Here is a 50833-nt window from a genome sequence, read left to right as displayed (position 1 = left end):
AACGAAAAAAGAACTATGCGCTTATATGTTTCTCACTCTGACGCAACTTTGTTAGCTCCGCACACGGTTATACTGAAATGCAGGTACAAAAAACCTAGTGCTGGAATCTTCGTAGTTACCGAAAAAATGGCTGTGGCTTAGCTAAGGTTAAGCCCAGGATGCGAAGCATACTAGCATTTATTTTAACGCGACAGCGTTAAGGAGCTCGTGTCGCAGAAAAGCCGGTGTCGTCGGCGTCGCCTCAAGCCTGTTTCACATGATGCGATTTTCGTCGCTCCGGAAGTGCGATTTCCGTCGTTTGCGATGAAAATCGCAGTCGCAGTGCCGACCCCCCGATTTTCGGCTACGACCAACCGGTTGGTCGCACAGTCGCACCGTCGCACCGATCGCTGCGATTTTCCGTCGAAATTGCGCGGAGAGCTGCCAAAGGAGCTATTTAGCTGGTTTGTTTTGGAAAATGGCGTCTCGATCGACATGCGCGGAGACGTGGATCGCTGAATTCGGTACGTACGCGAAGGGACAATAAAAAACTTGTACCGCAGATTGCATTCTCCGATTTCTATGCGTTTGTTGACACTCTGCACAGCAAATGAAGTGCATTTTCACGTTTGCTTCGTACGCCTTTGCGAGTTGTCAGTGCTAGGAGGTGTTCGATCCACAGCAGACGACGAGGTCGCTACAATGTTTTGTTGAGTAGCATGCAAAAATCGCGCTTACGGAACAGCTTGAATTATTTCAACCTCGGCAAGGGCAAATGACAATACAGCAAAGTACCCGAAGTTTCAACGTTGCGCTGAACGCAGTACCGTTCAGTCGCATTTTCTTGTTGGTTTTCAAGCACAAATTTCCCGATGCATCTTGAAAGCTTATCTTGCCTCTTATTAAATTTGACAGAGCAAAAGCGTAGGCTATCGTAATGAATTTGCTATGATAGCATTGAATCCGTGGCTTGAATAAAATATTACATGCACGTTAAGTTGCACTTCTCTGGAGAAATTTTTTTTTCTTGCACAGAAACCAATAAACATTGACTATGTTGCGGACTTTGTATCCTTAATGCATCTGTATGAACACTTGCTCTGCAAGGTAATTAACTGTACAGCTAGAAGATTAAGTAAATTGCTTGCTATAGTGGCACAGTGACAACGTACCCTCCTGCACAATTATGTAGAACTCGTGCAACAATGCGAAAAGCAGGCAAACGGCCTCTTCTTGTGGGGAGAAAACAGTATAAAACGACACGCTGAAGAAAAGTAAATCAAAACTGTGCAGTGAAGTCGGCCAGTACAAGCAGTTCTTGCACGTTCACAGCTGATCAAGTGTGCAGAAAATTCATGCCTTACATGTTTCTAGTAAGTTTCTAATAAGTTTGTGATCACATATATTAGTGTGTAAACCCATATAACGATATCCGCTGCGATTACTATCTTTATAAGTAATGAAATACCATGCTACTTGCATGAACATACATCACCTGAGGATTTTAGAACGAATTTCTGCATTTCAACTATACACAATATGTGGTTTATTCAATAAAAGACCACAAACTGGGCTTTCTTGCAATGATAAACTTATTCCAAACTTTACTTGCATACAGGCAAGAAAAAATATAGACAGAAATATTGTTCTTCAATTTGTTCACCTGCCCCACTGTGGCTATAGCATTCTGCTTCTAACACAAGGCGAGGGATTGATTTGCCAGCCATGGAAGTCGCATTTCGATGGGAGTCATAGGTGAGAAAGAAAGCTCTTGCAATTAGATTTAGTTCATAACCTTTTATTGAACCCTTACACTTCAATATACTATTGCAGAGGGGGGGGGGGGGGCATGCTTATGCAAAATCTCACACCAAAAGAAAGCAAAGGGCAGAATTGTAAAACAACCATCTTTCGTGATAATTCGAGTGTGTAAATATTCATTGCATCAATATGTATTGTTCAACAGCATTGCACAAACAAGCATGATCAGGTATAGCAAGTACTCTGTCAGGAAGCTGGTTCTACAGATGTATAAATTTCAAGGTATGAATGCTCATACTAAGTCGCACACATAGCACAAACAAAACCTTTTTCAAGAGTTGTCCCTTCTGGCAGATATGAGTGGGCCATAAGCAGCAGAAACTTGACTGCAGGACATTGTGTAATACCGCTTATGAAAGAATGAAGAGAGTGAAGAGGCTTTTAACAGCAGTACCTCATGCTGCTCTAATAAGAGGAACGATGAGCAAAAACATTTCTGGTAGAGCACTTAAACAGTAACTTTCTGAAAGACAGAAAATTCCAGGTGAGAGTTGGAGGTACATTTGGCCCACACACACCAACAACACGGGCATACTACAAGAAACACTACAGCCTATGGTGTATTACAGTCTATGGGAAAGCTATCTTATACAGAAATCAAGAATGATGCAACAAGCCCTCGACAACACTGCAGACTGTCTTGGCCACTCTGGTCTCTCGCTTTCTGATAAGTCAGCTCATATCGACGTCGGAAAAAAAAGAAAGACTAGAATCAAGAACTACCCCAGATTGCACATCGTGATCCACATAGCTGGACAAATATGCCCGCAAGTCAACATCCACAAATCCTCAGCTAGTGTAAGCCCATGACAGCAGAGCCAGCAAGTGGGTGAAACAATTATACAATGCCTGGACGCAACTTCCACACCTGGTGAAAAGAATAATCTCGAAATAATGGGGGTGGACGAGTGCATACTATAGAAAATCGCAGATGCTGTGCTTGTGTCCAAGGTATGGTACGGTATGAATTACCAGCAGCACACAAAAAAGACAACTCATCGAATACAGGCATCGGGCAGTAATAACAAGTCTTTCCAACTGTACCATGCTTGAAGACCTCTATGAGAAAGCACCTAGACAGAGTAGAGTTGCAGCCTGCAGCACAAATTCTTTGTCTCAAGAGCTCAGAACCTCGTCCCAAGATACTATGCCAGCTAGCATATGAGATGCAAAGACGACTACCCATCCCTTCAGAAACACAACAGGCCCATACCGTGGAATACGGGGGCAAACAATTAGGCCAGGAGACTATATGCAACTGCCAAGCACATAGAAGATGTTGCTAATCATGAAGATGCAAGCAAACATAAGGCACATATAGTACACTGATCTGGCAATAGCAGTGTAACAGCAGTATGAAACTACATAAAACTAAACCCCATATAAGTGAGTACCATTCCAGGTCATCCTACACCTATAAAAGCTGAACTGAAAGAAATCAAAGCAGCACTTGTAGTGCAGATTACACCCTGCACAACACCCTGCATGGATTCACCAGAAACTGTCTGGGCCTGCACATCACACAAGATTGTCAGGAAAATCAGGAGATTAATTTCTGGCCATGTCAGGACATGGCCAGAAATTAAATTACAGGGTACATAGCCATGCAGATATTCCAGGACACAAGCGGGCTTATAAGCCTGACATAATAACTGAAAACTCGATGAGTTTGTGTGTATTCATTATTAACTAAAGTGCAACAGATAGACAACGGACAAGAACAAAGCGCTCTGTGTGTTCACTTCGTTCCTGTCCATCGCATTTCTGTTGCACTATAGTTAATGAATTCATAAGGCTGCACAGGAGAAGAATGATACCTCTGCCCAAGGGCCCGATCTCACATCCAAATCCATGCGTGCGCACGCACACACACACACACACACACACACAAATGTTGCAAGAGTGCATAACATAAAGCAGTATCAACAGGTTGTCACTAGATATGGATGAGGACTAACTTTCAAATGAGGTTCATTTGCAAAAATGTGGTGAGTTATATAAATTACCAGAAAAAAAAGGACGATGTGCAAAACAAGAACAAGGTGAAAGCAGGAGCCAACGTTTCGACAAATGGACTTGTCTTCTTCAAGGTCCACGTGTGGAAACGGCTCCTACTTTCACCTTGTTCTCATGTTGCTCATCGTCTTGAATTTCCATCTCCTGCCTTCCCCGAGTTTTCCCCAGAAAAAGAAAGACATCTTTGAAGGATAGATAAAAATTGGTGCTTGATGCAGCCAAACATAAATAAAAATGGTACAGAAAGAAAATAGAGAAAAATTTCAAGTGCAGGAAAAAAATCATTACAATTGCCAATCCTGCATGCCAGCACCTTTCAAGAAACACTGTTGTTATTCCAATAGACAGACTGACAGCTTGCTTATGCAAGCACCTTCTTCCAGTTCCATGCCATTGGGAACAAAATGAATTTCCTGGAAGGTAGCCACATGCACACTTGGTGATCACGTTTTTTTTCCCTGGACTTGTATATCTATATGTATTTTCTCCCTTTCCTGCTTTTATGTTTGGTTTCATCAAGCACTAGTCTTTATCAGGTTTTATTGCTGTACTACTTTGTGGTAACCTTTATAGATCACTGCATTTTCACAATAAATCTTTTAATTAGAAATTAGCGTACCGTGTTCTTACTGCTTCACACTGTACATTCTTGCTACATTGGCCAAATAAAAGATTTTATAAGGTATCATGAGGGCCATTAAAGTGACTTGTTGCAGTCTAACGAAAAAAAAAAGAAACGAATAGCCTGGCTGCAAATGGCACCAGAGAACACATAGGACAAACAAGAAAACCGAGATGATCTAACAATCAAAAGTTTAATGTACACACCGAGTAAATGCTCGCTGACAAGCAATAGACTGAACATACACAAAAAGGAGAAGCAAAAATTCATGTGCGTTTCCTGACAGGAAATGCATCCATTTCTAACGGAGGCCATGATGACAAGATTAACCCAGCATTTTTAGATCTACAGCTTCCGTAATTTCTCTAGGCAGCCGATCTGCACAGAATGCTAGCTTCTTCCTCTACAATGCACGCTCAAATGTGGAGAGTGCATTGTAGAGGAAGAAGAAAGAAAATTCTGTGGAGATCGGCTGCCTAGAGAAATTATGGATGCTGTAGATGCAAATACACTGGGAGAATCTTGTGTCAGCATGGCCACTGTTACACTTTCAGAGATGGATGCATTTCCTGTTGGGATCTGTATGGACACACATCAGATCTTGCTTCTGCTTTTTGTGTAAATTCGATTTATTGCTTGTCGAACAGCATTTACTCGGCATGTTCAATAAACTTTCATTTGTTAATACACCTCATGATTGTCTTGGTCTCTAGCAGAAAGGTGTTCATTCTTTTTACAGTGAAGCTGTGTATGCCTAGGCGAAACACTCATGGTCCGATCCCAAAAACCCAAGTGTAGTGGTATGAGCCATTGTTTAAGGGGGTGTGAGCCATTGCATTCGTCTTGGTTAAGACAAGATCATGATGTCATTATTATCTCACAGCAGAGGTGTGGTGGGCCATTGGCTAGACCGATAGTGACGTCGTTTCTCTCTAGCAGCAGAGCGCGCGTGCAGCAGTCTCTCTCCGACTTCCCAATAGGTTCGAAAATGTGTCCCTGTATTTAATTAAATGAAATGTGCAGCCCCGGTGTGTCACTTCCTAACTACAGTGCATAACTGAGTCATAGACATTATGATTAACACATTGCAAAACACAAGTGCATAACATAATTCAGAAAGACTTTGATGGACCCGCTGGATTAACAGAATGAACTACTCATTGCACTTTCCATGATGGTGATCTTGCGAAGTGCAATGTGTGGCATTCCAAATAAACAATGTGATAAACTCAAGCCAAACATGTGCATAACCTCATTAAGAAACACAGAGATAACCAATAATATAGAAAGACTTCAATAAACCATTGCAATTAACCCAGTGATAAACACCGGGGCTGCACATTTCAGCTTCGCTGGTTTACCGTCTGTACAGGGTGCATGGGCAGTAACTTTTTCTGTTATTGTTTGTTAAGTATTGTATAATGTTGTGCTAGTAAAACACGTTGGGCTAGTTGGTGCAATGTATTGGTACTGCTTTCTTTGCTGGTTTTTTTCTTAATGTTGTGCCCTTCTTCCTTTTATAACAACTTCTTTATTTCCCCTTGCATAATACTCCAACCTTGCAGCCTGCGAGGTATATAAATAAATAAGTACATAAGCAAGTCATTCATTCATCTGCATACACCTCGCACCATTCCTTGCTCAACAAATGTCACTGTGTTGATGTCTCGCAGCGTGCATCTACATTAACTGCCATTTGCGTTTCGGTATGGTTTGTGAACAGTGTAATGCATAAAGATTACATGACATTAAGGTTGTGACTTATGCGGTGCATAAGCAAACCTTGCAAAAGATGACATGTTGGATTGTTGAAAATAAGACAAAGTGTATATATCGCAGTTACTTTAACAGCATTTAACTGACCACTTGACAAAAACTTCACTTCGCATAGATTCCAACACGTACACTGAATCTGCAGTTTTCTTTTTTGCTTATTAATGCAGTCGTTACTGCATGGCCACATTGCAGATTTGAAAACGAAGTGAAGTAAATTTGTTTGTTGCAATATAACAATATGTGTAGACCACTGCGATTGTAACACGAGAACTTGATACAAACATGCACACTATAGGATGCAGACAAATGCTCAGGACAAACTCCAGAATGTTTGCATCCCGATACTTATGAAAGTGAACGGTTTCATTCCATGGCTGTCAATGAGAGGGAGAGAGAAAACTTAATTGTGTTCGTGGAACTAAAACGCATTGATAAGCTTTGACATATAGTCATTGCTTAACACTTTCGAAATGAATAATTACAGCTTGCTATCGACTATCTGAACATTGAATTGCAGGAAATCAAGCAGGCATAAAATTCTGCGAATATAATCTGTTTAGGAATACCAAATTGGAATAAACATTGAGGCTTGCATTTGTACTTTCTCTGGCTGAGCAATCTAGTTTGAAATGACTCCCATAAGCATGTTGTAACAATGTTGATCTAATACAGGTTAAATGCATGACTAGCTTAAGAAATCTGGATGATTGCTATAAATTACAGTGAAGAAACTACGATATCTAATAACATTAATAATATAATAATGATATTTATTTCCTTTAGAAATATTTAGAGAGGGCTCCCATATATATATTCGCAGCGCAAGCACGGCGATGGACGAACCAGGCTAGCGCTAAGGTTGAATTTCACAACACAATTTTCATTCCACGTCGTAATCACACAGATCGTTTGAGGCTTCGTTCAGGGGCACACACGGGCGTTCGGGTTGGTGCTTCTTGTTGCGTTTGGCGTAAGAATATGGCTAGGAGCACCACATATGCGCAATGACAGGCAATATACACGCATCACTTCTTCAGAAGCTGACGTCGAGCACGGGTAGCGCGAGGACCTTGTTCGGCTGACACGACAACTTCGTGGCAGCCGAATTTCGAATACTGCATATACGGTGAGGGTAGCTATATGAACTTGTCGATAGGTCATCTTGTAGATTGTTGTAGCGCAGGCAGAACGAAACGGTCATAGAAGGTAGATAAGACAACACACAGCGCTGAACCATAGAATAAAGAATCGCTGAACCATCTGCGAACAGCTGTTTACGGGCGCGATGCCGCACTGAACTACAGAAACCGCCGTCGCGCACTCCAAAACAAATCTTAACTAACGTTTTTAAATTAGTAAACGTACATATTATTTGCTTTTAATCAAGAGAAGTCAATAATATTATAGTGTAAACGTTTTATTCACTACAATAAAAGAATTATGCAGCGTGTGCCACGAAACCTGGCACTAAGCAACCCTGGGCGTCGCACCAGTCGCATTGTTGAAATCGCAATCATGTGAAATGAGCCCTCAAAAAATCGCATTGCGACGCGTGCGACAGCACCGATTTTCGTCGTTGCAGTCGCATCATGTGAAACAGGCATCAGGCGTGCGGCGCTTGCTCAGGCGCACATTTCGTTGTCGCGCCGAACGCTGCGTTGCTCGACGCTCACCGCGTCCGATGCGGGACGCGTAGTCGCTGCGCCGTAGCAAAGCCACCTAGAAACAGTCTCTGTAGCACGCCGCAACCTTCGCTTCTCATTCCAACGAGCAGCTCTGTCTCCAGGAGGCATCTCACCTCGTGAGTGTCTAGCAGAGGCAAGCGCAGCTGCATATATACCGCCGCGACGCCGCGAGCGACGGCGCGAGTTGGAGCCCCGTTTCTCCTCTGTCGTGACGTCACGGTGTCACGTAGTATTCAAAGCGACACCGCCGCGCCCGAGGAGCTGGGTTGAGCTCTAGTAATATGCTTCGCATAAAAACAGAACTGCAACACTTGAAATTAAAGTGAATCGTAGGGCTACGCTTCGGGGAACTGCACAGAGGGCCACGAGGTAAGCCGTAGTGAGCAACTCCGACACTAATTTTGACCACTTGGGGCTTCTTAACGTTAACGCTCGTAGTTGTGTTTCTGTCCCGTATTCAAATGTCGCCACTGCGGTCGGACATCGAACACGCGGCCTTCAGCTCAGCAGTACAACGGCATAGCAACCAAGTCGCCGCGGCGGATGAGAGCTGCAGCAGCCCTAGCATTTCTACTCTCACTAAGTATCCTAAACTCGGGTACTCAGTGACTGCTCAAGCGATTTATAGTTTTGCCACGAGGGGGCGTACACCAACACGCCTTGTAAAGTAAACATCTACCCGTGTGGATGTATTTTCTTTCCTGTTTGTGGTTTGCGCACGTACTTACGTCGCCATACTCGCTCACGGGCACTCCCTTGACTCACACGCTATCCCCACTCATTTCACAGGGCTTTGGCTACAGCATCAGTGAGTGAAGAAAGGCGTGAGTGGACGGGTGTATGAAAGCGAGTGTGTGCGAGAAGGAGTGAGAGTCGGTTACCGTGAATGCGAAAGCAAGTTACTGACGGTGATCTTAAGTCGATGTAGGTAGCCGACGTGAGTTACCGCAGGCGAGTGTGAGTGCACATGGGCAGGTTTGTGAGCGAGTGTGGGTGAGTGGAAGGGGACTCTACTATGAGAGAGAGGGTGTGCAGCAGGTAAGTGGTAATGGAAGAGATTATGAGCATGAGTGAGCATTGGTGAGTGCAAGTGGGTGTGAGCAGAAAGGTGAGCGAATACCGGCGGGTATGAGCACACATCAATGTAACTGAGTACAGAGCGTGAGAAAATACTGGGGTGAGTGAACATCCACCTATTTCACCTGCCTATGATCAGCGCCAATCATGTGCGAAAAGAGATCCCTCACTTACAATAAATAATGGGCGATTTAAGTTTGGAGAAGGCTGTCAAGCAACGCAAAGAAACGCAGAAGACTCCGAAATAGAGCCATAGTATTCGTTTCATTCTTTCCTTGTCCTGCCCTTTACTTTATCCTAAGATTATTCGTGGGCGTTATCTTCTCAACACAAAACGATGACAAGGAACGACACGCGTAGTAGTGGCCTACATAATAATTTTGACAACCAGAGGCGTTCTAACGTGCGGCAAAAGCTCTGTACACGCGCGTCCATGTATTTCTTGCGCATCTGAATGTGGCCCCGCGGTCGGACCTCGAACCAATGATCTCATGCTGAAATGCAGAACGCTTAGCCACTGAGCTACCACGACGTGTTGCCCTTTACTTTCCACCCACGAGGAAACCGCAGAAGCTTTTTAACCGGCCAGTTTTGAGCGTAATTTTTGCACAACTGGAGAGTCCCAGCTTAGACTCCGAGCGAAAAGCCTGTTGTCAAAGGAAATTCTTTGCAAGGACTTCTTGCTACTGGTCGCCGCCTTCGAGGCCTTTTCTTTGTCTGTCACGATTACCGTATTCCAGTACTTAAGAGCGGACGGCCTCGTGAGTGCAGGCGCGGAATCTGTTTCGCTCGAGACGCTCCCGAGACCTTGGCCTTCGCGACTTGTACGAGGCGTGTAACGGTTCGTGCATCGTATTTCTTTAATCTAAGATGTCGGCGAGAAGGGTGAAAGCGTCCCGCTTCCGTGGGTCTTTGACCGCACTTGCGTGCGCGTATCTTAAGGGCTAGCAATAGAGACGCTTACTTGACCGGAAGGGCCATTCCCGTAAACATTCGGTGACGACATGTCAGCTCCAACGTCTTCGCGTACCGTCGACCCTTCGGATGGTAACTAGGGGAACCCCCCTTCCTCGTAGAGCGCTTATCTCACCGTTATCTGACGCTGGGTGTCGGGCACGGTTTCGGCGCGGGGACACTCGATTTTCTATCGCGAGCCGACCGCACGAAGTCGCCGCACGATAAACGGGCTCCTTCGCAAAGGCGAGGCGAACGCATCCGCGCGCACCCATCCCTGTGCGGGCAGCTACGCGATGGACGCCACGGGCCGGCCCAGAAGCACTGCCTCCTTCGCGGTTGGCGCGCGGATTTCGGCGCCGGTGCTCGCCGCCCTGCTGCTGTTGCTTCTCTCGAAAACCGCCGTGGACGCCGCGTCCTGCAAGGATGAGCGAAACGAGGATGTTGAGTGGTGAGCGCATTACCCTCTCCGAGCAGCGTCTTTCATTGTTCGTGCGTACGGGAGGGCAATCTTGCTGTGCGACTTTAAAATGCCCCCAAATGTTACATTAGCAGCGCAGCGCCCCACTGCGTTACAGGCGGCTTTGCGTCAGCGTTTCTAAGCTGCGTCTTGATTTGTTGCCCCGTTTTGAATACCAGTTGCGTTTTTCCTTCGAATATTACATATCCAGCTCACTTGCGACACCTAGAGATGCCATCTTGGTTCAGTGCTGGAGATATTCGCCTAGCTAACGGCTCGGCGTGGTACTTCAGCTGTTTGGTGACAGTTATGGTACGCAAATTTAAATACAAGCACACAAAGTGCACGTACATCCACACGCACTCATTCTACTCACAAAGTCTCATTAGGACCCGTAGTTCTAAAAGAAATTTAGAATCGCTTTCGTTGGCATGCAACACGCAATTAGCGGTTTTGCTCGGGCCAAAAATGTCGCACAGTTTCAAGCTAGAGTCATGGTACATACAGTTACAACGAAGCCACTAGAGATCGTCTGTCTGACGACTATCAACTGCAGTGCCATAAAACGTGTCTTTATATCCAATGAACACATCTGGAAAATGTAATTATCCCCATAAAAAAGCCTGCAGCAGTGCATAGTGTGGTTAGGCGACTGAAAATGGACAAACGTAAACACAACCAAGAGAAGTTGCTACATGAAAAAAAATGTCATCGAGTCGCACGATGTCTAACCCACCAAAAGATGACAGTGTTTACCATTACAAACGGTGAGCTGATTGCGTAATCAGCATGATTTTCCTTTCAAGTCGTGGGGAGGACTACCTCCAAAACAGCTGAGCTCGAGTTAATCTAAGGAACACAAAATGGTTGTAGGACGATGCTCACTTTATCAGCACTGGCCGAATAATAGAAGCATAAGCTTGCAGCTAACATTGGGACAGGCCGATTTGCCTCAATGAAGGCAAGTCCTGTCAAATTTCTCTTCGCTCCCCTTCGACGTTTTCCTTGTTCGTCAACTGCTTGTCAACAAAATTTCTGGATTGTTACGTGGAGTCCACATGTTCAGTAGACGTCTGCGGCCGCGCTGACATTCTTTCTTTCTACGACTTCAAATAAGCAAACATAAATGTGCTCGGAAGGAATGACATACATCACAAAGTGTAATAGATGCAATGGCGCGAAAATAACAAGGACATGAAGACACACCACAGGTGCCATTATAAGTATTTTAACAATGTACCAGCTACTTCACACCTAACTACTATAAGTATCTTAGCGCAGCATGTACACAAACCCATCTGGATTATGCAACAGAGTGCTTCGCAGTTGATGGAAAATTTCTCCTCGTTCGGAGGTAAAGCCTGGAGCCACTACATTTCTGAAATGATAGCTCTACATATGCTGAACTACCCAGGAGGCTAGTGCATGGCAAGGTGAAGGTGAATTGATCGACAAATCGAAGAGGTGGAACAGGCTCCTCAGAAATCCCTTGTGTTTTCTTCCATCTACGTTCCACGCTGGGGTATACTGCAACCTCGAAGCTCTGTCAGTTGTGGTGATAGGCTGGCCAGTCAGGTCCAAAAGTGCTATTCAATGTGCATTCACCTGATGCAACTAATACAAAAAAATTAAACAGGCCGCCCTAGTGCAGACTTTAGAAAGACTAAGACGTTACCAGACTCGTTCATAGTTCATGCGCGCATACACTCACTCCACGGCAATAATTATGTGCTTGCTGTAATTAAGACACCTGGTCAGGCTTTGTTTCTTAAGTCGATAAATTGGCCATATGAATTTGTTTTCTTGCCAGGACCCTTATGACATGCAGCGTAGTTGGCATATATCGAGGTCACAGTATATCGTGTTTGCAGCAGAAGCTGGGTTATACAATTGCCTGATTTAACACCAGAGCTGTAAATTGCCAACATTCGGGATACCTTGCAGTGGTCATTAAATACGCATCCCATCCGTTTAAAAATTGTCGATCCCCACACGCACACTACGGCAGAGTAAAGTCAACTGGGGATCACATGGAGAAGTCCGAAGAAGCACGCCTCTTGGACAATCTCCCGTTTTTATACATTTAGGCGCAGGAATTATGCAAATAAAGAAAGGTGCACCTGAGAACACCCACACACAATCACAACAGGAAAAAGAAAAAAAAAGGAACAAATACAGTACTTAAAGATCGAGCAACTGAAACTCTTCGATGAATTGATATAACATCCCAAAGCAACAGACAGACAAGGTTTAGTTTTTCACGTGTAGCTTTGTGGAGTGTATCCCTTGAAATTAACGCAATGCATTAAAACATTGCGTTAATGCGTGAGCATTCACTGGCGAGTACCCTAGCCCCGTCCCGCGGAAATTGTAATGCCTGGTGTGTGCACAAAGATACGTAATTTGCAAAGATAAAGCATTTAATAGTTATAATGGGGTAAATGTATATGACAGCATTATAAGCGATAAAGAACGATATCCATAGAGGTGCACAGGGCTCCTTAGAAGATGCACGGTAAAGCTTATAGTAGGATAAAAAATTACGTACAGCGCGAAGTACAAGGACTGCGAGAGATGGCCTACACTGCTCTTACTTGGACCAATTGAAACTCGAGGGTGGGTCAACTTGAAACTATGGGTTGGGTCAGCTTGAAATTTGAAGATGGGCCAGCTGAAATTTTGGGGTGGGCCAATTTGAAATGTGGGGTGGGCCAAATAAAATTTGGGGGTGGGCAAAATTAGATTAGGAAGTGGGCCAATTTAAATTTGGGCCTGGGCCAACTTGAAATTTGGGGTCGGTCAACTTGACATTATTTGTTCGGGCAACTTGAAATTTGGAGACGGGCTAGCTGAAATTTGGGGGTGGGCCTACTTGTAATTTGGAAGTCGGGCAACTTAAGATTGGGTGGCTATGGTGTTGCGCCGCTAACCACGAGATCGCGCGATCGAATCCCGGCAGCGACGGCCGCATTTCGATGGGGGCGAAATGTAAAAACGCCCGTAGCCGGTGCATTGGGAGCATGTTGAAGATCCCTTTGGGATCAAAATTAATCCGGAGTCCCCCACAACGGCGCGCCTCATAATTAAATCATGGTTCTGGCACGTAATACCCCTGAATTAATTACTAATTAAATTTAGGGGTGGGCCTACTTTAAATGTAGGGTGCGCCAATGAAAACTTGGGGTGGGCTAACTCGCACTTTGCTGGTGGGCGAACTGAAATATCGGAATGGGTCAACTTGAAATTTGGACGTGGGTTAACTTAAATTTGGAAGTGCGCTAACTTGAAATCAGGGGGTGGGCCAAGTTAAATTTGGGAGTGGACCCGCTGAAATTTGGGTGTGGTCAAACTGAAATTTGGGAGTATGCTTACGCATACTTAGACAAGCCCAGTCGTAGTGACATCATAGCTCCGTCTCCCGGTCAACCTCGCTGCCTTGCGCACCTGTTATATATATATATATATATATATATATATATATATATATATATATATATATATATATATATATATATATATATATATATATATATATATATACGCCAAGTGACTATGGGTGGCGGTTCATCTTCCTCCGTTTGACCCGCGTGACGCCTTCTTATCGACTGTTCTATCTCGCGACGCTTGCAGTAGTGCCAACGGCGTTATCTGCGCCGAACAAACTTCCTGATAGCTAACGGCTCCCCCGGAGCACTCGGAGACGAGTATAGAAACGCAGACAAGAGGAAATCAGGAAAAACATACTCAACGTGAGGTAAACGTACACAAGCGATGCGTGTGCAGTGAATGAAAACGGTTTGCCCCGACAACTATACGCAGCAATCCGCCGGTCACAGCAGCTGTATATTCTTCGTAGTGTTTCCACAGCCTCACAAGTCATTACGCAGTACCTGTACCTTAGTTCACCTGAGCGTAGCCTGATGATATTGCCTTGCGTGCTAGGAGTCGAACAAACAACGCTTCGTTCTGTATAGTTTTCTTCTATTTTGTTTTTATTCCACGCAGAACGCAATCCTGAAGTGGCTATTCGATTACCATATCAGTGGCTTAATACACCGCTCATCTCCGCGTGGCCCAATTGAGGAGACAAAGAAATCTCGAATTCATCACTGTGAACTGGCCTGGATGTTGTATTGCATTAGGCTACAGACGCACTGGCATTTTCAAATAATGTAACCGAAAACACGAATCCAGGGAAAACACGAAGGCGGAAGATGGAAATTCAAGACTATGAGCAAAACGAGAGCAAGGTAAAAACGGGGGCCAGCGTTTCTACAAGTGGGCTTAGTCTTCGTTTTTTTTTTTTGGTAGCGTTGTGTGTCGGCCGATTGACGTGTCCTTGCAGGCTCCTTTTTTTCGTGGATGGGGCCTAGGCGACGGGAGGGGGCGAATAACTGCTCTGTTGGAGCTCTGGCTTCCAACAGAGCAGATAATCCCCCCTTCCCGTCGTCATTGCCGTCTGAAATTTTATCTTCCATTGTCGCGCTCATATTTGTGTACAATACAACGCGCAGGTGCACGTTCAGTGTTCTTCCATTTTATTTTTCCTTTGGCATTTTTGGTGCTGGCATCGTCTGTCGGGGTGGGATGGTGCCAAAAAAAAAAAAGTTATCGCAGGCAGCCGTTTCGAAGGCAACGCCTCAGGGCTGTCCGACTTCATATTACACCATATGTTCAGCGATAAGGCCAATGATTGAATAATCTATTACCTCCAGGCGTAGACAGAGTAACTGGTGAAATCTATCGCCGGAACAAGAGCGTAATGCTGTACAGACGCACGCCCTGCATTCTTTTCAGTGAACGTATATTTCAGAAGCATTGTCTGTGGTTGTTTTTTTCTTTCTGCTCCCGCGACAGTCGACAGGAGTTTCGCACAAAGAGAACGTAGTCCTTGAGGCATGAAGAAAAGGAAGAGGCGAATAAACGATACAACCGTGCCTAAAATAAAGCACCGACAGTGAGTTGAACGTTAGCAATTTTCAGCAGGACATGAAAACCTTTCTTTTTCTTAAATGGTGTTTTGATCATACCGTTGTTAATAATTTGAGCAAAGAGCTTGTACATTTTACGATTTGCATTTCGTGATGTTAAGTTTACATGAAGTGGGACAGGCCTGCGCCCCAATCGGCCAAAGAAGTATAATTTCAGCGGAAGTACTGTACTCACGCGGTCGAGAAAAAAAAGGTTCGGGTCGTTTGTTTGTTGTTTGCTTATTAATGCGAAATGATTATATGACTCATGAGGCGGGAAAGCTGGCGTTGTCGGCGATGGCCTCGCCACGAAGGTTCAAAAAGTCAAGTGAGCAAATCGAGGCAGTTGATGACATCAATTAAGGCGAATTAAGGCAGGTTTGATTAACATATAGTTCATTACGGCACTCTAATCCACGACCACTAGTAAAAGTCGAGTCAAAAAATTTGGTTGTTAATTATTGTGAAATTAATTAAGAAACAGTTAATTAAGAGTGTTAGGACACTTGAGTCCACGACTTTTGGTTCGAGTCAAATCCTCGACCTTTGGTGGGAGTCGAACCCACGACCTCTGGTGTTAACTAAGGCGAAGTTAAATTAAGACGACTGAAAAAGCATAGGCATCACGCGGCGGTCACAATGCTCTCGCATTCATCTACGAAAGCATGACTAAGTACCCCTTGAATTTTTGTATTCTAGATCACGGTACATCCCAAACAAAATGGGTCAGCCAAACAGCGGGTATGGACACCTGAGTAAGTCCTGCTTACAGCACCTGCCATGCGACGAAGTGCATTGACTCTTTGCTCTGATACAACAGCCACAACACTGTCAACCGCGCATCGCCACTGTAGCATGCGGTCGATGGCGACGCCCAGGAAACTAAACACTAGTTGCTCTACGAAGGGAACAAAAAAGAAAGCTGACGCTCTTGCACACCTAGCGCTCACATGCGTCCCAAAAGTGAGGGTGCCAAATATTTTTTCAGAACTCTAGGGACGCAATCCGCAATCACCTTAGGGCGATCCACGAGACTCTTCACCAAGCCTGTGTGATCGATGAACCTACTCGCGAGGAAAGGACACTGTTGTACCGCATCAGAACTGACTCCACATACACCCCACCCCGGCTTGCTTATTTGAGGCTCGATGCTGCGCTTCCCCACTCTGTACTTTCTGTGGTGATATCGGTGACATCGAACATTTAATTCGGTTATGCTCGCAATCCAACACAGAAATAAAACCGATGGTAGACAGCCTGCAAAAAAGTGGTCTTACGCACAGGACCTGTGAAGACGTTGTCTTCCCGAGGGCCCGCGGCAATCGGGAAGAGAGTGCAACAATTGTTGATTGCTTTCCTGCGAGACACGGGGCTCCTCGACACCTTGTGACACATCCCTCATCTCAACTCGTGGTAGGCTCAGGTGGAACAATTGCCGGCTATGTATGCCAAGCTAACCCCGCCTGGTGCAACACCACCATCACCACCTGAGTCCTAGTTCCCTGCAACAAGAAAACTATACAAAGAGAGTGAGAGATGCAAATGAGAGAAAAGCGGGAAAGTTAACCAGAGTTAAAACCTCCGGTTTGCTACACTGCACTAGGGGAAGGGAAAGGGGAAGTAAACACTGAAAGAAGAGAGTGACAAAAATAAAAGCGTGAAAAAAATATGAAAAGGGACAGTATTTCAATGTGGTATGCTACCTCAGGAACATATTTCAATAAAGAACTACGTGAAAATGCATAATCTATGTACACGATAACATGAAAACAATAAAACACCAGCACGGTTAACCTCAAGACTATTGAACATTGGGTACACTTAAGGACATAGATAAAAAAGTACGCAGAAATTCCACAGAAAGCAAGCCGCATCCTATCTTGTTAAACAGCTCTCCCAATATTCGTGCAGGAATTCGTGCAGGAATTCGTGTAAGGTCATTCACAACATCTGATACAAGCTAGGAACTATGCCAATACAGTCGCAAGGTTGTCGATGTCTTTGACGAACGCGCTCCGTCTGAACGGGTGTCTGGTGATTTGTGCTAGACGTGCGAATTGTGAAGCAACAATTCACAGGAAAATACGACGAACAGAGCGCACTAGAAGGCTTCTAGGAATGGCCACAAGAGCATCATGCCAAATTTCGGCAGCTATCCCGTCTTATTTTGGCAACCGACGCACGGAATGCAGAAACCGTGCCGCAAGTGAATGAGTACAAACAAGACTGTATGTACGTCTTGGGCAAACAGCCCAATACAGACACGGGCAAGAGATAAGACAGTGATGGGACAGACGCTGAACTCGCCACTGAGAACTTTATTGATATGAAAACAAACGTTTAAACGCGAGCAAGGCATACAAACTCTCTTGACGTTGACCGTGTCCTAGAAAACTACGAAACTGATGCGCTCAGTAAAAACCAGCAAGAAAGAAGAAAGGGTTGAACGCTCCGAAGAGCCACATTCAAACACTAGTGTTGTCACTAAAGGCAAGATAGTTAAAACCAGGGCAAAAAGAGTTCTGCGTCTCATACCGTACACTACAATCCGTCTGTTCTTCGTTAATATTCTTCTTTAATAATGCGTCACTGCTGCGCAATCACAGTGGCAATGCTCTAATAATTACCAGCCTACCCTCAGAAAAAGACCGAAAAACTGACACTGACGTGAAAAACACCTGACATGTGCATGCTCTCAACACGTTTTTTTTTTTTCCACAAAAGAAATCCCACATATTGCGCGATTAACGCCATTTGCCTTGTCTAACTTTTCGTAGACATGCAAGGGCTCGTGTGCGTTTTAGTACAGCAGTTACTATGGGGACATTCGATGCGCTTCTGCAACATCGCCGTTGGAGTCGGCGTTGTCATGCTGTTCTGCCAACGACGCATCCCGGGGCCCGCGCGTAAAGGATTGGAAGGTCACCAGAGACACGAAGTACTTTTGGCTAAAGAATTTCAATGCTAATTTAGTGGTAAATGCGAGAGAAATGTCGATATCATTACGTCGTGTCGCTTCGAGGTCACACATCGATGACGTGAACGCGTTCACCACAATGCAAAGTGTTGTTCAGGAGCTCACTCGACACTCATCCTGCCTCTTCGAGGAGCTGAGTGAAAGTGTGGTCCGGAGCAGACCACTGCGCATTGGGCTACACACACACACACACACACACACACACACGCACACACACACACACACACACACACACACACACACACACACACACATATATATATATATATATATATATATATATATATATATATATATATATATATGTATGTATATATATATATATATATATATATATATATATATCGAAGGACAACATAGGGGACATTGCTTGTGCTTAATAAATGAAATAAAGAAATTACATTAATGGACATTAAAGTGGATGAAAAAAATGGCTGTGGCTTAGCTAAGGTTAAGCCCAGGATGCGAAGCATACTAGCCTTTATTTTAGTTGTTGAACCACTGTTTAGCCTGGTGAACTGCTGTTGCTTGGCTATATTTGATTCGGCTAGACGAAGAAACAACTCATGCGTTACTCTGCTTCGCCTTCAAGAGTGGAACGCGACAGCGTTCCCGTCGACCCGCCAAGGGGTGTAAGACAATGGGCTACTGCGCAGCGACTACGCGCCCCGCATTGGACGCGGTGAGCGTCGAGCAACGCAGCGTTCGGCGCGGCAACGAAATGTGCGCCTGAGCCAGCGACGCACGCCTGAGCCTTAGAAACAGCTCGTTTCTAAGGCAACACCGCATTCACTAGAGGCGCTTTTGTACCGCTTTGAAGCATCGTACTCGTGGCTCAGTGGTAGCGTCTCCGTCTCACACTCCGGAGACGCTGGTTCGATTCCCACCCAGCCCATCTTGCAAGAGTTGAGCCAAAGCCACCTAGAAAATCAGTCTCTGTAGCACGCCGCAACCTTCGCTTCTCATTCCAACGAGCAGCTCTGTCTCCAGGAGGCATCTCACCTCGTGAGTGTCTAGCAGAGGCAAGCGCAGCTGCCTATATACCGCCGCGAAGCCGCGAGCGACGGCGCGAGTTGGAGCCCCGTTTCTCCTCTGTCGTGACGTCATGGTGTCACGTGGTGTTGAAGGCGACACCGCCGCGCCTGAGGAGCTGGGTTGAGCTCTCGTAATATGCTTCGCATAAAACTACTTGCCGCAGGTGGGAACCGAACCCACAACCTTCGCATGCGAAGGTTGTCGGTTTGGTTGTAGGTTCGGTTGTGGGTTCGAAGGTTATATATGTACCACGTCATCTCCGTACTTCCCGCACATTCCCTTTCTTCCACTGTGGCACTCCTAATGGCAACGCATTAAAAGCGACGAAGTGACGCGGGCGCACCATCAGGCTCCACTCAATCGGCTAAGCCGGAGCCAGGGCAGCGTTCTCGCTGCAATGGCTCCGGCATGAGCGTTGTACGCTTACAAATCAGCGTTCCTGCCGAGTATCCGTGCGCACCGTGGTGAGCTCAAACTCGTGTAATCCTTTCTTTGAGCGCTGGCGAAAGTCGACGGTTCCCCTTCCATTTCATCGCGCGCACCACAGAGATGCGACGCCCGCAACGCCGCTGACACCCTCCTCCTCACGCCAGCGTTCTGAGAAGCTTTAGTGAAAACAGTAAACTTTCCTCTCGCTTTCAACGCTTCGCCATCGGGGGAAAATGGACTTCTTTTTTCGCCCGTGCGTGTGCGACAAGCAAGCTGCTCGAAGCAAAGCAGACCATTTTGCCGCGGCATTTTGCATAAACCACTCCAAACGTGACAGGCATGGCGATGTAATTATGAGAGGGGAAATGTAACCCTGTTTCCCCCCAGTTCAATATATTCCAAGAGAAGAGAGAGGAAATATGCCAAGCATTTTCAATAAGCAACGTGATGCTAGCAGCGCCCTTCCAAATATGGCTTATAATTCGCGACAATTCCTACACTTCACCGCTTCACATTACGGAAATGAAACGTCAAGGCTCAGAGCAGGCTTTATTTTATGTCGCACGCTGTTTCTGGTGCGCATGAAAGTGGCTCAATGCCCAAATGACGTGCCTCGCTTATGTAATCATGGCTATTTAGATACTTGAATATTTACGTAGATATTTATCTCCTGGGCACACGGGCCTCCGCAAAACTAAAGATGAAGACTGAAAACGTGTGGTCATTAGCTATGTCACCGATGAAAAAACAATAACACAAAATAACCAGCCCACATTCATCAAATCAGAGAGAATATAACTTGGCATAGAAAAAGGCAAGATGTATGCACTGAAAGCAGGCTAACGTCCTCAGCAATTTCCATAATATAGTAAAGCAGCTGAAGAATTCTACCGGGTGTTCAAAATTAACCCTTATGGTTTTCTTAAATTTACGCACTCCGAGGCACGCGAACACCACCTCCGCAAATAAGCTATGAGGCCAGGGGGACACAAAATGAGATGATAATTATCGCTCTCAGCAGCACAATGAACTAAAATTTATTAATTTACTTTTTGTTGACTGTAGATAGTGGGTATGTTCCTACTAAAAATTTAGACGCAGCCGTGTTACTACACAGTATCACTTGGAAGAATTCTTCTAGCGTGTCTGTGCTCCGAGATATCCGACTCCAATTTTTCATTGTTCGCATGATTACGCGCGCAAGAGTGTGACGATCGGCGCAAGGCTCCTCCCTTATGTGACGCGGCTGTTGCGTGCGCCGTGTAATCTGACAACAGGGCGAATGCATAGGCATCGATGAAAACTGTTCCCCTTCCCCTCCCGCCTGGCGAAATCAAGATATGACAGCGTGGTGTGCCGAGCAGTTGTTGCTCTCGATTTCAATAACACTTGTAATACTTGGAAAACAGCAGTCATTTCTTTTTGCGTAGCCCAGGCCGTTGCCCAGGCAATGACCATGCCGCTCGTCTAGTCGCCATTATGCACGCGCACTGTGCCCTTCGGCTTCGCTCGCGCCATTATCTCAGTATGGCAGCTGCCGCCATCGTTACAGGCTGCGCGATCGCGTGTTACGACAGAGGTTCCGGGTTCTTCGATTTTTTTATTTCGCCAGCGGAGATGGGAAGGGGAACAGTTATCATCCTTGCCTATGCCTCCACCATGTTGCCGGACTAAACGCCGCACGCACCAGCGATAATTATCATCTCGCCTTGTGTCCCCCTGGCCACATAACTTATTTGCACAGGTGGTCTTCGTGTGCCTACCAGTGACTAATCTTAAGACAACCGTAAAGGTTAACATTGAACACCCTGTATACTGACCTGTGCAGTACCCGAAAGAGCCAGACTACCTTGGAAGTAGTGATGAACAAGATTTAGAGGCTGCTTCCATACCTAGCGACGAAATTACAATGTCCTAGCAAGACCTGACACGGAGAAAAAAAAGGCAGTAGAAGATGGAATAATAGTCGATTTAATGAAAGGGTGGGGAGCGATCATGCTTGAAAAGCTTGCAGCCCTATATACGTAATGCCTCATGACTTCTAGCGTGCCAGAGAATTGGAAAAAATGGGAACATTATACCTATACATAAGAAGTGAGACGTTAATGAATTGAAAAATTATAGGCCCATTAGCATGCTTTCAATATTGTATAAAATAATGCCCAAGATAATTTACAAAAGAATTAAGGCAACACGGCTTCAATCAACCAAAAGGCTGCCTTAAGGAACGGATATTCCACAATGAATCACATTCATGTCATCAACCAGGTAACTGATAAATCTGAGGAGTACAATCGACCTCTCTACACGATTCTAATAGATTATGAAGAGGCATTTGATTTAGTTAAGATACCAGCAGTCATATAGGCATTGCGTAATCAAGGAGTACCGGACGCGTACGTGGATATCTGGGAAATATTTACAATGATTCCATAGCTACCTTGGTTCTCCAGAAGAAAAGTAAAAATTCACCTATCAGGAAAGGGGTCAGACAAGGAGACACAATCTCTCCAATGCTATTCAGCGCATGCTTAGAAGAAGTATCCAAGCTATTAGAATGGGAAGGCTCATGAGTAAAGATGGACGGCGAGTATCTCAGCAACTTTCGGGCTGCAGATAACATTGTCCTGTGCAGCAAAACAAGGGACGAATTACAACAAATGACTGAGCACCTTAACCGAGAAAGTGTAAGATTGCGGTTGAAGATTATTATGCAGAAGACAAACATAATGTTCTATAACCTCCCAGTGAGGCTGTAATGCTGCTTGAAAATTATCATTAATTGAATCTTTTACGCGCATATGTCTTCTCTACGCACAGAACACCTCCCTATAGTCAGTTCGATATTTCTATTGTCAGTATATTTTTACGCATTTTTACAGCGATCGGTTTTAGGCCTCTATACAGCCACGTTACATCTACTAACCGAAATACATCAATCTATCGACACCTCAATACTATTTCTTGGCTCTCTTTGGCCATATCTCACCTTGCGCAATTAAACACTCTACATCATCATTGTTCTATAGCCGGGCAAGAGAACAAGAATTCAGGAGTGACATTCAGCCTCTAGAACTGTACAGGAGTACATTTATCTAGGTATATTACTCATAGGGAACCTGATCATGTGAATGAAATATACAGGAGAATACAAATGGGTTGTAGTGCATACAGCGAGCATTGCCAAATCCTGACTGGGCGCTTACTACTGTCGTTGAAAGGGAAAGTGTACCATCATTGGATTCTACTGGTTCTAACATATGGGGCCGAGAAGTAAAAAAAAAAGCTCGAGAACAAGTCAAGGACCGCGCAAAGTGTAATGGAAGGAAAAAAGTTAGGTGTAACGATAAGAGACAGGAAGCAAGTGGTTTGGATCACCGAAAAAACATGGATACCCGATATTCTAGTTGACATTAAGAGAAAAAAAATGATGCTGCTGGGCAGCCTATGTACTGAGTAGGGTGGATAACCGGTGGACCATTAGAGTTATAAAATGGGTGCCAAGAGAAGGTAAGCGCAGTCCAGAACACCAGAAATCTAAGTTGGGTGATGAAATTAGGAAATTTGCAGGCGCAAGTTCGAATCAACTAGCGCAAGACAGGAATAATTGGAGATGGAAGGAAGGAGCCTTCGTCTTGCAATGCACATAAAGAGATTATGATGATCAGTGTACACAAAATTCAACAGCGAAGGATGCTTTGTCAGCCTGAGAGAGAAACGTGACGCCCGAGCAACCAACTTGTCAACGGCGAACTGATCAAAAATTGCAACTTAGTTAAATCCTATTTTATTAGGCGCTTCAGCCAAAGCTTACCGTCAAAGTGGAAGCTGCACTTCTCCAAACAAACGCAACTGATCAATCAAGATATCCAAAAGCAACGGCAGTTTTCTAGCTTCGAGATTAGAGGGAGCTTCCGTCGACGAGGAGTGAACTGCGCCCAGCACCGTTGTGGTTTCGCCATAAATTGAGGCACACTACAGTCGATGACAACCTAAGAATTGAAAACAAGCTTCACCCACAAAAACGCAGTGTACATGCCCAGTCACCCTTGAAAGAAAGCTGGGGTAGCTGCAGTCGTCTCGTAGCTAAATGACATTGCCGCGCTAAATTAAATGCTGGGCTAACTTGAAAGTAGAGGCCTCGTTCCTTGAATTTAAACTATTGCCTTTGGCTAAGCCATTACATCAGGATCACCCATGACACTAGACATTCCCTATCACCCTAGACATTCATGTTTCATCCTTAAACCTGTGACATAAAGCAAATATGTACGAACAAGACAGCTTTTTTTTAAACACGCCATACCGCTCGCCGTCTGGAAAGTAAGCGAACATTCTTGCTTGTATAGAGTATAATTCCAGCATGTGCGTTGAATCTGACTTCATTGTACGGTCTCAGCGGGAAAAAAAAATATTAGCACAAGTGACTGGTGGCCGAAACGGCACTTCTATTTTCCAAAGCAGGGCTGGCCGTCCAAAAAGATTTTGCCGCTCTGGCTGCCAGTCACTTGGGCTAATCTTTTTCTCCACTGAAACCCTATACCTACATTAAGAATATGCACTTATCGACCTCATAAGCGTACTATGGCGTGCTTCGACAATTACCTGTGCCTAAATTCTGTCCGTACTTCGTTTTTTTTTTCTCTCTCTCTCTCTTCTACCGCTGACTACAGGTTCTTCATGTACAAAATGCCCAAGGAGGCGTCCCGGGCCGCCTCGGTGGCCTTCAACAAGGCGTCCACCTCACCGCGGGGCGGCGAGGAGTACTTCTACGTGGACGCGCGGACGCCGGCGTCCACGTCTCGGTGGCCGCGCTCCGAGCACTCCGTGGCCGAGGCCGCCGGGGCGCTGGCCAACACCCTGGCGCCCCTATACGCGACCAACAAGTCCGCGCTGGTGAGCAGAGTTGACGAAATCGAAGTAAACATACCGGCTACCGAAGCCCTTTCGCAGCATCCATGGCCAGCAAACCTCTCTCGAAGAGCCTTGTCCGAACACAACTGAATCGTATTTAATTTCCACTGCAAACAAGGACAGGGGCAAACTTCTGGCTACAGTATCATTCAGACAGTCTTCTCTTAGGTATGCCTTAATCGCTCTTAATCACCTAATAACTCTTAGCAGTCTTAATCGGCCGTCTCCCCAAATCCACCTAACAGTATTTTATATATTCGGCGACGCTGGCGATGTGGGCTTGCTGGTCAGACGTAGACCAGCACATGAAGACACAGAAAAGGGAGAACAGACACGCGGAGCGCTTCTTTTCAGCATGAGAATTTTATTCCAGGACGTGTGTAGCCGCGTGCGTCCACGAAATCATGTTCGAATGCACCTTTTGAGCAAATTTACGATACCGAATACAAAAAAATAACTTATTTAAAAAGAATCATAAAGATCCACAAAATGTATTATGGTGATTTGTTGTTGAAAAGTGTTTACAGAAGTGTTTTCTTCTTCGATATATACGCCAAACAATAAAAAATGAGATACTTAATATATATTTTGTAGTTTTTTCCATATTTTTGCGAGGGCCTGCTCCGCGTTTGCTTGCCGAAATGCTAAGCATTTAACTGCAATCCAATATTTCATATTGCCATATCCTCATACTTCATCATTTAGGAATTTAACATTGTAGCAACGCCAGCGGCATAGTGTACCTGTTTCCATCTTTCCAAGGTTATAAAAAATCAATCAATTAATCTAGGCTAGAGAAGCCTACGTAATGGACATGCTTTGAGCACCAACTGGCCTCATCTCCGCAAATGCAACGTGTTCCACAGAGAAGTCAATGGAAAATGGACAGCAGACTTATGCGGCCTTGCATAATTACAGCCCAGTCTCCAGAAGGCATGTTCTTTTTTTTTTTCAAGCGGCTGCATTCAAAGTTTCAGTTGCTTGAAATTAAACTACGCACCTTAATACACTGCTCACATATGACTCGGTCATGTAAAATGCTATCTGCATATAACGAATTTGAAGAATTTAGGCTGTATTTCATCCACACGCATTCGACGTCGCATATAGATCTGCCGAAGTGTTCCCGCTCATTTTCCCTATCTTTGATCGCGGTGGCTCTTGTAGTTTTCCTAAGGCAGCGGGTTAAATTCTGAGCCGTTCGTAGAACTCACTTAGATCGCTCCGGATTGCTTGCATGCATAGTTTATTGCCAAGACTGTAATCAATCCAAACATTTTGAAATCCGTCCACACACTGCCCATAAATTTAATGAAATACAGTGTGTTCTTTTTAACTTCGAATGCTTACTTCTAAGGCCAACAATATTTTCTCGAATTACGCCATTACAGACGAATTATTAGTCCATCATGTGCCAGAAAAAACAATTCATTCATTAAAATAATTACTTTATTTACTTCTTAATTAGAAACTTCATGGCACTTCCTTGTACTGGAAAATAGAAGGCCCATAAAAGTCCCACTCGATGCTTCTACATTTCGAAATGACCGTGTAGACCGAAGTAAGTGGCGTATTTTCTTTTTAGTTCCCCTCACTACGCATATGGTACCGCGAAGCTGGGCTCTCTCTCCAGCCCCGCTGTGACGTATCACTGGGCGGCGTAAAATGAAGCTCCGCCTTCGGCAATCCATCTCGCTCCTGTCGCCGAAGTGACTCACGGGAGCTGCGTAATGCGTCATTCAAGATCAGCGTGTGTGAAGAGACAAGCACGATGGCCTCAGTTCACGCTACCCTTCCATGTCACAGGAGGGTTGTACCACAAGCTGCGCTTCGCCGTGCCGCCTACGTAAACACGTAAATTGAACGAATAATTTTACGCAAGTTATTTCGGTTTACATGCCAATTCAGAAATACAGAACTATATTTTCGTGACAATTTTCTTCAACTTTCAATATGAACATGTTCCGTAAAGTGGGTAGCTAGGAAGTTATTTGATGTGGTAGATTTACTTAGCAAATGGGTTGCTTTGGTTTTTTTCTTGCAAATGATGTCCGCCTGGGTAGATGATTTATCTGTTGTGATGTTGAGTTTTGTTTATTCGTTTAAGCGTTCGAGGTAACAAATAGGACACGCTGTATAAATACGACGCCTTTTTTATTTCACTGAAGTTAACAGAGAAACCTAATACGCACCTCGTATAACGCATGAAACTGAGGAAAACACGAGGGTTCAGTAATGATTTACAGCTATCCTAATTAAGCCAGAAAGGTTAAAGATTCGTCACACATTACACATAATTAAGGTTCCCACCATTTCTAGTAAATATAAGCTTGATGCAACATAGTTCTCTTACGGGACACTGGGAAACATATATAATAAAATAGTCGTATAACCCTTTCGAACACTTGTGGGAGTTTACTTAGGCTGTATTTATTCAACACGTATTTAACTTCGCATACTGATTAGCCATATCACCGCGCAACCCTTCTCTCTCTCTGTGTTCTTCTTCTTCTTCTTCTTCTAAGTTCGATCTTGGTTTCATTTGTAGTTATTACAAGGCAACGAGCTAAATTTTCTGCCGCTCGTAAAACGCCCTCATAATGCTCCGGAGTGTTTGAATTCGTAATTTATTGCAAATGCTACAATTAACCCAGACACTTTGAACTTTTCGCACTCATCACTCGTAATGAGCTCCTTTTTTTCACGAGATATAAGCATAGTGTCTCGTTAGTACACCGAGAACAGCAGAGAAGTCAACTATGCAAACTTCTATAACACACGGAATTAGGGGGGAAACGAGGGTACAGCAATTGCAGTGCTTCGAATGAAGCCAAAAACGTTAAAATTGTTCTGCCCGTTACACTTATCATACGTCCTATGTCCATGAAGTGTCTACTTGGTGTGACGTAGCATTATCTCGGGAAATTGGAAAACACAGCTTATGAGCCGTATGGCACTTTCAAATGCTTGCTTAACAAATGTTTCGCAAAAGAAGTGTTAACTGACACTCTTGGTACTTTGCGCAAGCATCATGCACAAGATGCCCCGCGCTCCCTGAAAATGCGAACTTTGTGGCCGATTGAATTCTTTTAGCACACTGGTCAAACTTCCTGCACCGTTGGTACAATACGCATGTAAAGTTCTGGAACGCCGGTATAGTAACTTTCTAAAAAAGGCGCAACTAAGCTACGCAGTTCCCAGTTTCGATGCACGTCCACCCCTCCCCCCCCTACATTCTCTATCACTATAAAATTACTAGTAGTTTTAGTTCTCTCAGGACAGTGGGGAAAGTTTGTAATCGTTTGATATAACGCTTAAAAATAGGAAGAAAACTGCTCTTAACAAATTTTAACTCCAAACTTACAAATTTGTCTGTATATAACGCTTCGTACTCCCCCTATTTACCTGAACTACAAACTTGGTAAACAATTTAGTTCTTTCAGGACACTCGAAACTGGCCCATAACATTTTCGGGGACTTCTAGTCGTACTGACGGCTTCGCTGTAAAAGTTCATTTCTGTATTACATTTCACCATTGAATCCATTCTACTAGCGCATATAATGTGTCGCAGAAAAAAAAAACTCTCTACTGTGTTGCTTTTAACGCCTACTTAAAGTATTCGCTGAAGCACCCTCTGTGTAGAAAAAATGCCTGCAGGACATAACATTAATAATCGCGTTGTTCTTTATGTGTAACCGTTCCCTCGCTGCTGCCCATTTCTGCAGAACCTGGCCTACGCGACGTACAACGACCAGCCTCCGACTGGCACCGACGGCGCCCGGGTCGACAGCCATGGCCACACGAAAGGTGAAGCCATGTCGCCGAAACTTGTATATGCCATAATAATTTTTTTTTCCTCAGTGCATTAGGCAAAGAACACAAGAATGGACACAGGCATCACTGTGTGTGTCCATTCTGTTGTCCGTGTCTAATGCACTGAGAAAAAACATCGATTACGCAGCACCAGCTAGCCCAACGCCCAACCAAAATTGGTCTGTGCCAATGGCGGAAACCTGTTGCTAAGGCCGGTGCATGGGCAGTCGCTCCACGAAAGAATTTTGTCTCTGCACGGAAGGCGGCTTGCATCGCAACACTTAGCTGAAGCAAGGCTTCTTCACATCCGCCGAGGTTTAAATAACGTCCGGGACAGCATAAATAAACTGTTGTCCTTTCGCCATGTTATTCAATAATAACGAGAACGACGAATAAAGCTCTCCTCACTCTTATTGGCGATGAAATGACAAGGAAACAGATAGAAAAATTATTCGCAATGGCCTGCCGAAACATATCTGACCATAATGTAGCAATGTTACTGGTGAGAGGACGAGGGCGTATTTTTAGAGACACAGCTCTTAAATATGCAGCACAACGAGCTGTCACACTAGTGGCGCTTGGGGCTGCAACTCGGATGCATCGCAGAAAAGCGCAGTAGCCCTTTCCGAATGGGCAAGAGTAGGTGTGATAAAGTACAGTCTCAGCGTGTTGAACTCTACATGCAACGGCGTGTAGCAAAATGACTCGCTGTTCGAGAATTACTGCATGCGCGACATTGCTATAGAGAGCAACCGCAGCAGTCGCAAAGAGGCTACGCCACCACCAGTTGGTGCACCGAAAAAAGAAACTTAAATAAAGTGGGCCCTCAAGGATGCAATATTGCATCAATGTATGAGCGTGACTTCTGAAATAAGAGCTTGAATTTCTTTTTCCTAAGCGGACATTCACAGCAACGGTTACACTGTAGCCGCCTTGTGCTTACATAAGCGGTTTGCATAGGTTGTATATTTGCATGCACGTAAACGTTGCACCATCGTTTATGCGTCCGAGGGGCACAGACTCCTCCAAGCCATTCATCAAAATGAATTCTTCTTTGTCCGTGCTCCTGACATCATGCAATGATTTTGAATAAACTGAAGCTAAATAATTGTGACACGCAGCTAGCGCTATCGAGGAAGCTTGGTACTGTTTCAGGCTCTGGAAGGCTATTTGCGTTGAAAAACGAACATCCCAAATTGACCTGTGGTATATTTAGTATCTACAGAGAGCGCCAGGTTGAAAATTATAATCATCCGTCATTTAGTTCGAGACTTCTTTCTTTAAATGACGTTATACGGACCTGCCCTCATTTGGAAGCTCACGATAGCTAAACTAACGTATTTTCCCAAATTTTTTACGGTCTCCTTATTACTTTTCATATGCTTACGAAAAGCGAAATAATGCCTACACTAATCTAACAGTGAATCAAATAAAATAAACATACGCGTAAAAAATGCAACCGCTTCTGCGATCTTGCGGAATCACAACCCAATTTTCCTGCGAAGCTGCTTTCTTTTTTTTCAGTAACTGCAATAATATCAGTTGCCTGTAATTAGATCACATACTTTAAGAGGTTGCCCGTACGTGACTGGTATGTTTGAAACACAGGTCGCATATAACGCTTTCGAGCACAAAGGCACTAGTTCATCCACAGACATTTTACTTCGCCTGAACACACGCCAAAGGACCCCTCCCCCCAACATCCTTTTCACTAAATGTGATCTCGGTTACATTCCATGTGCTCGCAGGGCAACGGAATAAGTTCTTCGTTGTTCGTGAAACACGATTATACCGCTTCCGATGACTTGCATACGTGATCTACTATAAAGGCCGTAACTTTTCCAACCACTTCGAACTTTGCCTACTCGTCACCCATAACGTGCCCCTAATTTTAAACAAATATAAACAAGGAATCTTATTTAGTTCACTGAGGACACCGGGGAAACCTACAACGAACCTCGTTTAAGGCATAGGGAAAGAAAAAAACGAAAGTTCAGTAATTAATTACAGCACCTTTAATTAAGCCAAGAGGTCAAACGTTTTGCCCCATGATATACTTGCCACGATCACAATATCCGCGACTTATTAACACGGTGTGTGACGTAGAGATATTTTGGCAGATTGGCAAGCATAGCTGAAAATGACCGACACATTCGAACGCTTGATTAACAAAATATTTCCAGAAGCTGCACCTGACGTACACGCATTTAATTATGCGCAAATATTTGCCTTAGCGTTCCCCCAATGTTGGCAAGATTTGATTTCGGTGCATTTGTACTTGTGTCCTAGCGGCAAGCTTAATTTCGCGCCGCGCGCATAGGGTGAGATGCGAGAGCCTTCTAGCTTTCAGCGCTTGCCAAATTGCCGGGAAGTGTGACCTGGATGGTGTGACCAGCTTGCGCGTCCCTTCCCCCTTCGCAGGCGTGATCCTGTTCGACGAGCAGCAGGGCGTGTGGCTGGTCCACAGCGTGCCCGAGTTCCCCGGCTCCTTGCACAGCGGACGCTACGTGTTCCCCGACACCGGACGCGAGTACGGCCAGACGGCGCTGTGCGTCACGTTCCCGACCAGTCAGCTGGACACGATAGGTACGTGGGCCTCCGGAGGTCGTAAGACGCGCAAGATGGCCACACGGGAGGACACATATCTCGCCAGCTGCCATTTTTACGCCGCCGTGCCGAAATAGCTTAGGATGTTCTTTTTTGAACGTCTCTAGAAAACACAACTTTCCTATGAGGCTTTCTTTTCTTTCACGCCTTGAAAATTCCCGCAAAGTTCACGTATCTATTTACGCTGATGGCGACAGACCTGGAAACTCAGAACTGTTACCAAACCGTGGCTTGGCGAAGCAGAAAAGGCGAAAGCACAAGAAAATCAGGTAGCGACGTCACCCTCGAGTACCTGCACCGCTCTTCCGTGTCGTTGTAAATTATAGCAGGGCCCATTCGGCGTCATTTCATCAATCGCCGCTACACCAATGACCGAACTGCTTTCGGAAGCAACCGAAAACCTCTACATAGCTGCACTATAACTAAAAAAAAGTGGCGATAAGAAAATTGTGAAGCAACATGAATAACTCCAGATAGAAGTTTCTGTTACTCGATAAGTACTACATAATTTTTTTTTCGAGCGTGAAAGAAGTCTGCGAATACACCAACATTGGCCGCTCGCGGCGCTTTGCGTGTATTTGCTGGCTTCTTTCAGGCTCGGAAAAACACTTTTATATAGCACGTGTTGAGCAACAGAAAGCTGTATCGGAAGGTTTTCATGTTGCTCTACAATTTTCACACCGACACTTTTCACCTAATTATAGTACGATAAATTTAATAATTAATTTATTAATTATGTAACTAGGCGGAATGAAAAATAATAATCTGAGTATCACCAAGCGACGGCAAACAACATTACCTTGATTCTGTCCAGCTACGAGGCATTTGCATATTTTTAAACTTTGGCTTAGGTAACGTGGAACACCCTGTATATTGAACCGCGAAGGAAGTTTACCCAATGTCCAGAAAGAACTCAATGTTCTACAACGCCGACAGTTCAGGGGAATGCGGGGAATTTCATGGTCGATGTGTGGGCAAAGGTTTAAGAGCATGAGATAGTTACGGGCTTTGCTAAAAACTGCTTAAACAACTGCTAGAATGCACTATACAGTTCTTATCCACGATGTTTCTCAGCGTCAGAGAAAACCTGAACTACACACGCAGTTTCCATGTTGAGAAATTGTGGGCCATGTTAACTGCAACCTACGGCGAAATGCTGACGTTTCTGGCTTAATTACAAGCTATGCAAGTAATTACTCAAGCCTTGTTTTGTCCCTTATGTTCAGTAGTTACACGAGGTATCCGCGGCGTCCTCGGTGAACTACATGACTCAACTTATTTATATTTTTGTAAATAGAGGCGCAGGGTATGAGTGATCTTCGAGCAAACCTCGAAATGCGTGCGCTAATGCCGACCGTTGCAGTAAACTACGCACGCAAGTGCTCCAGAGCGTTACATTTCTGCTTTAGAAACGGCGTAGAACTTAGCTGGTTGTAGAGAACGACTGTGGCTGCTAACAAATTTGTAGAAAATTAGAAAATATAGGGCGAACATTATGGCAGTTGGCGTTCGAAGTTAAAAGTGCATGGGTCAAATGCGGGCTTTGTAAAAGCTTCCTAAAGCAAGTGTTAGACAGTTTTATACGCGGGCAACGTTTGAAAATTTCTGGTGAATTTACAGGCTAAAATTCTTAATACAAGTGATCGAAGGAAAGCAATGGCGAATTCACAAAACTTCTTTCTTAGCAAGTGCTTTTTGCTGTTGACCAGCCTACTTCACTAATTGTGTGGCCAACGTAACGATAGGTTGGCATCCGGCTGGCCCTTACGCAATGTTCTAGCACATAGCATGTTTTTTTTTTACTACGGGCCCAGGTGTGCTCGATCAAAACTTCAAACTGTGCTAGTTTGTCCATTGCTCTAGCCGATACGTCAACGGCGCAACATAAACACAGGAGTAACGGTTACTGCTGTCCCCGTCTTCATTCCCCGCCGTTGACGTATCTATTAGGACCTAGGTTAGCTAGAAATTAAATTGTGGTTCTGCAAGGTCTTATAAATCTGCTGTCTTTTCATGAATATTTTGCTCTTCACCAGAAAGCTTACTGATTCTTTCTTCCCCTCCTTCTGCAGATATGCCTGCTTCGTACAGAAATGATTTTTGCCTATCTGCATAGATAACAATAAAAAGATTACTACTTGTTCGTATTCTTTTTCGTGGCACAGGGACAAAAGTTTTAAAAACAGCGCGGTAGAAGCATTCATAACTTTCACAAGCGATTGGTGGGTTTTTCATGCAGCTTTAGTACGCGATATACAAATGCTGGGCCTTAAGCTCTCTTCAACCGGCCACTTCGGAGAACTTGAGCAATGCTTTTACAATGTTTCCATGAAGACATAAACGAGCTTTTAAAGCGGAAATAGGTTGTCTCCTGTAGCGATAATAAAACCCGACTGAAGGTAGCGCTCCTTCTCATAATGCCGCTTGAACGCTGTTTTGCAATACTCTTACAGCCCCCCTGCCATTGTGCCAGTAGCCTAGAACAACGAACCGGAAATAACCCTTACTTGCACAATGCGCAGTGAAGCGAAGCTTTAGTAAAGCGCTTATTTAAATGATTTGCAACTAGCGGCGATGCGCAATTTTGATTCCTTTCATCCCATGCAGTGCGTAATCTCGTGGAATGTGTATGTTTATCCACCACAAAAGTCACAGCTTTACTGTTACGCACTTTTTAATGTTCGTGAGCTGCAGTGTTTCCAAGCTATGCCAGAACACGAACTCCAATTGAGGCGGATGCACAGTGTGTGACGTATGCGCAGCGATGTCTTAAGGACTAAGGCGCTGTACCATGCTTGTTGAAAGAAGAATGGTGATGACAGGTGTAAGTACTAAAAAAGTACGACGCGTATCTAGCCACAGTTAGGGATTGGGCACCTCTTGTGTAGCAGATGGAAGTACCCATTCTGGAAGATTTGCCAAGAACGAGCACACCGCCAGTAGCACATACGAAATGACTAGCTCAAAGAAAGCAAAGTAAACCAAGGAATTCGTGAAATATATTTTACCATTCTAATAGGGATCGGTGTGCTTCAGAGATATTCGTGAGCCGACATTGTGTTCAGGTTCTGTGTGGGAATCAGAGTGGTGACCTGTCCATGCTGGAGGATTAACCAAGAATGGGAACACACCCAGCGTTACATATTCAGTGGTTAAATCAAATCAAATGAAATAAATCAAACAATTCCTGGAATATAATTCGCCATTCCATTACTAGATGGGAGCGATTTAAAGGCCGGCATTATGTGTTCAGGTTTTCTGCGGGAAGCTCTTTTTTTTTATTTGCTACGCACAACAGAGGTGCGCATACTTGGTCAGCATACGTCGGGTTCTGTGAGCCACTTCTTTGGTATTTTCATTTGACGCACATATGACCTTTGTATACATATCAACAAATATATTTGCCGACAGTGTGATCGACGCAATAGCAGCCAGGCGGCCACTCCAAACACGGTAATGTAGGCAAAGAAAGCTTCCCTTTAAATCTGATCGGACACAGTTTCACGAACACGGTTGTCTTCTGCCATATTATTCCACCCAAGAACTACACCTTCGTCGTCTTTATCCCTCCAGCCTACCTTCTGCTGGCAAATCACATGCCACTTCATCCTTCCGGACTTGTAGGGACCGAGGTGCCTTCCCACGCCTCATCCCCGATTCGCGCGATGTGCTTAGCTAGAGGAACCACTGCCTAAGTTCCAGCGGAAAACGTGCTTCTCCCTCCCGAGTCCCGAGTCACCGCCAGGGACGCACTCTGACTGGCCGCTCGAGTGGTGGTTCCCGGCCCACCCGAGCTAAATTACGCTGAGCGCTTCATCGCCGTTGCATCTGTTGCCAGGTTTGGCGACTTCTCGCCACATTGCCTGCTTTCAGACGCTCCTGGCGACATAAAACTGTGGTTGGCGACTTGGCTACATGTGGCTACTTTTGGCGGCGGTAATTGGTATAGGTAGTGTCCAAATCGCGCTCCCTGTAATGGCGCCCTCGAAGCAACAGCCCCACAAGTCAGATCTCGAAGGCCGTGCTCTTTTTTTATTTTTTTGCAAGGGTGCGAAGCAAATCCAGGCGCTGAAAACATATCATAGCCACCATATGACCAGCTGGCCTCTCCGACTTGTCGTCCTGCGCTGTCCACAACTGCCCGAGACCAACTGCCCGTCCCTGACAGTCCGGGACTGTTAGGGACGGATAACTGAAGAGGCTATTTGAGTTTTTCTGTTGGTGGCGTACAGCAGCTGACTCCGAGTAAAAGGAATAAACTATATTAAAGGCTATATAAATGATTTTGCATGCTGCGTTGAACGGATGCAATAGGTGATGTCCCAGCCACAACTCAAGCGACGGTTACCACGCAAGCGAATCTCGAAAAGCCAAGCTTCTTGGCGCCAGAAGCGACTGTAACAACCGAAAGCGCGTCGCGACAGCCATGGCATTACACGTTCCAGTGTCTATGTCAGTTTGGTAAAGGTTCTTGCGACTGCATGACAGAGAGAGGAGAGGAGTTACGTCATACAGTTCGCACGGGAACATTTGGAGAGAGGCCATAGTGGGGCAAAGACGGCGTGCAGCGAGTTTATTGTAGTGAAATGGCGACACCGTTTCGGCTATGAGAAAGCACGCTCGTGTGAGGCGGAAATTACTAAACAATGTCAGCTAGTCATTATGGTAAATTATGATACGTGATAACGTTTCTACTGTTATTCTCGTTTACCATCAGTGCAGCAGAAAGTACGGTTCTTTCTCGTCTTTCCTTCTTTATTTTCGCGTTAAAAAGTCACAATAGTTGATTTCTCACACCGTGGCTAGTTTTTCAGCTACATAATAAAACGTTTATTTTACCACAGTTGCCGACTTTTCTGGCTTCTTTTCGGAAACTTCGGGTTACTTTTCTTTTCTGATAATTTGGCAACCCTGGCCGCGGCAGATGCTCACAGGCCCGTAACCATGGAGGAAGGACAAAGATGTTCGGGAGCATGGTGCAACGCGACTGAAGCCAAACATGGTGGCCCGACACGTGATCGCAAGTCAAAGTGCGTGGTTGATTTTAGTGTTCCTGCTCTGAAGGCAGAACCACGGCAGGGCAGCTGAAGCGCACACTGAATAAAAACTACAGGCATAGCTACTACTGAGAAGCAAACGTATCAGCAAATCTCGATTCTTGCTCCGTGATTTCGACGCAAGAGGTCACGGTTGGGCCACCACTGTGACTTCAAGGAGCGTTCGCTTGCCAGGGCTGGCTGCGTGACGTAATGCTGCCTCCTATATCTTTCGTTCCTCCATACCGCAACGAGCTCGTTCCGCGGGACCTTTACTCTCGCGACTTCTCGTTCTCGCGCTTGGTGGAATGCTACCCCGTTAGCCCTAGCGCAGCGGGTGCGCATATTTGATCGGCCTAGCGGTGAGTCTTTACACTTAACCGCCGTGACCGCACTGGGCTGTATCTTGGGTTAACAAACCCGTGTCTGTTGGCGATCTGACTTCGGAGACCTCTATGCGCCGTGTCGGAGAGTCGACGAACCCTGCCGTAGCGCCATTGTGCGTTGCGGAGTGGAGGAGCGCCGTGCCCTTTCATGACGGTCGCTCGTAGGGTGAGCCTTATGCAAACCCTTCTCCACAGACCTCTTTATCGACGTCTCCTTAAGTAATAACGACATTGCCTATTGAAGCACTTTTTGAATGGGCAGATGCACCCAGCTACCAGTCATTCTTAAACACACCGCGGTGGGATGCAATCTTAGAAACAGGTAATGGTTCATAGAGTTTAGCATCATGTATCTAAATTCGTTTCTTGATCGACACAGAAAGTGTTCTGACGTAAAGCTATTGCAAAATTTTCTATTTCAATTCTGCGATCAGCCCTCCAAGATTGGTCGAAAAATTTTCGGGCAACACCAAACGTCGCGTCTGTCTGTAACGCGACGTCACGACAACAGCGATAACTCCCCATTGATATGATGTGTACACACTGATTATGCATGATTAAAACTAACAAAAATAATTCTTCCTGATTTGACACCTGGTCGCCATTAGCCCTCTGTTACCAGTCAAACGTTTTCGGGCTGCGCCCCCTTCGACTCTCTGTTACGAGACGTCACAATGTCGCGAAAACTCACCGTGTCAAAGTGAGCGCTTACGTTTAAAATTCATTACCATGCCGAACAAAACTGAATTTCTCTTCTGAATCGCTAGAGACTGCTCCGTTCCGGAAGTAATAGAAAATGGCTGCCCGCCGATCGCTCAGGCACTCGCTACTCGCACCTGCTGGTGAGCATATATTTTCACCCGCCGTGGTTGCTCAGTGGCTATGGTGTTAGGCTGCTGAGCACGAGGTCGCGGGATCGAATCCCGGCCACGGCGGCCGCATTTCGATGGGGGCGAAATGCGAAAACACCCGTGTACTTAGATTTAGGTGCACGTTAAAGAACCCCAGGTGGTCCAAATATCCGGAGTCCCCCACTACGGCGTGCCTCATAATCAGAAAGTGGTTTTGGCTCGTAAAACCCTATAAAAAAAGCATATATTTATTTGCAATTATAAATCTTGTTGCGTACAGTATAACGTTATCGAGGCATTTCGGCGCGTATACGGCATCGTTCTGCCAACTCTTCTTTGCTGAGGATCCGTTATAGCGGCATTCTTAACCTTCCGTTGCACGCTGCCTCGATTTTGGACGAGCCACCGCTAGCTGAGCAAGGAGAAGTGGACAAATCGCAAAGGCCGGCACCACACTCTTCGTCCGGTTATCTATTTTCACTGCGCTGGCTCGGCACCGCCGAAACCCTCTCCATTTGAGCGTGCTCCTCGCCTCTCGTCAGCCAATTAGATATGAATAACTGCTGAGTCTAGACAATGTTATTCGTTTTGAAAGCGAGCAAAGGTGACCTCCTATCAACGAGGAGAACGATTCACTGGTCTGTTCAGACAACCTGCGGGTGACCGCCCGACGCTTGCGTCGGCGGTTACGTGAATTAGACGGCAATAGATTGGAATAAGAATAGATTCGAATAGTTTTACCGCCGTATTCAGAAACGCATCTTGACTTGAAGCCCATGCTTGACTTGATATAAATGACGCCTGTTGCGAACGCGCCAAAGATGCTCATTGCGTTTCTTACGGTGCGTTCGCGACAGGCGTCATTAAAATCAAGTCAAGCATGGGCTTCAAGTCAAGATGCGTTTCTGAATACGGGGGTTAGGTTATAGGGCTCCAAAGTCTTCCACTTTTATACCAGGAATTTAATTGCGTCTATTTTGCATAAATCCACTAATGAATGCGGATTACTCGAAGAAGCCAACAATCATTGCACAAAAAACTATAATGCGCAAGAGCTAATAAACAAGTGTTGGCCAAAAACCTCTAATTGGTTTAGCACACACATAATTTACAAATGGAATTTGGCAATTTCAAAAGATACGGCTACTTCCGACGAATTTTCAAACCATCGCCAGTTCTGATATAAGTGCCGTGAAACGCACGGTATAAGTGCACCGTTGCCCCGGAGACTTGCAAAAAGAAAAGCCTCTTTAGGCACTGAGAGTCAAAAAGAACGTGAGCATGAATGCATTTTGTCACTAACTTTGGGAACGCCCATCTCGAAACTGGACTCATCCTCAGAAACTGTTCCAGGTGCATGTGAATTTCGAACTCATCCGCTGCATGATCCCTACAATATTTGGCGTAAGGTAATTAGTAAAATTCACTTAGCAAGTTTTCGTAATTAGACGATTATGCATTTTGACTTCTCTTGCAACTTACCTGTGTCTTTTAGAGCAAATAGATACAGAAAGTAGAATTGTGTTGAATGCCACAGGTTATTTTTTTTTTAATTCTAATAACCAAAAGAAAGAGGTCACCCTATATATATATATATATATATATATATATATATATCCGTATTTATACTTCTCCTGTCCTCTAAGAGTTTTACAGTAGTCTTACGAGGCCCAGTTGGCCGTCTGCTACAAGTGTATGCGCCACCTACGAGGCACGTTTTCTTTTTCTTTTTTTCGCTTCGCAGCGACGCACCTCCGGCTCCAGCACCCGGACATCTACGACAGCTACGCGCCGCAGAGCCTCCTCGCGGCGCACCCTCCGCTGGCGCTGCTGCTGCAGAAGAGCTTCATCCGCACGCAGCCGTGGCTGCTCACCTCCAAGCTGACCACGCAGGGGAACGCCACGTTCGTCAGCTTCGCCAAGCACGCCCACTACGAACAGGGTGGGTGGCGGTGCGGCACGACGCGATACGGCGGAAGGGTGGTCAGAAAAGCGACAGAAACATGACAGTGTACACCAAGGTAGGAAAGAGTGCGAAAGATACAGGCGTGTAACCTGGTTGTAAGCAGGCCTACAGACGACGTACTCTGGGGGTGTTCTGTAGTATGGATTCAAGGATTCAAAGGGGAGCTTGCATTAGGGAGCGGCGGGAGGGGGGGGGGGGGTAATTTGGACCACGCACCTGGGTTCTTTAACGTGCAACTGAATCTAAGTACACGCGCGTTTTCGTACTTCGCCCCCATCGAAATGCGGCCGCCGATGCCGGGATTCAATCCCGCGACCTCGTGCTTAGCAGCCCAACACCGTAGCCACTAAGCAACCACGGCGGGTAACCTGGTGGTGCTATGCAGGAGCATAGTAATGTGGCATGTCATAATGAATTATGACACTGCGCCTATCATTGCACTCTCCAAAATACCAGCTTAGAATCACAAGCACCAACGGAAGTAATACCGCTTAAAACGCGCTTTATGCACTTTAGAGTACTTCTCGTTGGACTGGGGATGCAAACGATTAATACGCGGTAAGCGTGTAAGATAAAGAACAAAAGCCTAGCAAGAAATACGTCGTCTGGACGGCTTTTGACAGCGTGCATTGCGGATTCTCGTCGTTTCTGACAAAATCAATTCGGATAATGCCAAATTTCCTGAACAATCAACTCCTTGTTTCCGAAGCACATTACAGGTGCAAGTCAATTATGTTCTCTTAAATGAAAACTTACTCAGAGAAAGCATAAAAGGCATGCCGATATAAGATTCCTTGGGAGAATGCGAGACACGCAGACGGCGATCCACACTTGTTATGGACGCTCAAGTCCTCCAATGTGTACACGTATACCCACCGCCGCGATACTCAGATAGCGGCGTGCCACAGCCGCTCGACGACGTGTCGCCACTACCAGTAGCGACCTGGGCCGCTCGCAGACGTCTACGAGGCGGCCGTGGGCGTCGCCCTGCAGACGGACGTGCTGGCCTCGACGTGGCGCAACGGCCGTGGCGGCAAGCTGCCGCCGGCCTGCAACGGCGCCGGCGGCCCGCGGGTGCTGGACGTGCTGCAGATGCGGTTCGACGAGGCGTCGAGCAACGCCTCGCTGGCCTTCGACAACACCGAGGACCACAGCAAGTGGGCCGTCTCCCTGCCGGGCAAGAAGTGGGCGCACGACAAGGAGCAGGCGCCGGAGAGGGCGGAGAACGACGACGCGGGCTACGTGTGCGTGGGCTCGCTCAACAGAATGGTACGCGCGCGCCTTCTCAAGCCGTGACCTCTGGTGACCTCGCGAGTCGCGGTCCGTTTTGTCAGTATGCGAGGCTGTAGTAATGTAGTGTACATGTAATGAGGAGGCAGGATAACCGATGGTCATTAAGGGTTACGGACTGGATCCCAAGGGAAGGGAAGCGTAGCAGGGGGCGGCAGCAAGCTAGGTGGGCGAATGAGATTAAGAAGTTTGCAGGGACAGCATGGCCACAAATAGTACATGACCGGGGTTGTTGGAGAAGTATGGGAGAGGCCTTTGCCCTGCAGTGGGCGTAACCAGGCTGATGATGATGATGATGATGAGGCTGTAGTAACACCAGGGTTTTGCTCCGATTTTAATGGTGAACTTCACCATCAAAAGCTCGCAATTTGTGAATACGCGTGCTTCTTTGTTGTAAAGAAGCCCGTATTCACAAAAAACGTCTTACGCTAGAAATGTTTGTCAGAAAAAAATTCAGTCCATCTGATGCTAGACATATAAGCGAAGGCAACCGATCAATCGTAAAAATCATTTTCGAAGCAATCAAATACCTTTGTGAATTCGGCCTCAGTTCTTTTACAGCGAACTTGTTTCAGCGAACATTTTCTCTAAACATTTCACATTTAGAGGAAATGGGGGCCGCTTAGGGTGACAGGTACCGAAAGTTGGAAGTGTGTAAAAGGAAGTTATGCATTTTTAAAATAAATCCTGAATACTCATTTTCTTCCCATTTCCCTGTATTTTCGGTGGACCTGTCAAGGCAGGTTATTTTGTTCAAGTGGGAAGCATGTTGCTAGTGACGTACAATGAATGTTTATTCTGTGCTTGTTAATCACAGTCTTTGTAAAAAATTATTATTCAACCGTTCTAGAGCATCATACTATCGTTATCCTATGCACAACACTAATTTCAAGTTCAGTAAAAATTGGGGCTCAGAATCAGCGTAACGTGTGGCGAAACAATCACGTTTGAAACGTTGCAAACAATTACTTTTGTCGTTGCAAACAATTCTTTTGTCTTTTTGTCATGCGTTCAGCGTGGTTCGTTCTTGCCTTCCCCGTTGTCCTCGGCGAACTAAGCAAGGCAGTTGTTCGTGTTTGTTTAGAATTAGAGGCACGTTATGGGTAATGTGTAGGCGAAGTTAAAAATGTCTGTACTTGAGGTCGTAGCCGCAACATACGTCTGAAAGCAATCCGGAGTGTTAATTATGTTTTACCAACAATGCAGAATTAAGCCTGCTGCCTTAGGAAAACCATGAACGCAAGACTGAGTTCAAATTTAAGCAAAATTGAGGAGGGGTGGGAACGCTATGGCCTGTGTTCTCGAGAAACAGAATGTGTGTGGCTGGATTCCTGCTTTTGTAAGAAATTCTATAACAAATTAAGCGGTCGAAAGCGTTATGCTCGTGCAAGGCTTCAAACAGGCTATTCATTCATGCATATTTAAACTGTTTCCATTCTTTCCCATTCAACTTGTCATATGTGGGCAACGACTTACATTACGCGGTTAATTAGCGTCAAGTGAAATTCCTATTGCAACTACTCGAAAGAAACAGCTTCTATGGAAATTGAGTTGTCATCCTGCAAACTAGCGCAAGTCTGCTGACTTTTTGTTTCCTTAGCATTCCGTGGAGCAGGGCGCTCAAAAGAACAATAAAGAGAACCACTAAAGAATTAAGAGCTATTCGTTTCACGAGTATTTTCTTTAAAAAAGGAGAGAAACTTTTGGTTACTTTGCATAATCGCAACCTAATTTCCAGCAAAGCCGTCTGTTTCGAGCGGTTGTGATAACAATATCAGCAGCCGGTAATTACCTACTTTAAACTTTTGCCCGCATATATGATTAGCCAGCCTGAAACTATATAACGCTTTCGCGTACTTGTGAATATTTTTTTTAGAAAGACAGGAGTTCATCTTCGCATATTTTACTTCACCAGAATATTCTCCATAATGTTGACCCGAACATTCGCTAAATTTGAGCTCGCTCGCGTTCACAATTTTCTAAGGGCAGCGGGATTATGTAAAACACAGAAATGAGGCTCCGGATGCTTTGCATACGTAATTTACTGTTAAAGTCGTAATTATTCCACGCACTTTGGACATCGCTTACATATTACCTATAACCTGCCACTAATTTTAAACATGTTTTCTTGAAATGTATGCGCGCTGACGGATGTTGCACGCTGCAAACCAGACTGCATAGCCTCTGAATAAAATTTCTATTGCCGTTATTGAACCATAAACTTCCATTTGATCCGAGCCCATTAATTTCACTACTTCCGCACCCTGACAAACCATCACTCTTGTCCTTGATTTCGCATTGCTAGTGCGTCTCTCCATCTCGTTTTTTTTTGTCCCCGTCTCGCCCTGCGTATAGGGTAGCAAACCGGACTTACCCTCCTTACCCTTGCTGTATTCTCCTGATTGACAGAACTAACCTATTTTAAGTTTTCATTCCTTCACAGAACCATCGATTAATGAAATACCACACATTTTGACCAACTCCATTGAATCACTTGAAACTTACGCTTGCGATGATATTTTCTAAGACAATCTAGTCAAGTTGCTGTTCTGTGCTGTTAAAATTTCCTAATTACTGCCTTCTCTAATAATTTTATAACAGCGTTCAAAGCTTTTCTGTGTGTGTTCTTATATTTATACCTTGCCCGTTCTGCTTTGGCCGCAAGACCTGTCCTATTACGTAAATAAATGAGTAAACCAATCAATTTAGGTCAAAGTGTTTCAGTAAACCATGTTTCTATAGAAAACCAAAAATCTCATCCTTATTGTAAGCGGAAGCATGAGAGGCCAGATAGTAAGCACAATCGGAAGACGCGTTGTGACGCCGCTTTGAGGTTGCCCCACTGGCTTCCCGAGGGGATCGTCACAGCATTTTATACGGAGCTGACACGCGTTGCGGCAACTGGCGGTCATGCAGTTACATTTCAGCGTCTTCCCCCTCATACTGGCATTATTTGGAAATGAACCGGACGAAATGGCAAAGGTTGTAGGCGAGTATGGACAAAATAGGCCATTTGGTTGTTCGGGCACGAACTTTCAGCGAGGTCATCAGCGGCACGGTTCGACGAAGAGGCCAATAATAGATTTCGTATGCTGTGCACCCTGTAATTAAATTATCTGCACACGTGAACGGAATTGAATAACGTTTATTGTAAAACGTTTATTGTATTGGGGAAGCAGGCGGGTGGGGCCCCTGGTCCTGGGCTCTACTGGCCTCAGTAGCCGGCCGTGCTTGGTCGAAGAGCGCCACTCGAGACTCCTTTTCCTCGCTGGCGATACGCGTCTCAAAATGCGTCGTTCTGACTTTTTTTTTTGCGCGTATTAATTTTGGATGGCCTCAGCTCGCATTCCCACGTAATGAGGGCGATAGTTTCTCCGCTTTAGTCTTGGTGTGGCCTACATGCACCAAATAGTAGTCATTCTATTTATGGATCACTGGAACAATGCCTGTTCCAGCGATCTCTAGTTACCCTGTCTTATGCTAACTGAGCGCACCTGACGCCTGCAAATTTTAAAACTTATTCAGCGAGCCTATTCACTATTTAATAAGTCGTTTATCGTGTGCACAAACACGTGTAATATATGGAGCCCTTATGATACGTATGCTATATCTGAATGAGCTATGTCGCTGCGTTCATAGAGCGGCACCACTGACCATTGGGAATCACTAACTTCCCCATCAACGCTATGTACAAACAACTATCGGAGGCATCGGTATACTGCAAAGTAACAGAATAATGAACGCGCAGTACGATACCGTTGTCTGTATCGTCTGACCTGGTACGCCTACACGCGCCTCTCAGGCTTTGCGCACCGAAATGTTTGACCACATTAGAAATGAAGTGTTTTTGTTGTTTTCACATTCCCTGCGCAGCAATCTCAACTGCGAAGAGGCGGCGAAACCCTGTGCTTCCGCAACGCTATGCTCCACGGTTTGCTTCTCAACAGCGTCGTCTCGCACGACACCTGTCCGCGGAACGCCGCGGCCGCCTGATTCGCAGTGACCAAACTTTACGAGACATCGTGCTGAAGAGGAATAAAGCGTATGACAAACTCGGCCCAGCCATTCATTTTGCATTCACCCGCCACAGTGTACCCCGTAGGGGATTGTCAGTTGGTGTACCTCTGCGATTTGCCCACAGACGTGTTTAACTCATTGCTCGTTATCCAAGCTATGGAATGAATTTTATTGATTACAGTATGGCCCGTGGACGTCTTGACTGATTCATACGTAGAGTTTAACGTCCCGAAACAACACTGTAGCCAAGAGAGACGCCGTAGCAAAGGGCTCCCGAATAATTTTGACCACCCGGGGTTCTCTTACCATGTACCTAAATGTAAGTCCACGAGCGTTCGTGGAGAAAAACTGTTCAGGGCTACCTTCGCCACTACCGCGTCCGCGTGTAGAAAAAAAATCCTGAAGGTAGTGCAATGTCGAGCCGACCCGCGGCAGAGGTGCAGCAGGCGTTAAGCACTCCCGATAAGTAGGCCGATACCTAAAATAGTGCAATACCGGGCCGACCCGCAGCGGAGGTGCAGTTCGCCATTAAGGGGCCCACATACACAGCTTCACTGGTCATCCTTCTTCACAAAAGGGCACTGAGACTTTTTTTTTCTTTTTATTTCACACGAGGTCGCAGACAGTCGGAGCAAAACCTGTGCACGCGTAATCTTGGAAGCCATAGCCCTCGAGAAGTGTTCGCTCGCCTCCACATCTCGCAATCTATCGTGACGCCATCAAGCTGAGTAGGCTTGGCGACCATGCCACCTCTACTTCCGCTGCGTAACATCAGTGCGTGCTGACATTTGGCACCGCATTTCTACGTCCAGAGTCGCGTAAACTTTAGCCGAGGGTAGCGGTCGCGTTGCTTGAATTTTGAAGTTTCCGCGACCGATAACTTTGGCTTGCGTGCATTAATTATCACAGAACCCCTAGTTTCTTCACACGTAAGGATAAATGTATAAATGGTGGACCTAAAAAAAGCATTGCAGGGTCATTTTAAGCGTTGCGAAATATAGCACAGCGTAACGTTCGCGTAACATTAAAGCAGACGCACCTCTACCTAAAAGAACCGCAAGCGCAATAACCAATACTCTTATATGGACGGATGGTGTCCCATATATGAGCCCTCATGTTCGCGTATATCATATGGGGAAAAAGATAAGGTATATCTGAATATCCCTGTTTTCATATGGGATCCGCATACGTTCATATAATCATATGGGAATATGCAGGTTATGCTAGACACCCATACGGTCATACGGGATTATTGGATATGGGACATAAGCCATTTCTTTTCCTGCAGATAAAGTATCAGAATTTCTTCTGTAGAACTTGAGATAAGCAATTAATGTCGGAAGTAACGCTAGACTCACACATTGCACTTTTTCTTTTTTTTTTTTCTTCTTCCCGCCAGTGCAGTACTGCCAGAAAGTTTCCGACAGTTCTGTTGCCACACTGGAGTTCGCTCTTGTAAGCTAAGTTTGACATTCCTTTTCTTGATATTTATGCACTGGTTCAGAATAATCGGGTCCGTGCACTTACCGTAACAGCAGCAAGGGCGTCAAAAATAGAACTTCGGAGTTGTTCACTCGTTTGGCGATAGCGTCGGTGACTCAGTAGGGCATCCGGTTCGACCGATTCTCTGCGTCCTCTCTCTACTACCTTTCCGTGCTGTTGCGCGCGAGCACAAATGAAACCGCTGCAGCTTCGACAATGCTTTTGCGGAGAGAGGGCAATGTGGCGACTCCAGAGGGAATTGTGACCACGCTCGCCCCTGAACGAGGCACGCTTTTAAAGTGAAGCTTTCTCTGCCTCTTCCTTCGACTTGTCAACTGCCGCCGCTCTACTACACGCCGCGTCGGCTGGTGAACGTGTTTATCTACTTGGCAGGAGCGCAATAGAGGCATAGGCACGCTGTCAGAAAACATGCCTCACTTGGGGTCTATTAGACCTTTCCCACGAGCTGTTTCGGCGCCACAGAAATGCTTTCTGGAGCCCCCTGACCGTCGCGACAATGCCCTCCGCAACTACCCGGCATTCGCCACAGTGCCATCTGAACAGCTGATTACGCGTGAGCTCACCCCACTTTCGAAGATACATTGCAGAAGGTGCAGCGTTCATCTTTGTACTTACGCACGACTGTCATGAGAGGTGCAGGCAAGTAAAATAGTAGACAGAAGGTAACTACAGCTGCCGTGTGCTCTTAATCACCTCCCGACGACAAGAAAGCAACAGCAATGGAAACGTCGAAGGTAGAGGCAAAGAAATCTTCTACTGAAAGCATTTGATTCGTTAATCAAAATGCGAATACACCGAGCGTATGTTGCGCGTACGACATGCATTGGCATCTATGTGTTTTGTGGCGAGCTCACATTTGTCTGGTGGTACTGCATCTACTCACATTTGCTGCCGGTGTCAATGCTGGTCCGCAATATTACTTTGTTTGCCACTGTCCCATTTTTGCTGGCATCATTGTTCGTGCCGTGCAGTTCTGCTTGTCGCTGTTTCATATGTCTGCACCCATTATAACAGATGGTATCGTAATCTTAGGCCATCGTTTCACGTTGGCCGACCAAACCGCCTCAGCATAATCGCCTATGGCGGTGTGTGGCCTAGTACGACGTCCCATGCTGGATCCCAGGGTCAAGAATGCCGCATCGCCATGGGAGCGCAGCGCAGAAAACGAACTCACGTACCGACTGCAACACTAAAGTAAAAAGTCAATGCTTGTTGACTGGTAAATTACACATCTCGTCAGTCTAAGCAGAGTCTGGTAAGCAGAGTCTGGTCAAGGCCAGAAAAACACGCAATAGCGACGGAAATTTCAATTTCCCGGGCTAACTCCGGAAAATTCTGCACGGGGGAATTAGATAAGCTATTTTTTGTATTTACACTGCGGCCTCCGAAATTTGAACACCTGACTACTGCGCCTTCACCTCGCCTGTCTCGAGACGCTAAGCACGGCTATGTCAGCTGTTATACCTACCAGGTAAACGAGAATTGCGTAACGAGCGCCAATTTTTCCCCTGGTGCTTGGTAGGCCAAACTCCGGGGGATAAAGAAACGAAAAAATCAAGCTTGCTGCCGTGGCAACGGCTTTACTGAGGCACGAGAGGGAAACATCAACCTCGCTATATGGCTTACATAGATCATGAAAAGGTATTTGACTCAGTGGAGACACCAGCAGTCATAGAGGCATTATGTAATCGAGTAGTTCAGGAGGCATACGTGAATATCTTCGGAAATATCTACAAAATTTCCACAGCTACCCTGGTTCTCCGCAAGAAAAGTAGGCATATACCTGTAAAGAAAGCGGTCAGGCAAGGAGACACAATCTCTTCCATTCTATTCACTGCATGCTTGGAAGAACTATTCAAGCTATTAACCTGGAAGACTTAGGAGTGAGGATCAACGGCGAATATCTAAGCAACTTTCGGTTTCCAGATGACATTGTCCTGTTCAACAACACTGGGGGCGAATTACCACACATGATTCAGAACCTCAAAAGAGAAAGTGTAAGAGTGGGGTTGAACAACAATATGCAAAAGACAAAAATAGCGTTAAGTAGTCTGGCAAGTCAATAATAATTCAGAATCGCCAGTCACGCTCTAGAGTCTGTACAGGAGTACGCTTACCTAGGTCAATTATTCACAGGGGACCCCGGTCATGAGAAGGAAATTTACAGAATAATAAAAATGGACTGCAGTGCATACGGAAGCAATCGTCAGATCCTGGCTGGGAGCTTAGCAATGAATATCATTGAAACTAAAAGTGTGCAATCACAGCGTTCTACTGGTGCTAACGTATGGGGCAGAAACCTGTAAGTTGACAAAGAAGCTCGTGAACAAGTTAAGGACAGCGCAAAGAGCGATGGAACGAATAAGGTTAGGCGTAACGTCAAGAGATAGGAAAAGAGCGGCGTCGATCAGACAGCAAACGGGGATATATCCGATATTCTAATTGACAATAATATTTAAAAAAATGGAGCTGGGCAGGTCATGTAATGCACAGGTTAGATAACCGGTGGACCATTAGGGTTACAGAATGGGTGCCAAGAGAAGGGAGGCGCAGTCGAGGACGGCGGAATAGTAGGCGGGCTGATAAAATTGGAAATTCGGCAGGCGCACGTTGGTATTCTTTGGCGCAGAACAGGGAAAACGGGAGATCGCAGGAAGAAACCAACGTCCTTAATTAAATTAATTTACGGGGTTTTACGTGCCAAAACCACTTTCTGATGATGAGGCACGCCGTAGAGGAGGACTCCGGAAATTTCGACCACCGGGTATTGTTTAACGTGACCTAAATCTAAGTACACGGGTGTTTTCGCATTTCGTCCCTATCGAAATGCGGCCAACGTGGCCGAAACATACGTCCTAGCAGTGGACATAAAGATAAGCTGATAATAATGCGCTTAACGAGCACACGATTTTTTCTGCAGGCGCCAACGGAAACTAACATGGCTTGCATTTATTTCTTCAGATTGTTTTCGTCTTTCAGATCTTGTTTTCAACACCGTTTGACATCTTGCCGTACTCACAACATGTGTGTAACTATCTGTGTGAAAACTCACTTTTCTTCTGTTCAAGATGCGGAAGCCAGCAAGCCATAGCGCACGGCTATTTTGTTTCGGCAATACATAAGTAGGCAAAAAAAATGTGGTTGGGTGAGTGTTTTTATTAGCAACTTATCGCTCAGCAAGGTATTCTGTGCTACGATCATACATGCATAAGACAGCTTCCTACAATTTCACATATAGAAAATTGCTACACAGGCCATGTTTGTTTCCTGTGCAGAACAAAACTTGAACGAAGCAAATTTTCGTCGCAGCAGTTATTTGTGAGTAATGAAAAGATAATCAACAGCAGGCGATCCACATTTTTCGTATATCAGTAAAAAAAAAAATTCCTCTTTTATTCCATACAACGGGTATACATGCTAGTCCAAGAAACATGCTACACCAAGTAAATTTTCTGCATAGATTTCTTTGCACTAATGTGCCCATTAAATTTTAGAAAAAAATTGTGTTCAAAATGTCGACTATTTTCTATATTTGGTTTTGTTTAGCGATACAACATATAAAGCCAATAGCGTTTTATACACATCTGTAATATAGAGAAGGTATCATTGCGAGATTCCTCACGAGCGATTGCAGATGTTTCTTATTGGCCTCGAGCTCCACCACTGGAAAACCTGGCGCCACTGTCGGCGTGACGTGCTATTAGGGATCAAGTGGACATAGCGGCCGCGTCGCCTGCTTCGGAAGCGCCTAAGCGAGCTGAAAACGAGTTTAAATTCCCTCGTCCGCTGCGGTCCTCATTTGGTGGCGAGATATTCCCGCTTCGAGTGCCTCCTTTACAACGCTTAAAAGCACTACAATAGGTAGTGGCTGCCTTTGAAGGCGCGCAACATGGTAGGCCACTGCTCGGTGCCGCAGTGCCGGACGTACGCAACGGAGCCCGGTGTCAGCCTTATTCACACGTAGCCACAGGACAAGAAGCTGCGTGAAGCTTGGCTCGCGAAACATAAAACCGGCAAACAGTCATCGGCTACAACTCGGGTATGCAGCAAGCACAGACACGAGGAAGATTTCTGCTATGGCGCCCGGTCTGCGATGTTCGGAAAACGCGCACTGAGACTCTCGCCCGACTCCGCTGCCCGACTAATGTCATGACGGTTTGGTCTATGAAGTTGTCGATGCTATAGATACTGGCAAGTTCACTGGAGTGGAAAGGGAGCGGTAAGACGCACATTAAAAAAAGGCATGGCATATGGTTATGTTTGTGTTATGAATTAATGCACTGGATTACAAAAAAGAAGCAGCGGGAAATCGCACGCTGAGAACACCGATAAACATACCGTGCGACGCAACTCGAGAAATAATATTGAAACGTCCAAGAATTTAGAAGGAAAAAAAAAGATTGAATCGTCGCGACGGCACGTCACAGTCCCCGTGGGCGTCGAAGTCTCTACAATGAAATTATTTTTGAACACCTCTGATAGCGCCCACGCAACAAGGTTGCTTGTATACTGTGAAATGCTCATATTCTGCGGCCTAAAGCTCATGGCACGGTGCGAAAACGCGCACGCGGCGAAAGCGAAGCAGTGCGCGGACAAGCATGCAGACGCGCAGTCGGTCGCTGCGAATCTGTGCGATCGCTACATTGAG

The 50833-nt window shown here is 45.5% G+C and overlaps 1 protein-coding gene across 1 annotated transcript; it reads left to right on the top strand.

Moving 5' to 3' along the window:
* The first annotated feature begins 10103 nt into the window (after positions 1-10103).
* LOC135916839 (deoxyribonuclease-2-alpha-like) lies at positions 10104-44721 on the top strand. The gene is made up of 7 exons (XM_065450269.2): positions 10104-10381; positions 24475-24697; positions 28442-28523; positions 30951-31115; positions 39154-39351; positions 40334-40644; positions 44539-44721. Exons 1-7 carry the CDS (start codon positions 10227-10229, stop codon positions 44656-44658), a joined length of 1254 nt encoding a protein of 417 aa, XP_065306341.1. The 5' UTR covers positions 10104-10226; the 3' UTR covers positions 44659-44721.
* Positions 44722-50833: the final 6112 nt, after the last annotated feature.

This window comes from Dermacentor albipictus, chromosome 7, assembly GCF_038994185.2.
Source record: "Dermacentor albipictus isolate Rhodes 1998 colony chromosome 7, USDA_Dalb.pri_finalv2, whole genome shotgun sequence".
Taxonomy (NCBI): Eukaryota; Metazoa; Arthropoda; class Arachnida; order Ixodida; family Ixodidae; genus Dermacentor; species Dermacentor albipictus.
Note: the sequence above shows the minus strand (reverse complement) of the source record. Positions and strands in the feature narration are given on the sequence as shown.

Bases quoted from the DNA above. Each gene is read 5' to 3' on its own strand.
- LOC135916839 (XM_065450269.2), top strand. From the start codon at position 10,227: ATGGACGCCACGGGCCGGCCCAGAAGCACTGCCTCCTTCGCGGTTGGC. The intron at 10,382-24,474 runs GTGAGCGCATTA...CGCTGACTACAG, and splicing joins CGAAACGAGGATGTTGAGTG to GTTCTTCATGTACAAAATGC. The intron at 39,352-40,333 runs GTGGGTGGCGGT...GGCCGCTCGCAG, and splicing joins GCACGCCCACTACGAACAGG to ACGTCTACGAGGCGGCCGTG.